We start from the raw sequence: 68,761 nt of genomic DNA on the forward strand, positions 1-68,761 counted from the left end.
AGAAGAACAGCTGGAGCCTGTTCCCAGTGTGCGCATGCACAGAGTTGCCAGAAGGCAAGAACAGCTAGGACAACAGGGGTCGACTTGGGAGTAAGGCTTGGAGGCGATTTGCCCCTCCCATAAGACATAAAAGTGGCACACACAGACGTGAGCCTTTGCAGGAAGCAATTTTGTTCGTGCTGGTTCGGTTTAAACTCTGAAGCTCCGTTTAGACTCTGTGCTCCTTTTGGCCTTGCAAAACTAATTGGCAATTAGGTCTTTGACAGCGTTTCAAGGGAGATAAAGGTGGGTGCTTATCCAGCCTTATCCCGAAAGACTTTGGCAGACTTCTGTCAGACTCTTTACAAACTATTTGGGACTCATTACGGGCTGTGAATGAACACAGTTCACAGCCATTGAAATAAAAAGGGTATTTTGGGACCAAGTGTGTGATTTTTACTGTCTCAGAAAGGGTCTGAACAGTTGGGTCATGGGAACTGGACCAGCATGTCCTGAGAGGTCATGGGTGTTGTGGGAGCTGGCCAGAGGATCCCAAGTCCCCTCCCTTTCGGGTAGATTTTGCAAGGAGAGAGGCCAGTTCGAGATCTCCAGGGACAGGGACTCTCTCGACTTCTAAAATGGCTTGTCCTTTTGCCAAAAAGATGCTTCTTTTAATAGGAGCAGCTGGTGTCATCTTTTCTGCAGTTCTCACTGTCAATTTGGTTAAAAAATAATAACAAGCATAGCCTCTTCTTTTGAGGCCCACGCTGAGGATCCTGTGTAGACCCAAATTTATCAGAGATTAGCCAACTAGGGCAATTTATTTTAGAATAGAATAACAGAGTTGGAAGGGACCTTGGAGGTCCTCTAGTCCAACCCCGCTTAGGCAGGAAACCCTACACTGTTTCAGACAAATAGTTATCCAACATCTTCTTGAAAACCTCCAGTGTTGGAGCATTTACAACTTCTGGAGGCAAGTTGTTCCACTGGTTAATTGTTCTCACTGTCAGGAAATTTTTCCTTAGTTCTAAATTGCTTCTCTCCTGGATTAGTTTCCATCCATTGCTTCTTGTTCTGCCCTCTGGTGCTTTAGAGAATAGTTTGACTCCCTCTTCTTTGTGGCAACCCCTGAGATATTGGAAGACGGCTATCATGTCTCCCCTGGTCCTTCTTTTCATTCAACTAGACATACCCAGTTCCTGCAACCGTTCTTCATATGTTTTAGCCTCCAGTCCCCTAATCTTCTTTCTTGCTCTTCTCTGCACTCTTTCTAGAGTCTCCACATCTTTTCTGCATTGTGGTTCTTCTTTACTACCTATAAAGGAGGATATTTGCAGCTCAGGGTTGAAATGAGGGGTACTGGGTGCTCTCTGAGCTTGGTTGTTTTCTTGCAGATGTTTCATGACCCAACTAGGTAACAAATCTCTCCTCAGTTCTAGGTTGCTTCTCTCCTTGATTAGTTTCCACCCATTTCTTCTTGTCCTACCCTCAGGTGCCTTGGAGAATAGCTTGACTCCCTCTTCTTTGGGGCAGCCCCTCAAATACTGGAAGACTGCTATCATGTTTCCCCTAGTCCTTCTTCTTAGACTGGATATATTCATTTCCTGAAACTGTTCTTCGTATGTTTCAGCCCGCAGCCCCCTAATCATCTTTGTTGCTCTTCTCTGCAGGAATAAACTTGGCTTTGGAAGGATGTTCTTTCAAATATAGGATTAGCTCCTTTGCACATAACCATTTGGGACGCAGTTTTATTGAAATAATAATAATAAAATCAGGATTAAGAAGAGATTTGATAACCATCTGTTTGGAATTGTATAAGGTTTCCTGCATGAGCAGAGGGTTGGACTAGAAGACCTCCAAGGTCCCGTCTGACTCTGTTATTGTGTTATCCTGTTAGGATCCAACTGGCTTGGAACATCAACAAGAATGAAGAGCTGAGAGCCAGAGAGGCAAGGAAGAGGGAAAAGACCTGTGAGCAGATGCTGCCTCCTGCTGTCCAAGCTAAGAATGGCACTAAAAACTTTAGTATTATTTTAAAGAGTGAATTTGGGCTTAGATAGACACAGTAATGATAGATAGACATACATACATACATACATACATACAGACAGACAGACAGACAGACAGACAGACAGACAGTAATGAGAGAGAGAGGGGGAGAGAGAATCATTGATAAATGGATGATAGAGGGATGATAGAGGGATGATAGAGTTGGAGAGAGAGAGATGAAGAGAGGAAGAAAAAATGGACAGACAGACAGAGATACCAATAGATATACATAGATAAATGATAGACTGATAATTTATTGATGACAGATTACAGCATTGATAGAGCGATTGATAGATGATTGGTTAGATACAGATAGACAGTTGATTATTATTTATTGATTAAACAGATGATATGTAGGACAGATAGATAGATGATTAAGAAATATAGATAGATAGATAGATAGATAGATAGATAGATAGATAGATAGATAGATAGATAGACAGACAGATAGACAGACAGATAGACAGACAGATAGACAGACAGATAGACAGACATAGATAGATAAGTAGGTAAACAGATAAGTAGGTAGACAGGTATATAGGTACAGAGAGAGAGAGATGTGATAGGTGATAGAAGACAGATAGGTAGAGAGAGAGACAAAGATAGATAGATAGATAGATAGATAGATAGACAGACAGACAGACAGACAGAAGATAGACAGACAGAGATGAGAGAGAGAGAGAGAGAGAGAGATGTGATAGGTGATAGAAGACAGATAGATAGATAGACACAAAGATAGATAGATAGATAGATAGATAGATAGATAGATAGATAGATATAGATAGATAGACAGACAGACAGACAGACAGACAGACAGACAGACATATAGACAGAGATGAGAGAGAGAGATGTGATAGGTAGATAGATACATGGTGAGAGATGGATGGATGGATGGATGGTTATAGTTAGGAATAGATACATAAACGATAGATAGTTAATAAAGAGACAGACATAAATACAGAGAGACAGACAGACAGAGTGATTGATTGATTGATTGATTGATTGATAGATGTGTGGGGTGGACACAGCCATCTTCTCAAACCACAGCTCAGCAGGACTCTGAAGAGGTGCCTGTTCAGCCAATGCTTTCTTTAACCAACTTGTGCCCGCATGTGTGCATATCCCCACCCACCCACCCGCCCCGCCATTAAGCAGAGCAGACGAGTGCAGTAAAGCAGCTCTCGGCTTTATCTTCCCAAAATAAAACCGTCGTGCAGGATCTGGCCGGCGGGCGCTGAGGGAGGGTCCTCAGATGTCGGAGACGGAGAGCAGCATGACGGTGGGAGAGGAGGGCGCCAGCCTGCTCCCGTGGATCTGGCCCTTCCAGTGGGGCTCCTGCACCGCCTCCGGGCTCTCTCCGGATTCCAGGATGTCGGGGACTGACAGGGAAGAGATAAATTGGGGTTACCGTTCATCGCATGAGGGACTGGGTGAAAATGGGGAGGGGTCTCCTGTCCCCCACCCTCCACACTTGTGCCCTTGGGCCAAGGCTGGGCGGTGGCCCTTTAAGACAGTGTTTCTCAACCTTGGTGACTTTAAGTCCTGTGGACTTCAACTCCCAGAATCCCCCAGCCAGCACAGCTGTGCTGGCTGGGGGATTCTGGGAGTTGAAGTCCACAGGACTTAAAGTCATCAAGGTTGAGAAACACTGCTTTAACAGCATTAAGTGGCCCAAAATCCTGGGAGGGGGTCTTCCTATTTGAGAATTTAGAGGTTAAAATAAATGGGGTGCAGCCCATTAGCAGGCGAGAGGGAAGTTTTTTTTCAGGGGGGGGGCTGTCTTTGAGTACAGGTAGTTCTCGACTTACGACCAGAACTGAACCCTAAATTTCACTTAAATTTTAAGTGATTTTTGCCCTGTTTTACCCACATTATTAAGTGTATCACTGCAGTCATTAAGCAAACCACACGGTCGTTAAGCGAATCTGGCATCCCCCCCATTGACTTGCCTGGTCAGAAGATCACAAAAGGGGAACGGTGGATTGCGCCGCCGTTGTGAAGTAAATCACATCATTTGCTAACTTCGCCACATGGTCGTTAAGTGAATCGGGCTTCCCCATTTGACTTTGCTCATCAGAAGGTTGCGAAAGGGAACCCCGGGGCGCAGCGACCGTCTTAAACATGCATCAGTTGCCAAGCGTTTGAAGTTTGATCATGTGATCGTAACCATGTTGCAACGGTCATAAGTGTGAAAAACGGTTATAACTTTGAACGGTCGCTAAATGAACAGTTTTAAGTCAAGGACTGCCTGTATAGGATCTCCTGCCTTGGCAGGGGCTGGACTAGAAGACCTCTAAGGTCCTTTCCAGCCTAGTTTGCAGGAACTTTCTGGAACTCACTTGTGATGGCCACACTTCGGTTGTTGCCATTCAGCTGCCAGAGGTTTTCTTTTTGGCTAACCTGCCAGGGCAAAAAAATAAAAATAAAAATAAAACACTCAGAAATGTCTCCCAGATCTCTTTGGATTCCCTGTAAAACTTCCAGTTTAGGAGAAGTCTATCTGTATCCTCTCCTAACTCCTGTTACTAAACCCTGTTATTCTCCTAAATCCTCCTTTCCTAAACCCTGTTACTCTCTTAAATCCTCCTCTCCTAAATCCTGCTATTTAAATCCTCCTCTCCTAAATCCCGCTACTTTCTTAAATCCTCCTCTCCAAAACCTTGTTACTCTCTTAAATCCTCCTCTCCTAAACCCTGTTACTCTCTTAAATCCTCCTCTCCTAAATCCTGCTATTTAAATCCTCCTCTCCTAAATCCCGCTACTCTCTTAAATCCTCCTCTCCTAAACCCTGTTACTCTCTTAAATCCTCCTCTCCTAAACCCTGTTACTCTCTTAAATCCTCCTCTCCTAAACCTTGTTACTCTCTTAAATCCTCCTCTCCTAAACCCTGTTACTCTCTTAAATCCTCCTCTCCTAAACCTTGTTACTCTCTTAAATCCTCCTCTCCTAAACCCTGTTACTCTCTTAAATTCTCCTCTCCTAAACCTTGTTACTCTCTTAAGTCCTCCTCTCCTAAACCCTGTTACTCTCTTAAATCCTCCTCTCCTAAACCTTGTTACTCTCTTAAATCCTCCTCTCCTAAATCCTGCTATTTAAATCCTCCTCTCCTAAACCCTGTTACTCTCTTAAATCCTCCTCTCCTAAACCCTGTTACTCTCTTAAATCCTCCTCTCCTAAAACCTGTTACTCTCTTAAATCCTCCTCTCCTAAATCCTGTTACTCTCTTAAATCCTCCTCTCCTAAACCTTGTTACTCTCTTAAATCCTCCTCTCCTAAACCCTGTTACTCTCTTAAATCCTCCTCTCCTAAATCCTGTTACTCTCTTAAATCTTCCCCTCCTAAATCCTGTTACTAAATCTTGTTACTCTCCTAAATCCTTCTCCCCTAAATCCACACACACATGCATACCCACATGACCGCAGAGAGACACACAATCCACTCACCTCCTTGGCGGTTTTCCCTGGCCAGATGTCCACGCAGGGGCGCAGGAGTCTGCCCACGGCTGCGAGCAACTGTCCCCAGGCCTTCAGCCCCTTTGGCTCGCGGGGAGAGTCTGGCAGATGGGCAGGCGGTCCGGAGTCAGGGGTGGGGGTGCCGGTGACCAAGAGGGTGGAGAAGGGCTTGGCTCCCTTTGAGCCGGTCCTTGCGGCCACCGGCCAGGCTGAGCTCCGTTGTGGCCTGCGGGAAGCAACATGTGGCTGGGGCAGTGAAAGGGATGGGGAAGGGCGATGCACGAAAGGGATCAGAGGAGAGCAAAAACTGAGCAGAGCTTGGAAATGGCGGAGGGAGATAGGGAAAGGCTGGGCTAGAGACCAGGAGAAGGACTGGGGGCTACCCGTATAAACCAAGTCCAGAGTCAGTGATCAGATCCTTGTGAACCTCTCAGACTTATAACAGTTCACTTAGTGACCGTTCAAAGTTACAACAGAACTGAAAAAAGTGACATGACTATTTTTTACACTTATGAGCATTGTCATAAATCCTCCCCTCCTAAATCCTGTTACTAAGTCTCTTACTCTCCTCAATCCTCCTCTCCTAAATCTTGTTACTCTCCTAAATCTTGTTACTCTCCTAAATCTTGTTACTCTCATAAATCCTGTTACTCTCAGAAATCCTCCTCTCCTAAATCCTGTTACTAAATCCTGTTACTCTCCTCAATCCTCCTTTCCTAAATCCTGTCACTCTCCTAAATCCTGTTACTCTCAAAAATCCTTCTCTCCTAAATCTTGTTACTCTCTTAAATCCTCCTCTCCTAAATCCTGTTACTCTCCTTAATCCTCTTCTCCTAAATCCTGTTACTAAATCTTGTTTCTCTCTTAAATCCTCCTCTCCTAAATCCTGTCATTCGCTTAAATCCTGTTACTCTCAGAAATCCTCCTCTCCTAAATCCTGTTACTCCCTTAAATCCTCCTCTCCTAAATCCTGTTACTCTCCTCAATCCTCCTCTCCTCAATCCTCTTACTAAATCTTATTTCTCTCCTAAATCGTCCTCTCTTAAATCCTGTTACTCTGTGAAATCCCCTGGTCCTAAATTCCCCTCCTGTTACTTACTTGGCATCGGGCAACTTGCACAGCGCAAAGAAATAGCTCCTCCAGGCCGAAGGATGGCTAGCAAAGGGATCCTGCGGAAAAAAACAAAGGATGGGGCAAGCATTCACTGGTTTTATTTCAGAAGATTCATTAACCCCTGGGAGCCAATTCCGGCTGGAAAAAAACACACGGGAATCCCAAATGCATGGATGCCAAAGCCCCAGGCAGCGCAAGTCACCGCTGAGCATTGGTTGGGACTAGAAGATCAAGCATGAGAGAACAGAGGGAGTCACAACTTGTGAGATGGGTAGCTAGACAGAGACAGACAACGGATGGATGGATGGATGGATGGATGGATGGATGGATGGATGGATGGATAGATAGATAGATAGATAGATAGATAGATGGATGGATGGATGAGAGGAGAAATATACATAGATTATGCAATATAATAGATAGATAGATAGATAGATAGATAGATAGATAGATAGATAGAGATGAGAGATGAGAAATATACATAGATTATGCAACATAATAGATAGATAGTTAGATAGACTAGATAGATAGATAGATAGATAGATAGATAGATAGATAGATAGATAGATAGATAGAGATAGATAGATAGATAGATAGATATAGATACATAATGATAGAGATGATAGATAGATAGATAGATAGATAGATAGATAGATAGATAGATAGATAGATAGATAGATAGATATAGATACATAATGATAGAGATGATAGATAGATAGATAGATAGATAGATAGATAGATAGATAGATAGATAGATAGATAGAGATGAGAGATGAGAAATATACATAGATTATGCAACATAATAGATAGATAGTTAGATAGACTAGATAGATAGATAGATAGATAGATAGATAGATAGATAGATAGATATAGATACATAATGATAGAGATGATAGATAGATAGATAGATAGATAGATAGATAGATAGATAGATAGATATAGATACATAATGATAGAGATGATAGATAGATAGATAGATAGATAGATAGATAGATAGATAGATAGATAGATAGATAGATAGATAGATATAGATACATAATGATAGGGATGATAGATAGATAGATAGATAGATAGATAGATAGAGATGAGAGATGAGAAATATACATAGATTATGCAACATAATAGATAGATAGTTAGATAGACTAGATAGATAGATAGATAGATAGATAGATAGATAGATAGATAGATAGATAGATAGATAGATAGATAGATATAGATACATAATGATAGAGATGATAGATAGATAGATAGATAGATAGATAGATAGATAGATAGATAGATAGATAGATAGATAGATAGATAGATAGATATAGATACATAATGATAGAGATGATAGATAGATAGATAGATAGATAGATAGATAGATAGATAGATAGATATAGATACATAATGATAGAGATGATAGATAGATAGATAGATAGATAGATAGATAGATAGATAGATAGATAGATAGATAGATAGATACAGATAAAGAGATAGAGGAGATAGATAGAACGAAAGAAAGATATAGATAGATAGATAGATAGATGATAGATAGATAGATAGATATAGATACATAATGATAGAGATGATAGATAGATAGATAGATAGATAGATAGATAGATAGATAGATATAGATACATAATGATAGAGATGATAGATAGATAGATAGATAGATAGATAGATAGATAGATAGATAGATAGATAGATAGATAGATATAGATACATAATGATAGAGATGATAGATAGATAGATAGATAGATAGATAGATAGATAGATAGATAGATACAGATAAAGAGATAGAGGAGATAGATAGAACGAAAGAAAGATATAGATAGATAGATAGATAGATGATAGATAGATAGATAGATAGATAGATAGATAGATAGATAGATAGATAGATAGATAGATAGATAGATAGATAGGAGAAATATACATAGATTATGCAACATAATAGATAGATAGATAGATAGATAGATAGATAGATAGATAGATAGATAGATAGATAGATGGATGGATGGATGGATGGATGGATGGATGGATGGATGGATGGATGGATGGATGGATGGATAGATAGATAGATAGATAGATAGATAGATAGATAGATATAGATGAGAGAGAAATAGACATAGATTATGCAGTATAATATATATAAAATGATATAGATAGATGGATGGATGGATGGATGGATGGATGGATAGATAGATGATAGATAGATAGATATGAGAAATAGACATAGATTATGCAGTGTAATATATATAAAATCACATGGATAGACAGACAGACACAGAGATATAGATAGATGCCAATAGATTAGAGAAAGAGAGAGAGAGAGAGATAGGCAGGCAGGTGGGGAGACAGACAGAAAGACAGACAGAAATGGATTAGATGGATGAAAGATAGTTAGACAGACAGACAGACAGATATCGACAGATAGACATAGAGAAATGGAATTAGATAGATGAAAGAGACAGACAGACAGATGCACCGAGGCAGCCAGCCAGCCAGAGTGAAAAGAGGAATCAGCCTAGAATTCCCTATGTAGCCACAAAGAAAGTCCAGCCCCCCCCCCCCCCTTGAGGACCCTGATCCCACTCTTAGCCAGGGCAGGGGGCTCTGTGAGAAGATTCCTGTCTGGAGGCTTTTAGCAGCTCATCCATTTAGTTGACCCTCTGTCCGTGTCTGGACTTCCACACCCAACAGAAGTGCCCCCCCCTCAGAGCTCCGGACCTCTCCCCCTCTCCCTGTCCTACGTCTCTCCTCCCCCTACTCCCATTCTCTCTCCCTCCTTCCCTCCCTCCCTCCCTCTGCCTGTCAGTCTCTCTCTCTCTCCCATTCTCCCCAAGAGGCTCACCTTGAATGTGCCTGGATCCTGAGCAGCTACAACTGTGATGATTTGGTGGGACAGCAGGATTAGCAGTGGCACGAGGGAGGAAGCAGCAGGAATGGTCAGGAGCACCCTGGCCCAGACGATCCCGTTAAGGCTGGTGTGGGAGGAGAGAGGATGACCAGGGGCAGAGTTGGGGTGGGGTGAGGTGGATGGGCGGCCTTGAGTAGCGGGTGCAGCCCCTGAGCTCAGTTTTCAGGAAACGCGGACCTGGGTGGGAGCTCCAGAGGTCAGCTGGGAGGACCTTCCGCATCTACCTGCAGAGAAGAGGCCTCCTCCTGTTAACAGGGTCACAGAAGGGACCTCAGAGGTCTTCTAGTCCAACCCATTGATCAGGCAGGAGACCCTACACCAATGGAGCCTGTCCAATCTCTTCTTAAAAACCTCCACTGTTGGATCACCCACAACCTCTGTTCCATTGATTAATTGATCAAGGTTTATAGAAGAACAGGGTCGGAGGGGGACCTTGGAGGTCTTCTAGTCCAGCCCAAACCTATACCTGTTACAGACAAGTGGTGGTCCAGTCTCTTCTTAAAAACCTTCAGTGACGGAGCAGCCAAAACTCCTGGAGAAAAAAAACTTTTCTACTGATCAATTAATATGGGTTTATCCAACAGAGTTTGGGGGTCTTTAAGTTGCTGACTCCTGAGATACACATACCCAGTTCCTGCAACCGTTCCTCATATGCTTGAGCCTCCAGTCCCCTAATCCTCTTTGTTGCTCTTCTCTGCACTCTTTCTAGAGTGAATAGCAGAGTTGGAAGGGACCTTGGAGGTCTTCTAGTCCAGCCCCCTGCCTAGGCAGGAAACCCTACACCGTTCCAGACAAATGGCTATCCTATCCAACATCTTCTTAAAGACTTCCAGTGTTGGGGCATTCACAACTTCTGGAGGCAACTTCTGTTCCACTGATTAATTACTCTAACTGTCAGGAAATTCCTCCTCTAAGTTGCTTCTCTCCTTGATTAGTTTCCACCCATTGCTTCTTGTCCTGCCTTTAAGTGTTTTGGAGAATAGCTTGACTCCCTCTTCTTTGTGGCAACCCCTGAGATATTGGAAGACTGCTATCATGTCTCCCCTGGTCCTTCTTTTCATTAAACTAGACATTCCCAGTTCCTGCAACCGTTCTTCATATGTTTTAGTCTCCAGTCCCCTAATCCTCTTTGTTGCTCTTCTCTGCACTCTTTCCAGAGTCTCCACGTCTTTTCTACATCGTGGCGACCAAAACTGAATGCCATATTCCAAGTGTGGCCTTCCCAAGGCCTTATAAAGTGGTATTAACCCTTCAGGTGATCTGGATTCTCTCCCTCTGTTGATGCAGCCTAGAACTGTGTTGGCTTTTTTGGCAGCTGCTGCCCACGGCTGGCTCCTATTTAAACGGTTCTCCACTAGGACTCCAAGATCCCTCTCACGGTTACTACTGTTGAGCAAGGTACCACCTATACTGTCCCTGTGCATTTCGTTTTTCTTGCTTAGATGCAAGAAAACACGCCTATCTCCTACCCCACTCTGGAAAGGGGCACCAACATTTTGCACTTGGGTGAGATTAGGCTGCAGCTTTGCAGGGCTGGGAATGTCCAAACCTCTTCACGCAACCTGCCTACGGTCTGGTGCGCAACAACAACCACAATACCCAGCATCCTCAGCCAACGTGCTGGTTGCAGAGGACAATTCACTACCAGAGATTGTTTTTAAAAGATGCAATCGAAGCCTTGCTGTTTTTTTTCTTTTTACCCACATCGTCTAATTTTTTTTTTAAAGAGCTGGCCACCATCTTGACTTTTTTGACCTCATTTCCCCGGCCACCGTGTGGGGGGACAAGAGAGGCTTAAGGGCCAAGGATACGTGCAGATTTTCTCCACGCCGAAGGGCTGCTGGGAGTTGAGGGCCAGGTAAGTGAAGCAGGCGAGGAGCACCGCCAGGTCGTAGCTGACGAGGAAGAGGAGGAAGAGGAGGAAGAAACGGAAGTTGTGGCAGCCGATGCAGTTATTCACCCACAGGCAGTGATGGTCGAATTCCTGCGCCGGCACCCAGAAAGAGATGGGAGGGGGGGGATGAGAAAATTGACATGGGGGGGTCTTATAGAGAAAGGGAGAAGGGCCATAGGACAGTCTCTCTCTCTCTCTCTCTTTCTCTGTCTCTCTCTTTCTCTCTCTCTCTTTCTCTGTCTCTCTGTCTCTCTCTCTCTCTCTCTGTCTCTCTCTCTGTCTCTCTCTTTCTCTCTCTCTCTCTCTGTCTCTCTCTCTGTCTCTCTCTTTCTCTCTCTGTCTCTCTGTGTCTCTCTCTCTCTCTTTCTCTCTCTGTCTCTCTCTCTCGGTTGTACGTTGTGGCGGTTGTAAAGCAGGTCACCCACATGACCAACTGGATTTTCCAACCTTTTTTTTTGCAGTGGTGGCTAAGCAAATATTACGGCCGTAAAGCGAACACTGCAGTCATTAACCGAACCAATTGTTTTATTATGGGCTGGTTTTGCCAAACAACAGACGTGCAGGTAGTCCTCGACTTACGACCACAACTGAGCCCCGAATTTCCGTTACCAAGCAAGGCAGCGGTTGGGTTTTGCCCCATCTTATGACTGTTTTTGCCTCAGTTATTAAGTGAATCACGACAATCATTGATTGTTAAGCGAATCCGTATCCCCTGTCGACTTTGCTTGTCGGAAGGTCGCAAAAGGGGATCACGTAACCCCGGGACAGTGCGACGGTCATAAATGCGAGACAAGCGTTGTGAATTTTGATCACCTGACCGTGGGAATGCTGCAGCGGTCGTGAGTGTGAAAACGGTCATAAGTCGTCTTTCCCCCGTGCTGTTGTCACTTCCAGCGGTCACTAAACGGATGGTCATAAGCCAAGGACTCCCTGCAATCACAGCCCCTGTGGGAAGGAAACCTCACAGGTGTCGGCTTTACTGCTTGGCCGGGGAGAGAAATTGTGCGTTTGTGTCTTCCGGGTGTATTTTTACCTCCACACAAATGTTGCACCAGTGACAATGGAAGGTGTGCGGCAGGCAGTACAACTGACAATGGTTGCACCAGTGTTGCTGGGGGCTGCCCAGCGTGTTGGCCTGGTTCTCCAGCTCTTCTTCGATGCCTGGGAGGGAAGGAAAGGAGACCACAAGGTGTGAAAACTGGGCTGCCCCAAAGAAGATGGAATCAAGCTATTCTCAAAGCACCTGAGGGTAGGACAAGAAGCAATGGGTGGAAACTAACCGAGGAGAGAAGCCACCTGGAATTAAGGAGAAACTTCCTAATGGGGAGGTCAATTCACCCGTGGAACTGCTGGCCACCAGAAGTTGTGAATGCTCCAACACTGGAGGTTTTTAAGAAGAGACTGGAGGGCCATTTGTCTGGGACACAAGAGTTAGGTACAAGGTCTCCTGCCTTGGGAAAGGGGTTAGACTAGAAGACCTCCAAGGTCCCTTCTAATTCTGTGAGTCTGTTAATCAAGGAGAGAAGGAAGCTTGAACTAAGGAGAAACTTCCTAACAGTGAGGACAATTAACCAGTGGACTAATGACCAGGAGACGGTGAGTTCTAGTCCCACCTTAGATATGAAAGTCAACTGGGTGACTTTGGGCCAATCACTAGGAGACGGTGAGTTCTAGTCCCACCTTAGGCATGAAAACCAGCTGGGTGACTTTGGGCCAATCACTAGACTAGAAGATGGTGAGTTCTAGTCCCAAATTAGGCATGAAAGTCAGGTGGGTGACTTTGGGCCAATCACCAGGAGACGGTGAGTTCTAGTCCCACCTTAGGCATAAAAGCCAGCTGGGTGACTTTGGACCAATCACCAGGAGACGGAGAGTTCTAGTCCCAAATTAGGCATGAAAGTCAACTGGGTGACTATGGACAAATCACTAGGAGACGGTGAGTTCTAGTCCTACCTTAGGCATGAAAGCCCGCTGGGTGACTTTGGGCCAATCACTAGGAGACGGTGAGTTCTAGTCCCACCTTAGGCATGAAAGCCAGCTGGGTGACTTTGGGCCAATCACTAGGAGACGGTGAGTTCTAGTCCTACCTTAGGCATGAAAGCCAGCTGGGTGACTATGGACAAATCACTAGGAGACGGTGAGTTCTAGTCCTACCTTAGGCTGTCCTACCTTAGGCATGAAAGCCAGCTGGGTGACTTTGGGCCAATCACTAGGAGACGGTGAGTTCTAGTCCTACCTTAGGCATGAAAGCCGACTGGGAGTCCTTGGGCCAATCACCAGGAGACGGTGAGTTCTAGTTCCATCTTAAGTATGGAAGCTGGGTGGGTGACTACCTGTAGGAAGTCCCTGCAGATAGTAGATCTCAACTAGCAGCTTCAGATTGGGACCACCAGGAAAGACATGAGGGGGTCCTTGACTTACAACCATAATAGAACCTGGCCATCATGGTTGTAAGTTGTGGCTGTCGTAAAGCAGGTCACCCACATGACCAACTTGATTTTCTAACTAAGGAGAAACTTCCTAACAGTGAGGACAATTCACCCGTGGAACAGCTTGCCACCAGAAGCCATGGATGTTCATCGCTGAACTGAAACGGTGTAGGGGTCTTCTGCTTGAGCAGGGGGCTGGACTAGAAGACCTCCAAGGTCCCTTCCGGCTGTATTCTATGCTAAGGATGCCAAAGTGGGAAGTAGGAAACCCTATTGTTAGGGGATAATTTAAGAGCTTTCCGCACCAAAAGCTGCGGGCTGGACTAGATGACCTCTAAGGCCCCCTGCAACGTTCTGCAATTCTGGGGTTATTTTGATCTCTTTCAGCAAGAGGAGTGAGATAATCGGACATTCTGTTTGCCCTAGAAATAATTTTGGCTTTTTTAAAAATGATTTTTTTTAAATATAAGAAAATATTGCTATACAGGTAGTCCTCGACTTACAACTGGCTTGCTTAGCGACCGTTCGAAGTTGCAACGGCACTGAAAAAAGTGAGCGACGACCGTTTCTCACACTTACGGCCGTTGCAGCATCCCTCTGGCCACGAGATCAAAATCCAGATGCCTGGCAACTGACTCGTAGTTACGACGGTTGGCAGCGTCCCTGGGTCAGGTGATTCCCCTTTTGCGACCTCCCGGCCAGCCAATGTCAACGGAGAAGCCAGATTCACTTAACAACCGTGCTGCTTTCTTAGCAGCAGCAGTGACTCACTTAACAACGGTGGCAAGAAAGGACACAAAATGGGGCACAAACACTTTCTTGCTTAGCAGAGGGAATTTGGGCCTGAGCAGGGGGTTGGACTAGAAGACCTCCAAGGCCCCTTCAAACTCTGTTATTCTATGGTCGTAAGTCGAGGACTACCCGCGTTGAACGAAGACGGGGAGCACCGTGGGAAAGGAGGGAGGGTTAGGGCCTCCCGCTTACCTTTATGGAGGATTCCCGTGTCCGTGAAACTGGTGAGGCAGAAGTAAAGGAGGGTCGGGATGAGGAGGTTGGCGCAGATGATGGGAAAAGCCCAGGAGACGTTCAGGCCCAGCCAGGTGCCGCTGCGGACAGCAAAGGACATTGCGGGTCTGTCACACACCCTCGACTCCCACAACCGCAGCCACTTCCCTCCAGAACGGGGTCCCTCACCTGCTCACCTGAAGGCCCCCTGGAGAGTCCCAGAAGGTGGACTTCGACTCCCAGAATTCCCCAGGCAGCCCTGCTCAGAGGACGCCAAGGAACCCCCAGTCTCCTCCTCCTCCTCCTCTCTCCACAAACACCCTTCTAGCATTGATGGGGTTACCTAGTTGGGTCATGAAATGTCTGCAGGAAAACAAGTAAGCTCAGAGAGCACCAAAGAGCAGCAGCAGCTTCTTCTTCTTCTTCTTTTTCTTCTTCTCCTTCTCCTCTTCTCCTTCTCCTCCTCCTCCCCTCCCGCTCCTCCCCCTCCCCTTCCCCCTCCTCCTCCTCTTCTTCTCCTCCTCCTCCCCCCTCCTTCCTCTTCCTGTCTCTCTTCCTCTTCTTTCCTCCTCTTCTTCTTCGACTTCTCCTCCTTCTCCTCCTCCCCTTCTTCTCCTTCTCTTCTTCTTCTCCTTCTCCTCCTCCTCCTCTTCTTCTCCTTCTTTTCTTCTCCTTCTTCTCCTTCTCTTCTTCTTCTTCTTCTCCTTCTCCTTCTCCTCCTCCTCCCTCTTCCTATCTCTCTTCCTCTTCTTTCCTCCTCCTCCTCCTCCTCCTCCTCTTCTCTTCTTCTCCTTCTCCTTCTCCTCGTCCTCTTCTTCTCCTCCTCTTCTCCTCCTCCTCTTCTTTTTCTTCTCCTCCTCCTCTTCCTCTTCTTCTCCTCCTCTCCTTCTCCTTCTCTTCATCTCCTCCTCCTTCTTCTCCTTCTCCTCCTCCTCCTTCTCTTCTTCTTCTCCTCCTCCTCCTCCTCCTCCTCCTCCTCCTCCTCCTCCTCCTCCTCCTCCATTTTAGCACTGATGGTGTTACCTATTTGGGTCATGAAACGTCTGCAGGAAAACAACCAACCTCAGAGAGTCCACGGTCCTTTTCTTTCTCTTTCTTTCTTTCTTTCTTTCTTTCTTTCTTTCTTTCTTTCTGTCTTTCTTTCTTTCCTTTCTTCCTTCCTTCCTTCCTTCCTTCCTTCCTTCCTTCCTTCCTTCCTTTCTTTCTTTCTTTCTTTCTTTCCTTCCTTCCTTCCTTCCTTCCTTCCTTCCTTCTTTCTTTTCCCTTTTTCTCCCCCTCCCCTCCTCCTCTCCCTCAAACACCCTGCCCCCTAGCACTGATGATGTTCCCTAGTTGGGCCATGAAACGCCTGCGAGGAAACGACCGATCTCAGAGACCACCCGGGAGCCCTCCTTTCACACACAACCAACCCCCCCCACCACCTCTGAGCAACCCTTGTTCCCCTCTGTCCAGCCATCTTCGGCTGGGAGCCCGCCAGGAGGAAGGCAGCCCCGCCGGGCTTCTCCCTACTCACGGGAAGGTGAAGAACACGCAGCTCAGCGCCACGAGGGTGCTGAAGTGGAAAGAGGCGAAGGATCCCGAGAAGAGCGGGTGGCACCCATCCCTGCCGGATGCCATGGCTGGAGCTCTTGGCCCAAGCCAAGTGGGGGAGCCAGGGGGAGGCCGTCGTCAGGACGAGGCGGTGACAATGGCCGTAGGAGGGGAGTGGGTGGGCTCCCTTCTGCTGTGGAATGTTCCCGGGTGGCAGTTGGAGAAGATGGTGGGACCACGGGGGGGGGGGGTGTCCTCTTCTCTGGGGCCTGTTTTGTTTCTGTTTTCCACATTTTTATTATTATTTTTAATTCTCTTCCATACCATTTTAAGTACACATCCATGGAAATGTTATTCTTCTTTGCATTTGTCATTCTTATACATTTGTTATTCCATTTAATAGATTATAATATACAATTTGGGTTGCTTGATTTACCATCCCTTCCTCCTGTTGTAACACCACCTGATTTTCCCTTTCTTTTCTCCCTCCCTCCCTTCTCTACTTCCTTCCTTCCTCCTCTCCTTCCTCTTCCTTTTTCCCTTACGTCTCTCCTACTCTTCCTCTTCCCCTTCCTACCCTCTCTCCTTCTCTTTCTCTTTCCTTCCTCCTCTCCTTCCCCTTCCTTTGTCCCTTACTTCTCCCCTACTCCTACTCTTCCCCTTCCTACCCTCTCTCCTTCTCATTATCTCGCTTCCACCCTCCTTAACTTCTTCCTTCTTTCCTCCTCTCCTTCCCCATCCTTCTTCCCTTCCCTTCCTCCTACTCCTACTTCCTCCTCCCCTTCCTACCCTCTCTCCTTCTTTCTATTCCTTCCATCTTCCTTAATGTCTTCCTTCCTTCCTCCTCTCCTTCCCCATCCTTCTTCCCTTCCCTTCCTACCCTCTCTCCTTCTCTTTCACTCCCTTCTATCTTCCTTACCTCTTCCTTCCTTCCTCCTCTCCTTCCGCATTCTTCTTCCTCTTCCTCTTTCCCTTCCTATCCTCTCTCCTTCTCTTCTCTCCCTTTCCACCCTCCTTACCTCTTCCTTCCTTCCTCCTCTCCTTCTGCATCCTTCTTCCTCTTCCCCTTCCTATCCTCTCTCCTTCTCTTCCTCTCCCTTTCCACCCTCCTTACCTCTTCCTTCCTTCCTCCTCTCCTTCCCTTTCTGTTCTGACCCCCCTCTTCGCTCGTTCACAAACGACAGCCAGACAGAACTTCAAAGGAAATATCTTTATCAGTCCCGGCTCAAGCTGGCTGCGAGCCCAAAATAAACATAGATAAAGTCTCTGGCAAAAAGTTACACAGCAAATGCAAAAACAAAACTCTTACAGCAAACCAGGTTTACAGAAAGCAAATCACTTATCCAAGTGCCTCTTTGAATCATGAACACTAGCTCGAACAGGAACGGAACTGAACTCACGAACGTTGACTTCTGCAACTAAGGCATGGCACAATCAGTCTTTTATCTGCAGGATAACAGCTGCTCATTATCCTGTATCCCGAAACAACTCACAGGTTTCTGCTGAGTCACAACACCTTTCCTACCCTCTCTCCTTCTCTTCCTCTCTCTTCCACCCTCCATACCTCTTCCTCCCCTCCTTCCCCAGCCTGGCTGGGGAATTCTGGGAGTTGAAGTCCACAAGTCTTAAAGTTCCCAAGTTTGGACACCCCTGTGTTAATAATGATGGAAGCATTTCGTATGCACGTTGGAAATGTAGGCAAAACCAAGGAACATATTATCACCACATGTGGTGATTGTGCCCCAAGGCTAAACAATATTGGAATAGAATGAGAAAATGGCTGGAAGAAATGACTAAACAGCAAATCGATATGAAACCGGAGCTCTGTCTATTGGGAACGCCTGCAAGGAAATATGACGAAAATTAAATGAATTAAGGAATGTACCGAATAGCATCATATGTATAGACAGAGAAATGAAATAAGGGGGAAGACGGACATTCACAATGGATGTACACTTAGGTGAAAATGTTGTACAGAAGGAAATTGCAAAAATAAATAAATAAATTTGTCTTTTAAAAAAACTTTAATAAAAAATATTTTTTTAAAAAGAATTTGATCCCTCAATTTGACAGACTTAGCTCCCTTTGCAAAGGGGGCCCCTTGCCTCACCCCAAAATATGAATCGCTACATAATTCAGGCCAAGCCCCCCCCCCCCCCAAAAAAAAAACACCATTTATTAAGGGGATTCTTCAGGCATTTATTATGAGAAACTTCTTGGCAGTGAAGACAATTCCCCCGTGGGACTGCTTGCTACCAGAAGTTGTGGGTGCTCCATCACTGGAGATTTTAAAGAAGAGATTGGACAACCATTTGTCTGGAATGGGGGTTTCCTGCCTAAGGAGGGGGTTGGACTAGAAGACCTCCAAGGTCCCTTCGGACTCTGTTATTCTATTAAGATGTATTCTTTTGATAAAATACAGATGTTGCTCGACTTTGCTGACTGTTGAAAGATACAAACTGAACTGTTTTCTCGGTTCATTTGGGGTTTCTGGTTTTTTTTTTTTTTTGGCCAGTTCCTGGTTCATTAACCCAGCAGCCACTGTACTGCGGGCGGTTGGCACCTGTGCCAATGACCTCCGGTGCTTGGCATCAGGAAGAGCAGAGCGGAGCAGAACGAGATTGGGAGGTGACTCTGGATGAATGAATCAATCCCAGATAAAATTGTTCCCAGCGGCCCCAAGCAGTTGGACTCTGATCCCAATTGGCTGGAGAAAGCTGAGCTTCCCGGAACACCAGATCTCTTTCAGCGGCTGCTTCTCGTGGGATCAAGAAGATCTCATAAGCCCGTGAGAAGCCCCCGATGCAAGCCAGCATGGAAGAAGACCTCTCTTTGGAGAACCTGGTGCCAAATCCGGGGTAGGCAGCTTTTTTATTTTATTTTTTAATAATATGTATTTATAACAATTTTTTCCCCTACAGTTGACAATATACTTGAAATTACTTTCTTACCATCCCATAACTCCACCTTATCTTACAACATTCCAACTTCTTCTTCCTTCCTTCCCTCCTTCCTTCCCTCCTTTCTTCTCTCCTACTCTCCTTCCTTCCCTCCTTCCTTCCCTCCCTCCTTCCCCCTTCCCTCCTTCTCTCCTTCCCTCCTTCCTTCCCTCCTTTCTTCTCTCCTTCTCTCCTTCCTTTGCCCCTTCCTTTCTTCCTTCCTTCCCCCCTTCCTTCTCTCCTACATTCCCTCCTTCCTTCCTTCCTTCCCTCCCTCCTTCCCCCTTCCCTCCTTTCCTCCCCCCTTTCTTCTCTCCTCTCCTTCCCTCCTCCTTCCCTGCTTCCTTCCCTCCTTCTTTCCCTCCTTTCTTCTCTCCTCTCCTTCCTTTCCCCCTTCCTTTCCTCCTACCTTCCCCCCTTCCTTCTCTCCTACATTCCCTCCTTCCTTCCCTCCTTCCTTCTCTCCTTTCTTCTCTCCTTCCTTCCTTCCTTCCTTCCCTCCTTTCTTCTCTCCTTCTCTCCTTCTCTCCTTCCTTCCCTCCTTCCTTCCCTCCTTTCTTCTCTCCTTCTTGGAAGGGGCCTTGGAGGTCTTCTAGTCCAACCCCCTGCCTAGGGAGGAAACCCTATACCACTTCAGACAAATGGCTATCCAACATCTTCTTAAAGACTTCCAGTGTTGGGGCATTAAACAACTTCTGGAGGAAAGTTGCTCCACTGATTAATTTTTCTCCCTGTTAGGAAATGTCTCCTTAGTTCTAGGTTGATTAGTTCCCATCCGTTGTTTCTTATCTTGGCTTCTGGTGCATTTACTGATTCACGGAGATGGAAGGGACCATGTAGGTCATCTAGTCCAACCCCACGCCCAAGCAGGAGGCCCTGCACCATTTCTGACAAAATGGCAGTCCAGCCTCCTCTTGAAAGCCTTCAGTGGTGGACAACTACTGTGGTTAGTCTGTCCCCTGGACAGAGAATAGAATAAAATATGGAATAGAATAACAGAGTTGGAAGGGACCCTGGAGGTCTTCTAGTCCAGCCCCCTGCTCAGGCAGGAAACACAATTGCATTTCAGAAAAATGGTTGTCCAATCTCTTAATAAAAACCTACGTTTATAACTTCTGGAGGCAATTTCTGTTCCACTGGCTAATTGTTCTCACTGTCAGGAAATTCCTCCTCAGTTCTAAGTTGCTTCTCTCCTTGATTAGTTTCCACCCATTGCTTCTTGTTCTGCCCTCAGGTGCCCTGGAGAATAGCTTGACTCCCTCTTCTTTGTGGCAACCCCTCAAATAGAATAGAATAGAAGAACAGAGTTGGAAGGGACCTTGGAGGTCTTCTAGTCCAACCCCCTGCCTAGGCAGGAAACCCTATACCGTTTCAGACAAATGGCTATCCAACATCCTCTTAAAGACTTCCAGTGTTGGAGCATTCACAACTTCTGGAGGCAATTTCTGTTCCACTGGCTAATTGTTCTAACTGTCAGGAAATTCCTCCTCAGTTCTAAGTTGCTTCTCTCCTTGATTAGTTTCCACCCATTGCTTCTTGTTCTGCCCTCAGGTGCCCTGGAGAATAGTTTGATTCCCTCTTCTTTGGGGCAACCCCTGAGATATTAGAACACTGCTATCCTGTCTCCCCTGGTCCTTCTTTTCATTGAACTAGACATACCCAGTTCCAACAACCTTTATATATTTTAACCTCCGGGCTAGAAAAGGGGAAGCTCTGAGTTCTAGTCCTGCCTTGGGGAGGGTGGGGGGGGGTGGGGTTGTCAACGTATTCTCCAAAGCACCGAAGGCCGGAGAAAGAAAGCGCACGATGCTTTCCGATGTGTGCTTTGAACCAGCGGAAGGTCATTCAACTCTCAAAGGTTACCGAATGTCCTTCCAAACCAAAACCGCCACTCACCAATTGGCGCACAGCAGGGCCTCGCTGGTTCCCCCCCCCCGGAGACAAGGCAAACCCACGCAAAGTTTTTTTAAAAAAAAAAGTCAAGATGGAGGCTGTTGAGCGAGCGATCAAAGAGGCATCTTTCTATTTGCCTCGGAACCCCACGTAAGGAGGGGCTTTATTGAATCAGAATGGAGCTGGAAGGGACCTTGGGAGGTCTTCTAGTCCAGCCCCCTGCTCAAACAGGAGACCCTATACCCATGATGGCGAACCTATGGCACGCATGACACAGGTGGCACGCAGAGCCATTTGTTAGGGCACACAAGGCATTGCCCTGTCAGCTCCAATGCGCATGCATGCTCTGGCCAGCTGACTTCGGCATTCTTTCTCGGATGTTTTTCCCCCCCTCCGGAGGTTTCCCTGAACTTCCATTTTTGGGTCGGGATGTTTTTTCGTGCTCCGGAGCCTCCAGGGAGGCTTCCTGAAGTCTCAGGAGGGCAAAAAATGGCTCTACGGGCATTCCAGAAGTCACGGTTCCTGAAGTTCCTGAACCGGTAGCAGAAATTTTGAGTAGTTCGGAGAACCGGTAGTGGAAATTTTAAGAAGTTCAGAGAACCGGTAGTGGAAATTTTGAGTAGTTCAGAGAACTGGAAGCGGAAATTTTGAGTAATTCAGAGAACCGGTAGTGGAAATTTTGAGTAATTCAGAAAACCGGTAGTGGAAATTTTGAGTAGTTCAGAGAACCGGTAACAGAAATTTTGAGTAATTCAGAGAACCGGTAACAGAAATTGTGAGTAGTTCGGAGAACTGGAAGTGGAAATTTTGAGTAGTTCAGAGAACCTGTAGCGGAAATTTTGAGTAGTTCTGAGAACCTGTAGTGGAAATTTTGAGTAGTTTGGAGAACTGGTAGCGCACCCCTGGATCGAGTAGGTAACATCATCGGTGCTAGAAAGAACGGAGAGGGGTTTGCACTCTTTTTACACACGATATCTTTGCAATGTGTGAATCCGGAAAACGAGCCAATTCGCCAGCGGTGGCTTGCCACAAATAAATACAAATGCAAATAAATGCTTGGATGAGTAAAAAAATTTATCGGATGGATAAAAATAATTCTAAAGTAGCAAACCAAAGAAAGAGTCCATTATTTTGGTCTTTTGGTCTGGACGGGATGTACAAACCCCAGAGAGGAACGAGAAGGAATCTTGTGGGTTTCATTTGAACTGTGTTTTTGCAATTTTTTTGGCAGTTTATCCTTGGATTTGATTCATCTGCTGATTGACAACTTCAGCGTCCCCGTTGCGTGTTTCTCCCACCCGCCTTCCGCGCTGCAGCTCCTGCGACGTAAGTGTGCAAGACACAACAAAGGCGGAGGCCACACAATAGGAGGAGTCCTCAACTTATATATATATATATTTAAAATATATATTTATTTTATACACGTAAGCACATCAACAGAAACCAACACATAACTTAAAAACAACATAGGAACAATAAGTTCCGTCGTATATCATACCGCGGTTCCGAATCGGTTTCTTTGCAGTTAGTGTTTTCCCTTCTATACATTTCTATCTTGCGTTCATAATCTCCTTGTTCGTTATCCATTTTTATGTACATTTCTTTATTTATTTAAACTTAGCTACTTATGACGAAATATTATTTACCTATATTGTGCTTTATATTTTTACTGTCATTTATTCTCTTACATACAGTTATAGACATACATTCACATAGTTATTCTTTTTCTTTGCCATTCTTATATTATTATTATTCCATTTAAGAGGTTATAAAGTATAGTTTGGAATGCTTTGTTTACCATCCTTCGCACCTGCTATGACACCACCTTATTTTCTCTTTCTTTTCTTTTCTCCCTCCCTTCCTTCTCTACTTCCTTCCTTCCTCCCCTCCATCCCTTTCTTCCCTCCCTTACCTCTCCCCTACTCCTACCCTCTTTCTTCTCTTTCCTAGGAGTCCTCAACTTAACTGTTGACAGATTAATAGAGTTAGAAGGGACCTTGTAGGTCATCTAGTCCAACCCCCTGCCCGAGCGGGAGACCTTACATCTGCCTCTACCGAGGATCAAACTCACAACCTCCTGGTTGTTAGGACAAGAGCTCCACCGCTAGGCCACAGCAGCAGGTGCCTGTTAGGACTTACAACACTACAGATGGTCCTCGACATACGAACCGCAATTGAGCCCAAAATTTCCACTGCTAAGGGAGACATTGGTTAACTCTCCTTTTTGCAGCCTTTCTTGGCACACAGTTGTTAAGCGAATCGCTGCGGATGTTAAGTCGGCAACCCGGTTGTTAAGTGAATCGGATTGACTTGGCTGGTCAGAAGGTCGCAAAAGGGGACCGTGTGACATTACAACCGTCATAAATACGAGTCAGTTTCCAATTGTCCGAGTTTTGATCGTGTGGGAGGTTGCGATCAATGGTCGTAAATCTGACAAAACATTCATAAGTCACTTTTTTCAGTGTGGTTGTCACTTCGGACGGTCCCTAAATGAACGGTTGTAAGTTGAGGATTCCCTGTCCTGAAAAATGTGAAGTGCGACTGTGGTCACGTTGTCAAAACCTCCTGGCGATTGACTCCAAGTCACTCGGCTGAATTTTGATTGCGTGAGCATGGGGAGTCCCTGAGCAAACTGGCAGTAGTCTCTGCTGGAACCCAACCCTGGGTCATAAGTGTGAAAAACGGTCGTAAGTCACTTTTTTCACCATTGTTGTCACTTTGAACGGTCACTAAAAGAATCGTTGTAAATCAAGGACTACCGATAACTTCTTAGGTCTATCTATATATGTAGAAACGGCTCTCTGTCTGCGTGTCCCAGCATAACTCTGGAACGCCTGGAGCAATTTCAACCGAACTTGGTACACGGATGACTTACTCTCTGGAAACAAATACTGGGGGGCGGGGGGGGGGGAAAGACACCACTAAGGCCCCTCGGGGTGCATGTTCTGTTAAGATACAGCCTGTTGTGCCTTAAAACGGCTTCTACTGTACTACTGAAAAATGGCTTCTACTGTGCAGCGCTTGGCTCTCTGTGGGGGAAGCTGAGCTAAAGGTTCAATGTGTTGGCGGTTGCAGAGCAGAACTTGGTGGACCTGGCCATCATCGGCATGGCGACCTTCCTGACCCTGGTGTCCGTGGTCATCTTCGTGGAGGACGCTGTCTATCTCTCCAAGAAGATCCGTTGCTTCTCCAAGATGAAAACCCTCATCTGGAGCAGCTCAGCCCCTACGGTGAGAACTCACCCAGCATGGCTCTCTGGCAACCAATAAAGGAGGAGGGGGAGGAGGAGGAAGACACGGGGGGGGGAGGAGAAGGAGGAGGAGAAGGAGGAGCAGGAGGAAGAAGAGGAGGGGGAGGGGGAGCAGGAGAAGGAGAAGGAAGAGAAGGTGGGAGGAGGAGGAGGAGGAAGAGAAGGAGGAGGAGGAGCAGAAGGAGGAAGAGTAGAAGGAGGAGAAGAAGGAGGAGGAGAAGGAGGAGGAAGAGGAGGAGAAGGAGGAGGAGAAGGAGGAGGAGAAGGAAGAGTAGAAGGAGGAGCAGAAGGAGGAGCAGAAGGAGGAGGAAGAGGAGAAGGAGGAGAAGAAGGAGGAGGAGAAGGAGGAGGAAGAGGAGAAGGAGGAGGAGAAGGAAGAGAAGGAGGAGGAGAAGAAGGAGGAGAAGGAGGAGGAGAAGGAGGAGGAGAAGAAGGAGGAGAAGGAGGAGGAAGAGGAGAAGGAGGAGAAGGAGGAGAAGGAGGAGGAGAAGAAGGAGGAGAAGAAGGAGGAGAAGGAGGAGGAGAAGAAGGAGGAGGAGAAGGAGGAGCAGGAGGAGGAAGAGTAGAAGGAGGAGAAGAAGGAGGAGGAGAAGGAGGAGGAAGAGTAGAAGGAGGAGGAGAAGGAAGAGAAGGAAGAGGAGAAGGAGGAGAAGAAGGAGGAGCAGAAGGAGGAGGAAGAGTAGAAGGAAGAGAAGAAGGCGGAGAAGGAGGAGGAGGAAGAGAAGGAGGAGGAGGAGCAGAAGGAGGAGAAGGAGGAGGAGAAGGAAGAGAAGGAAGAGTAGAAGGAGGAGAAGAAGGAGGAGAAGAAGGAGGAGGAGAAGGAGGAGCAGGAGGAGGAAGAGTAGAAGGAGGAGAAGAAGGAGGAGGAGAAGGAGGAGGAAGAGTAGAAGGAGGAGGAGAAGGAAGAGAAGGAAGAGGAGAAGGAGGAGAAGAAGGAGGAGCAGAAGGAGGAGGAAGAGTAGAAGGAAGAGAAGAAGGCGGAGAAGGAGGAGGAGGAAGAGAAGGAGGAGGAGGAGCAGAAGGAGGAGAAGGAGGATAAGAAGGAGGAGGAGGAGGGACAAGGAAGAGAAGGAGGAGGAGGAGAAGGAGGAAGAGAAGGAGAAGGAGGGGGAGAAGGAAGAGAAGGAGAAGCAGGAGGAGGAGGAGAAGCAGGAGGAGGGGAAGGAGGAGGAGAAGAGAGAGGAGGAGAAGGAGAAGGAGAAGGGGTGGCGGAGGAGGAGGAGGGCTGTGGGGTCCTTGGTGCTCTCTAAGCTTGATGGTTTCCTTGCAGGCGTTTCATTACCAAACTGGGTAACATCATCAGTGCCAGAAGACAGTGGGGTTTGTGAGGAGAAGGAGGAAGAGGAAGAGAAGGAATGTGAGGTCCTTGGTGCTCTCTGAGCTTGGTGGGTTTTTATTACAGACGTTTCTATACCCAACTAGGTAACAGCATCAGAGCTAGAAAGTTGAACGCTAACCCTTCTCCCTTTTAGCCCTGATGATGTTACCTTGTTGGGTAATGAAATGTATGCAAGAAAACCACCAAGCTCAGAGAGCAACTAGGAAGCGGTATATAAATCTAAGAGCTGTTGCTGTCCCTCCTTCCCTCTTTCCTTTCCTTTCCATTCCTTTCCTTGGTTAAAGTGCATTGTTGCAGGCTGACTCTGCCCACAGCCAGGAGTTCGATCCTGACCGGCTCCAGGTTGACTCAGCCTTCCGTCCTTCCGAGGTGGGTCAAATGAGGACCCAGATTGTTGGGGGACAAGAGGCTGACTCTGCAAACCTCTTAGAGAGGGCTGGAAAACACTGTGAAACGGTACAGAAGTCTTAAGTGCTATTGCCCTCCCTCCCTCCCGTGGAGGCAGTGGTTAAAAGGCAGTCTGACTCTGCCCAGAGTCAAGAGTTCAATCCTGACCAGCTCAAGGTTGACTCAGCCTTCCATCCTTCCGACATCCGTAAAATAAGGACCCAGATTGTTGGGAGCAAATAGGCTGACTCTGTTAAAACCGCAAAAACACTGTGAAGTGGTATATAGGTCAAAGTGCTACTGCTAATCCTTCCTTTGAAGCATTGCAGGCTGACTCTGCCCACAGCCAGGAGTTCGATCCTGACTGGCTCAAGGTTGACTCAGCCTTCCGTCCTTCTGAGGTCAGTAAAACGAGGACCCAGATAGTTGGGGAGCAAGAGATGCTGACTCTGCAAACCGCTTAGAGAGGGCTGGGAAGCACGGTGAAGCATATACAAGTGTGGCTGCAATTGCTATTATTCTGTTGGAAGCCATTTTGGCTGCCAAAATTGCTACTGCAAGCCAAAATTCTCATTGTGGCTACCAAGGAGGCTGGATCCTAGTCCATACCTGGTTGGCACCCAGTTGGAGAGGCTGATTTTTTACACAACGTTTTGGCTTGCAACAGTTCCAAAAACGAAGGCTGGTTTTGGATGCCCTCTGCCTGGGGGGGTCTCCGGCCACAGCCCCCAGGTCCCATGCTCATATGCCTTCTTTCCTTTCCCTGCTAGGCCGTCTCGGTCTTCTCCCTGCTTGGACTGTGGGTGCCCCGGGCCATGACGTACGTGGAGATGGCCATCGGCGCGTGAGTCTCTCTCTCTCTCTCTCCAGGGTGATCTTTTTTGGAGGAATTCTGGTGGAATTGACACTCAGGAGGGGCGCCGGGGCTGAGGATGGACCGGTGGGCCCTTTCGGATGAACGTGGATGGAGAGATGGCTGGAGACCTTTGAGATGAAGGATGGGGCAGTAGAATGTAGAATCCTGGGGCTGGAAGGGGCCTTGGAGGACTTCTAGTCCACCCCCTGCTGGAGATCATAGAATCCTAGGGCTGGAAGGCATCTTGGAGGTCTTCTACTCCAACCCTCTGCCAAAGATCATAGAATCATAGTGCTGGAAGGGACCTCAGAGATCTTCTAGTCCACCCCCTGCTGAAGATCATAGAATCCTAGGGCTGGAAGGGACCTTGGAGGTGTTCTAGTTCACCCCCTGCTCATCACAGAATCATAGGGCTGGAAGGGATCTTGGAGATCCTCTAGTCCACCCCCTGCTTATCATAGAATCATAGGGCTGGAAGATTTCTTGGAGGTCTTCCAGTCCACCTCCTGCTGAAGATCATAGAATCCTAGGACTGGAAGGGACCTTGGAGGTTTTCTACTCCAACCCTCTGCCAAAGATCATAGAATCCCAGGGCTGGAAGGGACCTTGGAGGTCTTCTAGTCCACCCCCTGCTGAAGATCAAAGAATCCTAGGGCTGGAAGGGACCTCAGAGGTCTTCTAGTCCACCCCCTGCCAAAGATCATAGAATCATAGGGCTGGAGGGGATCTTGGAGGTGTTCTAGTTCACCCCCTGCTTATCATAGAATCATAGAGCTGGAAGGGATCTTGGAGGCCTTCTAGTCCACCCCCTGCTGAAGATCAAAGAATCATAGGGCTGGAAGGGACCTCAGAGGTCTTTTAGTCCACCCACTGCCAAAGATCATAGAATCCTAGGGCTGGAAGGGACCTTGGAGGTCTTCTATTCCAACCTCCTGCTCAAACCAGGAACCTTATACCAGTGATGGCGAACCCTTTTTGGCTCGCATGCCAAAAGTGGGGGGAGCGCAGGGCGGTCGCACCCTGGCGTGCCACACCCATAATGCAATGCGCGACCACCAGGGCACATGCGCGCATGACCATCACTCCCCCCCCCCAATTTTTGCATGCTTTTTTTTGCCCTCTCTAGGCTCCAGAGCCTCCAGAGGACAAAAAAACGGCAGTATGGGCAAACCGGAAGTTTGGGATACGGACTTCCGGTTTGCTCGTAGGGCCAGTTTTACCTCTCCGGAGCCTCCAGGGAAGCCTCCGGAAGGTCCCTGAAGGTTCTGGAGGCCTAAAAACGGCCCTACGAGCAAACCGGAAGTCCGTTCCTGAATTTCCGGTTTGCCCGTGGTTTTTCGCGCTCCGGAGGCTTCAGGGAAGCTCCTGAAACCTCTAGAGCAGTGTTTCTCAACCTTGGCAACTTGAAGATGTCCGGACTTCAACTCCCAGAATTCCCCAGCCAGCATTCGCTGGCTGGGGAATTCTGGGAGTTGAAGTCTGGACATCTTCAAGTTGCCAAGGTTGAGAAACACTGCTCTAGAGGGCCTTCGGGGGGGGGGGGGACGGGGAAGGCTGTTTTCGCCCTCCCCAGGCTCCTATAAAGCCTCCAAAAAAAGCCTGAAGTCAGCTGGCCAGCTGACAGGGCAACGCCTGGACAAATAGCTCCCCTCGTCATTTCGGCCTTATACCATCTCAGACAAATGGTGGTCCAATCTCCTCTTGGAAACCTCCAGTGATGGAGCCATTCCGGAAAGCAAGTTCTTCCATTGATTCATCGTTCTGCCAGAAGATTGCTGGACCTCACGCTTGGGGTGAGCAGCCACTGCCCATCACACCTGGACCTTTTTCATCTACAATATAAAAAAAATGTTAATTTTTTTTTAATAGAAAAGAGCGCCGAGAAGAGCAACAAAGACGATTTGGGAGCTTGGAGGCTCAAACATAGAAGAAGAAACCTGTCCTTCAACACACAAAGCAGAGTCACAGGCTTGTTGTGACATTCCTTATGAAGTTTTAGTACCACTTTGGTGGGGCCCTTGGAATATTTGCATCCAGTTTTGGTCGCCACGATGTAGAAAAAGATGTGGAGACTCTGGAAAGAGTGCAGAGAAGAGCAAGGAAGAGGATTAGGGGACTGGAGGCTAAAACACATGAAGAACGGTTGCAGGAACTGGGTATGTCTAGTTTAATGAAAAGAAGGACTAGGAAGACATGATAGTAGTCTTCCAATATCTCAGGGGTTGCCACAAAGAAGAGGGAGTCAAGCTATTCTCCAAGGCACCTGAGGGCGGAACAAGAAGCAATGGGTGGAAACTAATCAAGGAGAGAAGCAACTTAGAACTGAGGAGGAATTTCCTGACAGTGAGAACAATTAGACAGTGGAACAGAAATTGCCTCCAGAAGTTATAAATGTAGGTTTTTATTAATAGATTGGACAACCATTTTTCTGAAATTCAATTGTGTTTTCTGCCTGAGCAGGGGGCTGGACTAGAAGACCTCCAGGGTACTTTCCAACTCTGTTATTCTATTCCATATTTTATTCTATTCCTTATAAAGTTTTAGTACCACTTTGGTGGGGCCCTTGGAATATTTGCATCCAGTTTTGGTCGCCACGATGTAGAAAAAGATGTGGAGACTCTGGAAAGAGAGCAGAGAAGAGCAAGGAAGAGGATTAGGGGACTGGAGGCTCAAACATATGAAGAACGGTTGCAGGAACTGGGCAGGTCTAGTTTATTGAGAAGAAGGACATGATGGTAGCCTTCCAACATTTGAAAAGCTGCCATGAGGAAAGAGAGGTTGATCTATTCTCCAAAGCATGAGAAGGCAGAAGAAACAACGGATGGAAACTAACCAAGGAGAGAAGCAACATGGAATGAAGGAGGAACTTCCTAACAATCCGGACAATCAACCAGTGGAACAGCTCGCCACCAGAAGTTGTGGGTGCTCCTCCATCGCGGGAGGTTTCTAAGAAGAGATTGGACTGAAAGGAATAGGGCTTGAGCAGGGGGTTGGGCTAGAAGACCTCCAAGGCCCCCTTCCAACTAATCTTCTTCTGCTCCACTCTCTCGACCTAACGACGGCTCTTTCTCACTTCTCCCCGCGTAGATACTTCGCAGTCTGCTTTTACCTGACGATGCTGGTTATGGTGGAAGGCTTTGGAGGGACGAAGGCCGTGGTCAAGGCCTTGAAGGACACCCCCATGCTCATCCGGACGGGCCCATGCTGCTGTTGCTGCCCCTGTTGCCCTCCCATCACCATGACCAAGTGAGTGGCAAGCGGGGCCCCAAGTAAATACATCCATAGCAAAACAGAACTCCGAGGCAGGTCAATTCCTCCAAGAGCAGTTTCATTATTTTTAAAATAATTTTCATGCAATATTTTCCCAACATTAAAATCAGAGTTACACTTTTGCAGCTTCCCTTTATCGTTGTTTTTCTCCAATTTCAAAATTTCCATTTTAAGGCCTGTTGTTTTAATACATATACCCGCTTATTTCATAATTACTCATTCTTATACTATATACTGCATTTACAACACTCTGTTTGAAGTTACAACGGCACTGAAAAAGTGACACGACCGTTTTCCACACTTACGACCGTTTCAGCAACCCTGTGGTCACGTGATCAAAACTCAGATTGCTTGGTAACTGGCTCCTATTTATGACGGTTGGGAGTGTCCCGGGATCACATGATTCCCTTTTACGACCTTCTGACAAAGTCCGTGGGGAAGCTGGATTCACTTAACAACCGTGTGCCTAACTTAACTGCAGTGATTCAGTTAACAAAGTGGGCAAGAAAGGTCATAAAGTGGAGGGTACTATGTGGGTATGAAATCATTTAACTGGCTTGTTACAGAAGTAGTTACTTGTTTAGTAACAGAGGCAGATATACAGGTGGTCCTTGACTTACGACCACAGCTCAGCTGTGGTCATAAGTTGAGGACAACCTGTATATCTGGGGAAATGGGAGGGCTGTGATCGTAAGTCGAGGGCTCAGCTATGGTCGTAAGTCGAGGACCACCTGTATATCTGGGGAAATGGGAGGCTGTGGTCGTAAGTCGAGGACCACCTGTATATCTGGGGAAATGGGAGGCTGTGGTCGTAAGTCGAGGACCACCTGTATATCTGGGGAAATGGGAGGCACTCCTGTGGAAATGCGCAAGGGGCAAAAGGAGACAGGGAGCCTGTGATTTCCTTGACTCGTTCAGGTAGTCCTTGACTTACAACAGTTCACTTAGTGACTGCTTGAAGTTACAACAGCACTGAAAAAGTGACATGGTTGTTTTTCACACTAATGACCTTTGCAGCATCCGCCTGACCATGTGATCAAATTTTTGTCAGGCCTGCAGCCATCTTTCCTTTTGGATCTCAGGCCAGCTACACTTCCTATTATTCTACTATTTTCTATGGTGGGGAAATGGGAGGAGGGATTGTACTGAGTTAGATGATATGTAGCCATAACAACATTCTTTCCAGAAAGGCAAGGTCATCCGTTGTCTTTGCACCTCTGCACCTGACCAGAACTTGATGGGTGGAAGCTGCCAGCGTGGCAGTGGGAGATTGGACCATATGATGGGCTTGTGGGTGTGGGGGCAGCTTTCAACTAGGTGGGGGAAACCGGGAAACTTTCAGATTCGGGTTTCCCCAGATGTGCCAACATGTCTCCCTTCATCAATTGGAACTTTGAGGAATCCTTTGCCTCGGACTCTGATTTAATTTTGGATGCTATTTGGAACCCTGATAATTTCATTGGCAACGGGCTCATACTTATGACCGTTGCAGCATCCCGGGGTGACGTGATCCCCTTTTGCGACCTTGGGGAAGCCAGATTCACTTAACGACTAACTTATCCACTGCAGTAATTCACTCAACAACTGAGCCAAGAACGGCTGTAAAAGGGAGCAAAATTCGCGGAAGAAATGTCTCCCCGAACAGCAGCAATCTTGGGCTCGATTGTGGTCGTAAAGCCGAGGACTACCCGTCGTCCGGTTGCTAGAGGTTTAATCCAAGGATAATGGACTCCCCCCCCTTCTCTATTCCCTGCAGGAGGAAACTCCGAGTGATGCTGCTGGGCGCCTTCCAATATGCCTTCCTGAAAGTCTCCTGCACTTTCCTGGGACTCGTCTTAAGCACCGAAGGCTTGTACGACACGGCAGATGTAAGTGGTACCTGGCCCCTGGCAGGTGGGAGGGGCACGGCGAAGCATCCTTCCGCCTCTTTAGCGAAGAACAGAAGAAGGGGAGAAAAGAAGAAGAGAGAAAAGACACGCGATCGTGTTAGCCCTTTCCTTCCAAGGATGATGGGGAGGATTTTAAGAGGTCCGTCTGGTTGAAGGCGTTTCATGGCTCAGCTAGGATACATGATCAGTGCTAGAAGGGAGTGGGGTTTGCAGAGAGGAGGAGGAGGAGGAGAAGGAGGAGGAGGAGGAGGAGGAAGTGGTGGTGGTGGAGGAGAACTGTGGGGTCCTTGGTGGTCTCTGAGCTTCATAGTTTTCTTGCAGACGTTTCATGACCCAGCTAGATGACATCATCAATGCTAGAAGGGAGAGGGGTGTGTGGAGAGGAGAGGAGGAGGAAGAGGAGGAGGAGGAGGAGGAGAACTGTGGGGTCCTTGGTGGTCTCTGAGCTTCATAGTTTTCTTGCAGACGTTTCATAACCCAGCTAGATGACATCATCAATGCTAGAAGGGAGAGGGGTGTGTGGAGAGGAGAGGAGGAGGAAGAGGAGGAGGACGGCTGTAAGGTCCTTGGTGCTCTCTGAGCTTGGTAGCTTTCTGGCAAACATTTCACGACCCAACGAAGTAAATTCTTCAATGAATGTTAAGTATATTGATATGGAAGCATAAATACCATCAACATAGAATGGAGTTTGCTCAGAAGCTGAAATACACCAATGAGAGGAAGAGTGGGAAGCAGAGGGAGAAGAAAGACAGGAAGAGAGGGATAGGAGAGAGGGTAAGGGGGGAAGATGAGCAGGATAAGGAGGAGTGGAATGAAGAGAGAGGAGAAGGAGAAAGGAAGGGGAAGTAGAGTAGGAAAGGATGATGGAGGGAAGAAAGGAGGTAGGAGAGAGGTAGAAGAAAGAGGTGTATGGAGAGCAGAAGAGCTAATAATGGTTTTTTAACTTTCTGGGCGTTGGTGACAAGAGGAACTGATGTAATTACTACTTAATACAATAGGATATTGGCTACCTAATAGTATACATGTGATTATATGTTATGAAAATGGAAAATAAAAAAAGTATATTAAAAAAAATGAATAAGCAGGGAATAACACCAGACAAACAGTCAGGCAGAAAGCAATACCTTAATCAAAGAACTGCCAAGGGGGAAACTAAACCATTACCAACACCGCCAGGGTAACCTACGGAATATAAGCAGAGATTCAAATCCCTCTCCCTTCTAACATTGATGAAGTCACCTAGCTGGGTCATGAAACGTCCGCAAGAAATCAACCAAGCTCAGAGAGCACCAAGGACCCCACAGTCCTCCTCCTCCTCCTCTCTGTAAACCTCATTCCCTTCTAGCACTGATGATGTTACTTAATTGGGTCATGAGATGTCTACAACAAGCTCAGAGAGCATCAAGGACCCGCAGATAACAGTTCATCCCCCGAAATTCCCAGGGATGTTGGGATTGAAAGTCCGATGAACTTGGGAAACCTTGGGCAAAACCTTAAGACCTCAGGAATGCCCGGATTCTCCTTCCACTGGCCCAGCCCAGGAGCCTCGGGGGTTCAGCCTCGTTGGCATCTCTTTCTCTTGCCTCTAGATTTCAGCCACGAGCGTGGCCCTTTGGATCAACACCGCCCTTGGCGTGTCTACTCTCCTTGCCCTGTGGTCGCTGGCCATCCTCTTTCGGCAAGCTAAAACTCACCTCGCCGAGCAGAACATGACGGGGAAATTTGTTTGCTTCCAGGTAATTCTGGGTTCAGTTCCAAGTGGGGAGAGAGACACTGGAAACACGGAGGAGGGTGCTTGGAAAGATGGTTTAATGGCGGGCAGGCTTGAGATCCTGGGCAAAAAGGGAAGAGATGCTGAGCGTTTCCTGGGTTTTATGCCCTCTCTGGGCTTTCGAATTTGAGCTTGTGTTCTGATTGGTTGCCGGACTCCCCCGGGGCCACGCAGGGGCCGACTCTGCAGGCTGCCCTGAGTCCCACGCTTGGTTGAGCCTTGCTGGGTGATGTAATCTTCCCAGATGCCACGTGGTGAGATGGGTAGAGGGCTTTGGGCAAGACCTCCGCCTGAAGGAGGCAGATCTTTGTTATGTAGAATAGGCTGGCTCAGGCCTTAATGGTCCATTGGCAAAGGTGGGGATGAATTTCTGCTTTCCTTTTAGGGGAAATATTCGGCCCTTTTAATATTTCCTAAAATATTTCATTTTTCCGGGAGAGGAGAGGATGCTAACCTCCTACAGAGGGTATAGGGTCTCCTGCTTGAGCAGGGGGTTGGTCTAGAAGACCTCCAAGGTCCCTTCCAGCTTCATTCTGATTAATTCTACTTTAAGCCCCATTCAGCGTACAGCTAGTCCTCGACTTATGACCGGAACTGAGCCCCCTAAATTTCTGTTGCGAAAAGGCAACATTTTTTGTTAAGCGAGTTTTCTCCTCATTTTACGGCTTTTCTTGCCACAGTTGTTGAGCGAATCGCTGCAGTTGTTAAGTTAGTAACACGGTTGTTAAGTGAGCTGGCTTCCCCATGGACTTTGTTTGTTGGAAGGTCACAAAAGGGGGCCACGTGATCCCTGGGTCACACAGTGACGGTCATAAATATGAGCCAGTTGCCAAGCCTCTGAATGTAAATCACATAGCCGTGAGGAACGGTCGTAAGTGTGAAAAACGGCCGTGCCACTTTTTTCAATGCCGTTGGGACTCCGCACGGTCACTAAGCGAACTCTTGTAACTGTTGTTACAATGTTGTACCACGGACTTGGGCTGGTCGGGAGGTCGCAAAAGAGGATCACGTGACTTTGGGACACCGCGACGGTCATAAACACGAATCGGTGACCAAGCGTTTGAATCTAGTTCGTGTCACCCTGGGAAGGCTGCAGCCGTTGCGTGAAAAGCGATCACAGAATCCGGGGGGGATTGTTCCTAGCATGACTGCCGGTTCGGTGCGCGCAAAAGGTTGGCGCAAAACATTTTAAAAAAGAAAAAAATATAATAAATTTGTGCAACGACAATCGTTCTGCGCATGCACAGAAACGGAAATCAGGATGGCGCCCCCAGAGGAGGCGTGGCAGGCCTGAGTCACTGCCGGTTCTAGCAATCCAATCCGCTAAATTACAATCGGTTCGGCCGAACTGGTCCAAACTGGTAGAAACCTGATTCTGAGATCTCTCAATTGCCTCAATATCTCTCTGGCTTGATCTGCTTTCAGGTCCTCCTCATTCTGACGGCCTTACAGCCATCCATCTTCAGCGTCTTGGCCAGCGGGGGTCAAATCGCCTGCACCCCCCCATTCTCCTCCAGAGCCCGAGGACAGCGTAAGTTTCGGGGGGGTTAAATCAAGATTTCCACAACCTGATCTCCTCTCCATAAGTTGCATTCCTACTCCTGTAATTCCCACAATCCTCTCTCTCTTGTACAAAATAGCTTCTCTCAACCGAGATCTGGGTTCTAGATTGGCTAGAATAGAGGCGCAGAATGATGGCTCCTTTATGACTTGTGGACTTCAGCTCCCAGAATTCCTGAGCCTGCATGGCTGGTTGGGGAATTCTGGGAGTTGAAGTCCATCATGGATGGTTGAGGAATTCTGGGAGTTGAAGTCCATTATGGCTGGTTGAGGAATTCTGGGAGCTGAAGTCCATCATGGCTGGTTGGGGAATTCTGGGAGTTGAAGTCCATTATGGCTGATTGAGGAATTCTGGGAGCTGAAGTCCATCATGGCTGGTTGGGGAATTCTGGGAGTTGAAGTCCACAAGTTGTAAAAAGGACCACTCCTCACCCTTGTGCTATAATGAAACTTCCAGGATGCCCAAAATTTTCCAAGTAAGGTGATGGAAAAAACTGGAGTATATTGGAAGAAATGTAGCAATTTGTTAGAACTAAATTTGGAAAGCCTGCAATTAAATTGTGGTTATCACCTGCAAGGTTGTAGTCCTCCACTTACGACCACAAGTTGAGCCCAAAATTTCTGTTGCTAAATGAGACAGTTAAGTGACTTTCGCCCCATTTTGCCACCTTTTTTGCCACTGTTGCGAAATGAATCCCTGCTGTTATTAAGTTAGCAACACGGTCGTTAAACGAATCCCGCTTCCCCATTGCCTCGGCTCATCAGGCCGCAAAGGGGATCACACGACTCCAGGAGACGCTGCCCCCATCCTAAATATGAGTCGGTTGCCAACCGTGGCAAGAAAAATCTTAAGATGGGGAGCAACTCACTTAGCGACTGTCTTGCTTAGCAACGGAAATTTCTGGCCGTAGGTTGAGGACTACTACCTATCGTGGCCAGCAAACTCCAGCAGCTACCCAAGTCAAATGCACCTTCCGTGTATGCAGCAACTACAGTTCCCAGCCAGCACGGCCACCGGGAACTGTAGTCCTAGAAATCTCTGGAAGGAAGCATCACGCAGAGGGCTGCTTTCAAAGGACTAAGAGGCGGCTGCCTTCAATGCTAATCCTGATTTTTTTTCAATCTTTGGCTCAAGAAATGCACGCCCAGCTGCTGATCCTGGAAATATTCGTCCTTGCGGTGCTGGCCAGGATGTATTACCGGAAGCCGGACGACAAGCCAGGATGTTGCCTCTCCGAATCTCCAGATTACAAAGCCGGGATCAAGCAATAAAGGAGGCTCCGAGATCCAAGCCTCCCCCCTTCCAAACACGCAAAACGCTTGTCAACCATAGCCAAATCCCACCGTACAGGTAGTCCTCAACTTAAGACCACAAATTCAGCCTAAAATGTATGTCGCTGGGAGATTTGGGAAGCGAGCTTCGTCCCGTTTCGCGGCTTACCTTGCCACAGGTCATTAAGTGAATCTGGCTTCCCCCTTGAAGGTCGCAAAAGGGGATCACACGACCCGTGGACCCTGCAACCGTCGTAAATGTGAGTCAGTTAACAAGCATCCGAATGCAAATCACGTGACCATGGGGGGGGTGCTGCAGGGGTCGTGTGAAAAACGGTCGTACGTCACTTTTCCCAATGCTGCTGTGAGTTCGAATGGCCACTAAGCAAACTGTTGTAAGTCAAGGACTACCTGTGTACGTTTCCACGAAGTTTTGCTGCTTGCTGCTGGCATGAGAGAGAGAAATCAACCTTTGAGAAGTGACTTTTGGACTATTGGCAGAGGAACGCCTATTGTTAAAAGTGCGCAAAGCTCGCCGAATAAATCTACCTGTTTTTCTCCTCATTGGAAGGAGAGAAAGGAAGCGTGGTACTTAAGCTGCCGGCCTGGTTGTCTGGTTTTTGTGTTCAGGAACTTGCTGTCTGGGTGGGACAAATCCTTCTGAACTAAGATGAGAAACTGGGGAGGCTCATTTATACTGGGAGAGGGATCTTGGAGTCCTAGTGGAGAACCATTTAAATAGGAGCCAACCGTGGGCAGCAGCTGCCAAAAAAGCCAACACAGTTCTAGGCTGCATCAACAGAGGGAGAGAATCAAGATCACGTGAAGTGTTAATACCACTTTATAAGGCCTTGGTAAGGCCACACTTGGAATATCTGCATCCAGTTCTGGTCGCCACAATGCAGAAAAGATGTGGAGACTCTGGAAAGAGTGCAGAGAAGAGCAACAAAGAGGATTAGGGGACTGGAGGCTCAAACATATGAAGAACGGTTGGAGGAACTGGGGATGTCTAGTTGAATGAAAAGAAGGACCAGGGGAGACAGGATAGCAGTCTTCCAATATCTCAGGGGTTGCCCCAAAGAAGAGGGAGTCAAGCTATTCTCCAAGGCACCTGAGGGCAGAACAAGAAGCAATGGATGGAAACTAATCAAGGAGAGAAGCAACTTAGAACTGAGGAAGAATTTCCTGACAGTAAGAACAATGAATCAGTGGAACAGAAGTTGCTTCCAGAAGTTGTGAATGCCCCAACACTGGGAGTCTTTAAGAAGATGTTGGATAGCCATTTGTCTGAAACGGTATAGGGTTTCCTGCCTAGGCAGGGGGTTGGACTAGAAGACCTTCAAGGTCCCTTCCAACTCTGCTATTGTATTGTATGATTTATGCAAATATTTCTAAAAATTCTGGTTTGGGGAAGTCGGGAGAGAAAAGGTGTGTGTGCGTGTGTGTCCAAGTTCCGTCGCTCATATTGACTGCGGACATTCCTGTTCCAACGTCCTTCTGAGGACCGAGTCAGCCTGTCTCCAGAAGGTTCCTCTTGACCAGAGGTGTCCATCTCAAGGCCCGCGGGCTGAATCCGACCCACGTGGGGCCCGCCCTGAAAACAGCAAAGGACGAACCTGTCGTACCTCCGCCAGCAAAAACAGAGCTCGGGGAGGCCATGTGCAGCCTGCCTGTGCCATGTTTTCGGCCGCGACAGCAGCAAACGAAAAGGGAGCTTGGAGAGGCCATTTTCAGTGGCAGAGGGCTGCAGGAGGCTGTCATGGCCGGAAATGGAGCCTCAATGAGTGACATTGAACTGGCCACGCCCACCCCTGGCTCCCCAAGGTCAAAGGCCACTCTGATGCGCCCCTCAAGGAAATTGTGGGGAAGGAAAGGAAGGGATGAAGAGGAAAGAAAAGGAAAGCGGGAAGGGAAGGAAGGAAGGGGAAGGAAAGGAAGGGATGAAGAGGAAAGAAAAGGAAAGCAGGAAGGGAAGGAAGGAAGGAAGGGGAAGGAAAGGAAGGGATGAAGAGGAAAGAAAAGGAAAGCGGGAAGGGAAGGAAGGAAGGAAGGGGAAGGAAAGGAAGGGATGAAGAGGAAAGAGGAAGGGAAGAAAGGAAGGGGAGGGAAAGGAAGGGATGGAAGGAAGGGGAAGGAAAGGAAGGGATGAAGAGGAAAGAAAAGGAAAGCGGGAAGGGAAGGAAGGGGAAGGAAAGAAAGGGATGAAGAGGAAAGAGGAAGGGAAGAAAGGAAGGGGAGGGAAAGGAAGGGATGAAGAGGAAAGAAAAGGAAAGCGGGAAGGGAAGGAAGGAAGGAAGGGGAAGGAAAGGAAGGGATGAAGAGGAAAGAAAAGGAAAGCGGGAAGGGAAGGAAGGGGAAGGAAAGGAAGGGATGAAGAGGAAAGAAAAGGAAAGCGGGAAGGGAAGGGAAGGAAGGGGAAGGAAAGGAAAAGATGAAGAGGAAAGAAAAGGAAAGGGGAAGGGAAGAAAGGAAGGGGAAGGAGAGGAAGGGATGAAGAGGAAAGAGGAAGGGAAGAAAGGAAGGGGAGGGAAAGGAAGGGATGAAGAGGAAAGAAAAAGAAAGCGGGAAGGGAAGAAAGGAAGAGGAAGGAAAGGAAGGAATGAAGAGGAAAGTGGGAGGGAAGGAAGGAAGGGCAAGAGGAGGAGGAGGAGAATGACTGTGGGGCCCTTGGTGCTCACTGATTTTGGTTGTTTTCTTGCAAACATTTCATTACCAAACTACGTAACATCATCAGTGCTAGGAACGGAGGTTTGCTCTCATTTCTGTTCTATCTAGTGACTGGCCCTGTCCAGTGTTGGTGGAAATGGAGCTGCTTTGCTTGAGCCGCTGGCATGAGATCCCGCTGCTTGCACTCGGGGCGCGAGTGGGTGCATCCTGCGTCGGAAAGGGACTCACAAAGCCGCCAGCCCTCAAACAATCCTCCGAAGCCGCAGGAAGGAAGCCGGGAGAGAACGGAGGCGCGTCCCAACCCCCCAAAAATGCCATCCAGATCCAGAAAAACCTACAGAAGCCTTCCGTCAAACCCGAACATTTATTATAGGGTTAAGAACAACAGCCAACGAGAAGTGGGTTCCTAACGAACGGGCGCTGTGCCAGGACAAACGAGCAGCTGCCGCCACCCAGCTGTTGCCCGGCATTCTCCAGAGGAGTGAGGCGGTGGGGAGATGGCCAGGCGCCCCCTCCAAATCCTGCAATCGGGGGCCCAGGGGATGACGGTGCACCCACCTCGGCTCCGGCACCGCTTGACGGGGCTTCCTTCCTTCAGCCGCGGGGCAGAATCCAGGCCGGTTCTCGACAGCGCGGGGCGCGCGAGAAGAGAGAGCGCCTTTCGGGGTAAAAAGGTGGGCGCGAAGACCAGCCGCCTGCAGAGACCGGTGGCTCCCCACCCCCCCGCAACGGGACAGGACACACCAAGGCGAAACGCTACTGAAACGGGCGGTGGCCCTTTGCAAAATAGCTTGGAGGTGGGGAGTGTGACGGGACCAAGAGCCAGCGGGTTCTGTTAGGCGAAAACGGGGACGTTTTCCGTGTCCGTTAACAGCTTTTTAAGTGCAACGGATGCGCCATCCTCAAAGACCGACAACAACAATCTGGAAACTCTCAGCCGAGTCAGGACAGAAGTTTGCCGCTCCCCCTCCCCGTTTGTCTCTGTGCACCTGCAGCTCTGACCCCCCCTTGCGGGACGTTGCAAAAGGAAGCGAAAAAAGGCAGCTTTCACTTTTTTTGGGGGGGGGCACGCACACAGGAAGAGCGGGGAGCGTGAAACCCAGGTGTGAGTTTCTTGGGGAAACCCCGAAGCAACATTTCACTTCGCATCGCCTCTCCGCTTTCTCTCTTGAGGACTAGAGACACGGGGAGGCTGCGAGACGGTGCCCTCTCTCCCTCCCCCTAGGCGTGGGGCGTGGCATTTTTGCAGCTTCTTCCTTTTCCTCCCACCCCCCCACCCCACCCGCACCCCGGTTCGCCCACTTGAAGGGCCTTCCGCCGGAGATGGCGACGTTAAGGATGAGAAGCCGGACGAGAAACGAGAGGTTCCCAATCCTCACCGTCTCCGAATTGGATGCTTTCGGCTCCCGGCAAAAATAAAACGCTTGTTTTTAAAAGAAAAGTCACGGTTTCCCCTCCGTTCGGGGCGAGAAATAACCGGGGGAAGGAGAGGAGAAAAATAAAACTAGAAATAAAAATAAGGAAAATGCTACGGCTTGTGCCAGCTCGCAGAGGTTGTGGAGAGAAGACATCTCTGGTGGTGCGACCATCTCAGCTCTGGAATTTCGGGAGCCAGGCCAAAGTTCTCGGGGTCTCCCTAAGTGGCTCGTGGCTTCCGTAATCCTCACGCCCCACTGCTGCCGCCGTCTCCTGAGGCAGGCTCAGTCCTCTTCATCCTCGCTGATGTCGTAGCTGGCTGTCGACTTGTTCCGGGGGATGCCGGCGGGAGACAGGGGGGGCGTCCGGGCGGTGAAAGGCCAGCGGAAGGAGGGCGAGGGCGAGCGGTCGTGGGTGGGGCTACTGCTGGGACTTTGCTTGGGGCTGATGGCCTGCAGCATGCGCCCCTTCCCTTCTTTCAGCATATGCTTCTGGAAAAGGAGGAAGAGGAAGAAAGAGAGCAATTAAAAAGTCAATTTCCAAACGGATACAGGTAGTCCTCAAGTTATGACCGTTGTGTTAAGTTAATCTTTTCCAGACAAAGAAAGAAAGGGGGACGAGTACAGGCCTAAGGGACACGGTGACTCAGGCGCTGAGCTTGTCGATCAGAAAGGTCGGCAGTTTGGCGGTTCGAATCCCCAGTGCCGCGGAACGGAGTGAGCTCCCGTGACTTGTCCCGGCTTCTGCCAACCTAGCAGTTCGAAAGCACGTTAAAAAATGCAAGTGGAAAAATAGGAGCCACCTTTGGTGGGAAGGGAACAGCATTCCGTGTGCCTTCGGTGTTGAGTCATGCCGGCCACATGACCACGGAAACGTCTTCGGACAGCGCTGGCTCTTCGGCTTTGAAACGGAGATGAGCACAGCCCCCTAGAGTCGGGAACGGCTAGCACAGATGTGCGAGGGGAACCTTTAACTTTACTTTAGTACACATCTATTTCACGCTGTTGAGCTCTCGTCAGGTAACCATACCCTTCTGGGATTCAAACTCGGGCTACTCACATATTAGGAGCAGATGGATTAACCTCTAAGCCACAGGTTCTCCTCGCTTTGTCATCTAGACCAGGTGACACACAGACACACAGACACACACACACACACACACATAAAGACACACGAGACACATAAAAGCACATACACACATACAGACACACAAGACACAGAAATTACTAAGGTGCCTTCCGGGCCGAACACACACAGACATGCACACACAGACATACAGACACACGAGACACATAAAAGCACATACACACATACAGACACACGAGACACAGAAATTACTAAGGTGCCTTCCGGGCCGAACACACACAGACATGCGCGCACACACACACACACACACGCACACACGGCACCTTTGGGGCCGAAAACACACACACACACACACATACAGACACACGAGACACAGAAAAACACAGACACACATACAGACACACAAGACACAGAAATTACTAAGGTGCCTTCCGGGCCGAACACACACAGACATGCACACACACACACACGCACGCACGCACGCACATGCACACACACAGACACGAACACACAAAAGGCACCTTTGGGGCCGAAAACACACACACACATACAGACACACGAGACACAGAAATTACTAAGGTGCCTTCCGGGCCGAGCACACGTACACAAACACACACACACAAGCAAGGCGCCTTTGGGGGCTGAAAACACACACACACACACAAAGACACACACAAAGACACAGAAATTACCAAGGCGCCTTCGGGGCCGAACATCTCCAAGAAGTTGCCGATGAATTCCCGCGATTTCTCCTCCCACTTCTGGATGAGGTCGATGCTTTTTTCTTCCACTTTCTGGACAAATTCCTTCGATTTCTCCTCCACGTCCTTCACCCGCTTCTTCACCTTGTCCACCCTCTCCTGCAAGTGGTACTTCTTCTCCTGCAGCAGTTGTTGGGGAGGGGGGGAAACGGGTGGGGGGTCAACAAGGTTACCGAGGTGGGTGGGGGAGAGAGGGAGGGTCAGCTGAGCCGCCTGTTTCTTTTGGGGTGGGCAGGAGGAAGGGGCTCCGTTCTCCCTGGCCTGGGGGCGGGGCGGGGGTGGGGGTTGAGCTCAGTCATATGGACTAGAAGGGATGAAGGAACGGTCTTTATTTGAATGATGGCTACTTTTTACTTGGGGTTTGGGGGAAAATATGGGGTGGAGAAGGAGCAGGAGGTGGCAGGGAAGAGAGCCCCATACCAGCCCTAGAATCCTAGGGCTGGAAGGGACTTCAGAGGTCTTCTAGTCCAGCCCTCTGTTCAGGCAGGAGACCCTACACCATTTCAGGCAAGTCTCTTCTTGAAAGCCTCCAGTGATGGAGCACTCACAACTTCTGGTGGCAAGCAGTTCCACTGGTTCATTCTTCTCACTGTCAGGAAATTCCTCCTTAAATCTAGCTTCAACTCCCTCTGAGGAGTTTCCACTTATTGCCTCTCCTTCCTTCCTTCCTTCCTTCCTTCCTTCCTTCCTTCCTTCCTTCCTTCCTTCCTTCCTTCCTTCCTTTCCCTTTCTCCTTTCCTTCCTCTCTCCTTTCCTTCCCATCTCCTTCCTTCCTTCCTTCCTTCCTTTCCCTTCCTCTCTCCTTTCCTTCCTCTCTCCTTTCCTTCCCATCTCCTTCCTTCCTTTTTTCCTTCCTTCCCTCTCTCCTTCCCATCTGCTTCCTTCCTCCCCCTTCCCTTCTTCTCCTTCCCATCTGCTTCCTTCCTCCCCTTTCCCTTCTTCTCCTTCCCATCTGCTTCCTTCCTTTTTTCCTTCCTTCCCTCTATCCTTCCCATCTGCTTCCTTCCTCCCCCTTCCCTTCTTCTCCTTCCCATCTGCTTCCTTCCTTTTTTCCTTCCTTCCCTCTCTCCTTCCCATCTGCTTCCTTCCTCCCCCTTCCCTTCTTCTCCTTCCCATCTGCTTCCTTCCTTTTTTCCTTCCTTCCCTCTCTCCTTCCCATCTGCTTCCTTCCTCCCCCTTCCCTTCTTCTCCTTCCCATCTCCTTCCTTCCTTTTTTCCTTCCTTCCCTCTCTCCTTCCCATCTGCTTCCATCCTCCCACTTCCTCTCTCCTTCCCATCTGCTTCCTTCCTCCCCTTCCTCTCTCCTTCCCATCTCCTTCCTTCCTTTTTCCTTCCTTCCCTCTCTCCTTCCCATCTGCTTCCTTCCTCCCCCTTCCTCTCTCCTTCCCTTCTTCTCCTTCCCATCTCCTTCCTTCCTTTTTTTCCTTCTCTCCTTCCTTCCTTCCCTCCCTCCTTTGCAGGTAATCCTGAGAGGACACAGATGAACCTCCAGGTGGCCACAAGGACCTTCTCAAAGGAGGCAAATTCACCAGCTGTCTGCAAGGAACATCAACCCTTCCCTTCCCCACCATCCGGGCACCAGAGTTGAAGAAGCTCCTTGGATTAGAAGCGAGACGTCTTCGAAAGAAAGAAAAAAACTAGAAAGTCCAGTTGCCTCTTGCAAAAAAGGCAACGCAACGCCACAAAACCCCATTTCTCTCTCAAAGACTTCCAGGATCCCTTCGGAATCCCTTCCGTTTCCTTCTTCCCTCTTTCCCCCCAAACCGAGGGGGGGGGGGTTCGTGAACCTCCCTCCGGCCATCGGTGTGAGGGATGAGATGACCATCCGAACGCCCGCCCAACTCACGTTGATGAAGCTGACGTTGAGCTCCTTGGCCGTGTAACCCCGCTGCAGATTCCGCCGGGCGTAGACGTCGTAGTCCCGGACGATGCGGGTGATGATATCCGAGGTGGAAATGCCTTCGGTCCTCTGCGTGGGGGCAAACATTCCTAGGGCGGCCAAAGGAGGGGAGGAGGCGGTCAGAAACCCCCCGCGAGGCCCACGGCCGAAGCTTTGCAGGGAATGTCACGGTGGGGAAACGCCGAAAGGAATCCCCAACCAGGTTCCCACCGACACAGGCAGGGAAAGCCACGCAAATATCAACAGAGAACAACCCCACCCCACCCCAGCACTGATGATGTTACCTAGCTGGGTCATGAGACATCTGCAAAAACCAAGCTCAGAGAGCACCAAGGACCCCACAGTCCTCCTCATCTTCCTCCTCCTCCCCCTTCCTCCTCTCCCCCTCGTTCTCCTCTGTGCAAACCCATTTCTCTGCCAACACTGATGGTGTTACTTAGCTGGGTCATGAAATGCCTGCAAGAAAACCACCAAGCTCAGAGAGCACCAAGGACCCCCCAATCCTCCTCCCCTTCCTCCTCTTCCCTCTCCCCCTCATTGGGAGAACAACCCCACCCCCAGCATTGATGATGTTACCTAGCTGGGTCATGAGACATCTGCCTACCCAGCTCAGAGAGCACCAAGGACCCCACAGTCCCCCTCCTCCTCCTCCTCTCACCCCACTTCCTTGTATCACTGATGATGTTCCCTAGTTGGGTCATGAAACCCCCAAGCTCAGAGAGCACCAAGGACCCCACAGTCCTCTTCCTCCTCCTATTCTTCTTCCTCTTCCTCCTCCTGAACCCATCTCCCTTCTAGCACTGACTCCGTTATCTATTTGGCTCATGAAACGTCTGCAAGGAAACCGCCAAGCTCAGAGAGCACCAAGGACCCCACAGTTCTCCTCCCCCTCCTCCTCTTCTTCTTCCTCCTCTCCCTTCTTCCTCCTGCCTCTGTTCCATCCTCCATCCCCCTCCTCCTCCTCCCTCCTCCTCCTCCCTTCTACCATGATAATGTTACCTAGTTGGGTCATGAAACGTCTGCAAGAAAACAACTGAGCTCAGAGAGCACCAAGGACCCCACAACTGTCGTCTTTTTCTCCTTCTTCCTCCTCCTCTGCCTCCTCTCCACAAACCCCCCACCCTCCTAGCCCTGATGACACTACCTACTCAGAGAGCACCAGGGACCCCACAGTCCTCCTCCTCCCCCTTCCTCCTCTTCCCTCTCCCCCTTGTTCTCCTCTATGCAAACCCATTTCTCTTCCAACACTGATGATGTTACTTAGCTGGGTCGTGAAACGCCTGCAAGAAAACCACCAAGCTCGGGGAGCACCAAGGACTCCCCAGTCCTCCTCCTCTCCCTTCCTTCTCCTGTCTTTCTCCTCCTCTCCTCTCTCACCCTCGTTCTCCTCTGTGCAAACCCATTTCTCTGCCAACACTGATGACGTTACTTAGCTGGGTCGTGAAACGCCTGCAAGGAAACCGCCAAGCTCAGGGAGCACCAAGGACTCCCTCAGGGCGGAGCTGCTGAGTAGGGAGGAGTCCGGAGGAGTTTCTACAGGGGAGCAACCCACCTGCTTCTTTGATGTGCTTGTAGACGTCATCACTGCCGGCCGAGGAGTAGGGGATGTCATCGTGGGCGACAAAGTCGATCTGCAGAAAGGAAAGGTTTTTTCAGGGAGGGCAGAGAGAGTGTGGCTTAGGCCGAAGGGCCACACTTAACAGCAGTGCTATCCTAGAAGAACTGCAGAAGGAAGGGAAGAGGAAGGAAGGAAAATTGAGAAGGAAGGGAAATTGAGAAGGAAGGAAGGAAGAAAAAGAAATTGAGAAGGAAAGAAGGGGGAGGGAGGGAAGAAGGAAAGAAGGAAGGAGGGAAGGAAGGAAAATTAAGAAGGAAGGAAGGAAGGAAGAAAAGAAATTGAGAAGGAACAAAGGGAAATTGAGAAGGAAGGAAGGAAGAAAAAGAAATTCGGAAGGAAAGAAGGGGGAGGGAGGGAGGAAGGAAAATTAAGAAGGAAGGAAGAAAGAAAAGGAAATTGAGAAGGAAGGAACAAAGGAAAATTGAGAAGGAAGGAAGGAAGACAAAAAATTGAGAAGGAAAGAAGGGGGAGCGGGGAAGGAAGGGAGATTGAGAAGGAAGGAAGGAAGGAAGGAAGGAAAAGAAAATGGGAAGGAAAGAAGGGGGAGGGAAGAGGGAAGGAAGGAAAATTGAGAAAGAAGGAAGGAAAATTGAGAAGGAAGGGAAATTGAGAAGGAAGGAAGGAAGAAAAAGAAATTGAGAAGGAAAGAAGGGGGAGGGAGGGAAGAAGGAAAGAAGGAAGGAGGGAAGGAAGGAAGGAAAATTAAGAAGGAAGGAAGAAAAGAAATTCAGAAGGAACAAAGGGAAATTAAGATGAAAGGAAGGAAGAAAAAGAAATTCAGAAGGAAAGAAGGGGAAGGGAGGAAGGAAGGAAGGAAAATTGAGAAGGAAGGGAAGTTGAGAAGGAAGGAAGGAAGGAAAATTGAGAAGGAAGGAAGAAAAGGAAAATTGAGAAGGAAGGGAAATTGAGAAGGAAGGAAGGAAAAGAAATTGAGAAGGAAAGAAGGGGAAGGGAGGAAAACAAATTGAGAAAGAAAGGAGGAAGGAGGGGAGGGAAGAAACTACTAAAGTTCTTAACTCTTGATCATTGCCTCAACCCCCCACCCGCACCTGGGCCAGGTGGAAAGTATTTTTTTTATTTTTATTGTCACTTATAGGCCGCCCTTTTCCCTGAGGGGACTCAGGGCAGCTTACAACTCATGGGAAGGGGGTGCAAGACAAAACGTAAAATAATATGTGAGTACAAATAATAATAGCAATAAAACACAACATTCATTCAACATTCGGGTGGGGTGTATGAAGATCTTATCCCCAGGCCTGACGGGATAGCCAGATCTTAAGGGCTGTGCGGAAGCTCTGGACTGTGGTGAGGGTGCGAATCTCTACGGGGAGATCGTTCCAAAGGGTCGGAGCTGCTACTGAGAAGGCTCTCCTCCGCGTAGTCGCCAGTTGGCACTGACTGGCGGATGGAATTCGGAGGAGGCCCACTCTGTGCGATCTGATGGGACGAAGGGAGGTAATCGGCAGAAGGCGGTCTCTCAAGTACTCAGATCCACTACCATGGAGGGCTTTATGGATGGTAAGTAGCACCTTGAAGCGCACCCGGAGATCAACAGGCAGCCAGTGCAGCTCGCGGAGGATGGGTGTTATGTGGGCGTACCGCGGTGCGCCCACTATCACTCGCGCGGCTGCGTTTTGGACTAGCTGAAGTCGCCGGATGCTCTTCAAGGGCAGCCCCATGTAGAGCACATTGCAGTATTCCAGCCTAGAGGTCACAAGGGCCCGAGTGACTGTTGTGAGGGCCTCCCGGTTCAGGTAGGGTCGCAACTGGCGTACCAGGCAAACCTGGGCAAATGCCCCCCTGGTCACAGCCGACAGATGGTGGTCAAAAGTCAGCTGTGGGTCCAGGAGGACTCCCAAGTTGCGAACCCTATCTGAGGGGTGTAGAATTTGACCCCCCAGCCTGAGCGATGGAACACTGGCCAAATTATTGGGAGGGAAACACAACAGCCATTCGGTCTTGTCTGGGTTGAGTACCAGTTTGTTAGCTCTCATCCAGTCCTTAACGGCCTCAAGACCCTGGTTCATCACGGCTCCCAGGTCGATTCCCGCCGAGGCCCCGGCCGACCCCTTATAACGCACGGCGTTCTCCCCCGCTCCCCTTACCCTGTGCTCCACCAAGAACTCCGGGCTGAGGGTCCAGGGTGCGTTCCTCACCACCTCGTCCACGTAACGGCAGTGCTGCACGGCGTCGTAGCGCTCGGCGTCGTTCATGACGGTGAAGCCCTTGAGGTTGTGCGTCAGCTCGTCGCTGCAGACTGCAAGATTCGTCCCTTTCTTGAAGCCGCTCTCTCCCCCCCTCCAGTCCTTCCAAGGTTCTCCCACCCACCCACCTGCCCGCCTTAGGCCTCCTCGCCCAGGGTCTCCTTCCAAAGGGCCACCGGGAAGACCTTCTCAGCCAGAGAGGAGATGCTCCTCATCTGGGCTCCTTCCCAAGGGCCCAAACTCAAGGTTTCCTCCCTTACCTCCCACAATGAGGTAGGTGTTGGGGAAGAGGTTCTTGGCTTGCATGAGAGCCCGGGCGTGTCCGGAGTGGAAGAGGTCAAAAATCCCATCGGCATAAACTCTGACGGGCCTGTCCACTAGAACGAGAGAAAGAAGGGAGACATGACAGAGGGAAGGTCATGGCAGTCTTCCAATATCTCAGGGGCTGCCCCAAAGGGAGTCAAACTATTCTCCAAGGCACCTGAGGGCAGGACAAGAAGCAATGGGTGGAAACTAACCAAGGAGAGAAGCAACTTAGAACTGAGGAGAAACTTCCTGACAGTGAGAACAATTAATCAATGGAACAGAAGTTGCCTCCAGAAGTTGTGAATGCCCCAACACTGGAAGTCTTTAAGAAGATGTTGGATAGCCATTTGCCTGAAATGGTGTAGGGTTTCCTGCCTAGGCAGGGGGTTGGACTAGAAGACCTCCAAGGTCCCTTCCAACTGTTATTCTATTCGAAATAAATAAATATTTATTTAGTTGCAGGAACTGGGTTTGTCTAGTTGAATGAAAAGAAGGACCAGGGGAGACATGATAGCAGCCTTCCAATATCTCAGGGGTTGCCACAAAGAAGAGGGAGTCAAGCTATTCTCCAAGGCACCTGAGGGCAGAACAAGAAGCAATGGGTGGAAACTAACCAAGGAGAGAAGCAACTTAGAACTGAGGAGAAACTTCCTGACAGTGAGAACAATTAATCAGTGGAACAGAAGTTGCCTCCAGAAGTTGTGAATGCCCCAACGCTGGAAGTCTTTAAGAAGATGTTGGATAGCCATTTGCCTGAAACGGTATAGGGTTTCCTGCCTAGGCAGGGGGTTGGACTAGAAGACCTCCAAGGTCCCTTCCAACTGTTATTCTATTCGAAATAAATAAATATTTATTTAGTTGCAGGAACTGGGTATGTCTAGTTTAATGAAAAGAAGGACCAGGGGAGACATGATAGCATCTTCCAATATCTCAGGGGTTGCCACAAAGAAGAGGGAGTCAAACTATTCTCCAAGGCACCTGAGGGCAGAACAAGAAGCAATGGGTGGAAACTAAGCAAGGAGAGAAGCAACTTAGAACTGAGGAGGAATTTCCTGACAGTGAGAACAATTAATCAGTGGAACAGAAGTTGCCTCCAGAGGTTGTGAATGCCCCAACACTGGAAGTCTTTAAGAAGATGTTGGATAGGATAGCCATTTGTCTGGAATTGTATAAGGTTTCCTGCCTAAGCAGGGGGTTGGACTAGAAGACCTCCAAGGTCCCTTCCAACTCTGCTATTGTATTGTATTGTATGTCTAGTTGAATGAAAAGAAGGACCAGGGGAGACATGATAGCAGTCTTCCAATATCTCAGGGGTTGCCACAAATAAGAGGGAGTCAAGCTATTCTCCAAGGAACCTGAGGGCAGAACAGGAAGCAATGGGTGGAAACTAATCAAGGAGAGAAGCAACTTAGAACTGAGGAGGAATTTCCTGACAGTGAGAACAATTAACCAGTGGAACAGAAGTTGCCTCCAGAAGTTATGAATGCCCCAACATTGGAAGTCTTTAAGAAGAGGTTGGAAAGCCATTTGTCTGGAATGGCCTAGGGTCTCCTGCTTGAGCATGAGGTTGGACTAGAAGACCTCCAAGGTCCCTTCCAACTCTGTGATTTTGTTAACAGCTGCAGGAACAGAGCATTGTCTAGATTAATGAAGAGAAGGACCAAGGGAGACATGATAGCCGTCTTCCAATATCTCAGGGGTTGCCCCAAAGAAGAGGGAGTCAAGCTATTCTCCAAGGCACCTGAGGGCAGAACAAGAAGCAATGGGTGGAAACTAATCATGGAGAGAAGCAACCTGGAATTAAGGAGGAGTTTCCTGACAGTGAGGATAGTCCTCCACTTACAGATAGTCCTCCACTTACAACAGCTTATTTAAAGACCATTTGAAGTTAGGCATTGAAAAAAAAGGGACATGAGAGTTTTTCACACTTTGCCATTGTAGCACCCCCGTGGTCACGTGATCGAAACTCTTGGCCCCCATTTCATACTTATGACCGTTGCTGTGTGATCCTTTTTGCCGACCTTCTGACGAGGAAAGCCATGTACACCACTCACGGCTGAATTTTGATCCCCCTCTGATCCTGGAGATGCTGCAACAGTCGTAACAGGGGTAGGATTCCAAGAACCTGGCTTGGTGGGCGTGGTGTGGTTTGGTGGGCGTGGCAGGGGAAGGATACTGCAAAGTCCCCTCCCAATCAGCTGGGACTCGGGAGGCGGAGAATGGACGGGGGCGGGGCCAGCCAGAGGCGGTATTTGCCGGTTCTCCGAAGCTCTCAAAATTTCCGCTACCCTTTTGCTAGAACCAGTCAGAACTGGCTAAATACCACCTCTGGGTCGTAAGTGTGAGCAACAGTCCTAAGTCACCTGTCTGAGTGCTGCTGTAACTTTGGACCGTCGCTAAACGAACTGTTGTTGAGACGAGGGCGCCTTCAGCCTTTCTGTCCCGTGATCCCTACTTCCTAAGCGTAGAAGTGGCAGGAAGGATCCGGGAGAGTTTTGCAACAGCCAACGCGCTCTTCGAAATTCCCACCCCCTGCAGCTGTGCAAAGCTCAGGGAGAAATATTTGTGCCAGGAGTGGAACTGAGAGCCAGCCTGGAAGTGTGAGGTGACAGATGCCAGGGCAGGATGCTGCTTGGATGCCGTCACTGCCAGCTTTGGGGCCATGAAACACCCCCCCCCCCCAGTAGATTCTGAATGGCAACAGACGTACAGAGCACACGAGGTGTAACAGGGACACAAAAGGGGAAGACAATCGTCGGAGCTCAGGGTTGAGCTGTGGGGTCCTGGGTGCTCTCCAAGCTGGGTGGTTTCTTTGCAGGCGTTTCATGACCCAACTGGGTAACATCATCAGTGCTAGAAGGGAGTGGGGATTGTGAAGAGGAGGAGGAGGAAGATGAGAAGGAAAAGGAAAAGAAGAAGAAGAAGAAGAGGAGGAGGAGGAGGAGGAGGAAGATGAGGAGAAGGAAAAGAAGAAGAAGAAGAAGAAGAGGAGGAGGAGGAGGAAGATGAGAAGAAGGAAAAGAAGAGGAGGAGGAATGGAAGTGGAGGAGGAGGATGAGAAGTAGAAGGGAAGAAAAAGAAGAAGAAGAGAATGAGAAGAAGGAAAAGAAAAAGAAGAGGAGGAGTGGAAGGGGAGGAGGAGGAAGATGAGAAAGAGAAGGAAAAGAAGAAGAAGAATAGGAGGAGGAAGATGAGAAGAAGGAAAAGAAAAAGAAGAAGAGGAGTGGAAGGGGAGGAGGAGGAGTAAGATGAGAAAGAGAAGGAAAAGAAGAAGAAGAGGAGGAGGAGGAGGAGTGGAACGGCAGGAGGAGGATGAGAAGTAGAAGGAAAGAAGAAGAAGAAGAGGAGGAGGAGGAAGAGAAGTAGAAGGAAAGAAGAAGAGGAGGAGGAGGAGTGGAAGGGGGGAAGAGGAGGAGGAAGATGAGAAGGAGAAGGAAAAGAAGAGGAGGAGGAGGAGGAGAAGGAGGAGGAAGACTGTAGGGTCCGTGGTGCTCTTTGAACTTGGTGGTTTTCTTAAGGACGTTTTATTACCCAGGCAGGTAATATCATCAGTGCTAGAAGGGAGAGGAGTGTATGGAGAAGGAGAGGAGGAGGACTGTAAAGTCCCTGGAACCCTCTAAGAGCTTCATTGTTTTTTTTACAGATATTTCATGACCCAACTAGGCAACATCATTAGTGCTAAAAGGGAGTGGGTGTGTGGAGTGGAGTAAGATTGCAACTGGGGAATCCTTGGGGCTCTCTGAGGTTTGTGGGGGGTTTTGCAGACATTTCACGACCCAACTAGGTAGCAATATCAGTGCTGAAAGTGAGTGGGGTTTACAAAGGAGGAGGAGGGGGAGAACTGTGGGGTCCTTGGTGCTCTCTGACCTTGGTGGTTTTCTTGCAGACGTTTCATGACCCAAGTAGGTAACATCATCAGTGCTAGAAAAACCTTGGGAGGTTGGGCAGCAAACGTCCTTTTAACCTGGTCGCGATCCTGACATTTCCAGGCTGGGCTGGAGTTAACTTTCCTCCCTCTCTTAAATCTCAGCTGTCAGAAAAGCTCTTCTAACAGCTGCCAAAACTGAAGCAGTTCAATCTCTAGAACCGCCTTCTCAGTTTCCAAAAGTTTTTATAAGTCAGAACTTGAGACGGGATGGCCTGGGAAAAAACAACCACTGGGAAAATTGGGGGGGTGGAGAAGTTTTTCCCCAAAGCCATTGGGAAAAAAAGCGGAAAAAAACCTGTTTATTTCCCAATTTTTCCATTTTTTAAAAAAATCCCAGGTATTCTGCTGGCCTCGACTTCTGACCATAAGGGACCCTGCCCATTAGCGTCATTAAATCAGGACGGTTGCAAAATGTCAATGTAACCATCCTGATTATAGCATCTTCATGGAGATGGTTATTGCCACGGTCGTTAACTGAAGCAATGTTCCCCTGCGGGACTGGTTTTGCCGAAAACTGGAAGTACACATCGTCCTTGACATAATCTTTCATTTAGCGACCACTCAAAGTGACAACGGCACTGAAAAATGTGACTTGTGACAGTGTTTCACGCTGGTGACCATTGGGGTATCCTCGGGGTCAAAAATTCAGACGCTTGGCAACGGATTCATATTTACGACGGCCGCAGTGTCCCCGGGGGGTCACATGATCCCCTTTTGCGACCTTCCGACCAGCAAAGGGGGAAGCCGGATCCACTTAACGACCGCGTGACTAACTGAACTGCTGTGATTTCGCTTAACAACGGCGGCAAGGAAAGTCGTAAAATCGGGCCAAAGGAAACGCAACCGTCATAAATGTGAATCCTTTGCCAAGCATTCGAACGCATGAGCATGGGGATGCTGCAATGGCCAGTGCGAGAAACGGTCGTAAGTCACTTCTTGCAACTTTGAATGGTCGCGTTGTAAGTCGAGGACTACAACAAGTCCCGTAAAGAAACTGCTGGCTCTTGGTTTTCGTCGTAGGGATAAGCACTTACAGGGCGTCCCCCTCGTGGCCTCCTCAAATGTGACCCGGGTGTAGGCCTTGCTGTAATCCACCTCCAGCTCATCGGAAAACGGCGCTGGCTCTCGTAGGCCCTGGATTTAAAGAATCAAAGCCAAGAAAAAAAATATGTCTTTATTCGTCATTCAGAAAGGTTAGGAAAAGGGGATTCGGTGCAGGGATTATGGAAGGATTGTAGCATATTTTAGTGTGGAATTCATCCTGTGTTTTCCAAGCTCTGCAACTTTTAAGACGCGTGGACTTCAACTCCCAGAATTCCCCAGTCAGCCACGCCTCTTTCAGTGGTGAGATGCTCTTACCGTCGCTACCAGTACCCTGATCGCTCTCTGTCTGTACCGGTATGCTCTCAGCTGCCCCCAGGCCACTCCCGGTACGCCCGTACCGGTTAGGACCAGCAGGAATCTACAGCTGGCCTGTTTCTTTTTCTCTTATCTTTCTCTGGAGAGATCGCAGAGGAAGGGATGACAAGAGAGTAAGCTATGCTGGCTGGGGGAATTCTGGGAGTTGAAGTCCACACGTCTTAAACTTGGCAAACTTTAGAAACTTTGCATTATTATATCATCTCCACTTTAAAACAATTCTATATATCTATATCTATATCTATCTATCTATCTATCTATCTATCTATCTATCTATCTACACACACACACACACACACACACACACACACACACACATGTATTTAGTGTCACAACCCCTGGTATGCCCAAATATGGGAGGAAGCAGACTGCTTCCATTCTCTGTCTATCGGCTCATCACAAGAGACCATCGCGACAGAAACCCAATATTTTACTGTTGCCTTTGTTACATTTGTGCTGCATTTGTGCTGATAAATAAATAAAGGGAGACTAGTATAGAACTAAAGGAGGAGAACCTTGTGACTTAGTGGTTAACACAACTGCTTGAAATGTAATACAGCACAGGTTCTAATCCCAGTAAGGGTATGGCTAGTTCTGGGAGTTGAAGTACGCATATCTTCAAGTTGCCAAGGTTGAGAAACACTGGGCTAGCTGATGAGAGCTAAATAGCTTGAAATAGATCTACACTAGTCTCCCTTTATTTATTTATCAGCACAACGCAACATATATATATATATATATATATATATAGATAGATAGATAGATAGATAGATAGATAGATAGATAGATAGATAGATATATATAGATATAGATAGATAGATAGATAGATAGATAGATAGATAGATAGATAGATAGATAGATATAGATATATAGATATATAGATATAGAAATATAGATAGATAGATAGATAGATAGATAGATAGATAGATAGATAGATAGATAGATAGATAGATAGATAGATAGATATGTAAAAATTTTGCTGAAGCTGAACTGGCAGTGATCTTTGCTGCGATGCTGAAATTCTCATGCATGGCACAAGATGTGGCCGCGACCTTTCGGGATGAGTTCAAGATGTTAAAAATACTTCTGACTGCAAGGTTTAAAAACTGTGGTTGCAGAGCAGGTGTTCCTCCCCTCAGATAGGGTAAGGGGCTGGTGGGAGAAAGAGGCAGCTGGGAGGGATATGTGTTAATATGTGATTAAAGCCGACCAAAGTCGTTTTGAAATGAAATAGGTAGGAAATATAAATTTAAAAAATAATAATAAAATAAATAAATATAATAAATAATTAAAACAATCAAATCAAAATAAAAATTACAATAAAATAAGAATTAAAAAGCAGTGGGAAGTCAAAATAAAAAAATTGGAGTGAAATGAAATTTAAAAATAATAAAGTGAAATAAAAATAAATAAAAGAACAGAAAATAAAAATAAATAAAAGAACAGGAAATAAAAATAAATAAAAGAATAGGAAACAAAAATAAAATAAAAATAAATAAATGTTAATAAAAATAAAATTGAAATACATAAAAATAAAACAAAATAAGTCAATAAATATAATAAAAATTAAAATGTAATACAAATAAAATAAAAATTAAGCATAGTAAAAAATAAATAAAATAAAAAGAATAAATTAAAATCAAAATTAAACAAACAAAAATTAAGCAAAATAAAAAATAAGTAAACTAAAAACAATAAATTAAAATGGAAATTAAATAAAAAGTAAAATAAAATAAAAATTAAGTAAAATAAAAAATAAGTAAAATAAAAAATAAGTAAAATAAAAACAATAAATTAAAATGAAAATTAAATAAAAAGTAAAATAAAATAAAATAAAGCAAAATAAAAAATAAGTAAAATAAAAACCATAGATTAAAGTGAAAATTAAATAAAAAAGTAAAATAAAGTAAAATTAAGCAAAACAAAAAATTAAATAAAAAATAAGTAAAGTAAAATTAAGCAAAATGAAAAATAAGTAAAATAAAAACAATAGATTACAATGAAAATTACATAAAAAATTAAATTAAATAATAAAGGAAGGTGCCTGCAAGATCTGAATTTGGGGTAGAAACAGACGAGAACAACTGCAATTAACAAATGTGATTCTTCCCAGCAGAGCCAGAGGGACTGAGTCACCCTAGAACAGCGTTTGTCAATCTCAGACACTTCAAAGTGGGTGGACTTCGACTCCCAGAATTCCCCAGCCCAGCCTAGAATTCTGGGTGCTGAAACCCACCCACTTTCTGAGCATTCTGGGAGTTGAAGTCCACCCCGCTGCTCCTTGCCTGCCCCCCCCCCCCTCGCTCAGGCCTTTCCCAACTTACAAAACAGTTGCGGGGCAGTTTTAAGGGGATGCCGTCCGACTCCGCGGCCCCATTGGGACCCCCTCCTTCTTTCCTCCTCTTCCTGGAGTTCAGCCTGGCCGAGATCTGGGGATCCATCCTGTAAATCGCCTCTGGAAGATCGGCTGGAAACACCTGGAGGATCCAAGGAGGAGAATGAAGACCTCCCTCTAGTTCAGAGAGCGGCGGAAGGAGAAAGGGGGCAGTGCCCAGCTGGCCGGCTGCCTGGCTCAACGCCAGCGGAGCACGCTGGCAACGGGCCTCCTGGCACGTCGGCCGGGAGACGTGGGGGGCAAGAAGGGAGGGAGGGAATTTGTGTGGTTATCTGACACACTGATTGTCTCTGCTCGAGTGGCAGGAAAATCAGCTGCCCAGGCGATACTGGACAATAAATATTGAATTTTTTTCTCTTCTTCTCCTAACCCAGCAATCATGCCAACGCTGCAAGTAGGACTCCTCTGCTTATTTTAGCACTGTAAAAGCTTGGGCAAAAGTTTACAGGTAGTCCTCGAATTACAACCATTCGTTTAGTAACCGTCTGAAGATACAACGGACGTGAAGAAGGCGACTTATAATCATTCCCCCCCCCCCCACTAATGACCGTTGCAGCATCCATACAGTCACAGGATCGAGTTTGGATTCATGACCTGTACTTATGACGGGTGTGGTGCCCTGAGTGTGTGTGTGTGTGTCAAGTAATCCCCTTTTGCGACCTTCTGACAAGCACAGTCAAGGAAGAATCTGGATTCACTTAACAACCATGTTGCTTATTAAACTGCTGCAATTCGCTTAAAAACCAGGGCAGGAAAGGTCGTAAAACGGGGTAAAACTCATTTAACAAATGCTTCGCCTAGCGACAGAAATTCTGGTTTTCAATTCTGGTCGTAGTAGGTTGAGGACTGCCTGTCTAAACACAACAGTAACCTTGGTGGGAAAACTTATATGTCATTTGATTTGTCAGCTGGGAGGGAAGGAAACGCTTGTTCTACATAATGTCTGTCCGTAAATTGTTCCCAGACCAGGGCAGGGAAATCCCAAACATGGATATCCTGTAGATAGGAGGGGAACGGGGAAACTCCCCACGGCCAACTCACTGAGGAACAATTGAAAAACTCTACGTCATTATTCGAGACAAATCAAACTGATCTTAATTTTTGCCCTTCGCAATTCGTTCTGTCCCTCCCTTTTTCATACTTTCGGTAAGGATTGGTGCATGCCACCATTTCTTTGATTTTAGGGTACCTCCTGTCGCCCCCAAAGGTGCTTTTTTCAGAAGGCAACTGGACTTTCTTGTTTTTTTCCCCCTTTGAAGAAAAGTTTCGCTTCTCCTCCAAGGAGCTTCTTCAGCTCCTTGGAGGCGTGGCACGACAAAACCGCGCTCCACTAAAGCGCGCCCGATTAAACCGCGTCGCTGACGTCATCAGCAGGGCGACAACAGCGACCGCGGAGAAAAAAGGGCGCTTTAAATAGCGCTTTGAAAGCAAGCCGATTCAAGTTAAGGTAAGGGTTAGGTTTAGGGTTAGGTTAAGGGTTAGGTTTAGGTTAAGGGTTAGGTTTAGAGTTAGGTTAAGGGTTAGGGTTAGGTTTAGGGTTAGGTTAAGGGTTAGGGTTAGGTTAAGGATTAGGTTTAGGGTTAGGTTAGGGTTAGGTTAAGGGTTAGGTTTAGGGTTAGGGTTAGGTTTAGGGTTAGGGTTAGGTTAAGGGTTAGGTTTAGGGTTAGATTAAGGGTTAGGTTTAGAGTTAGGTTAAGGGTTAGGGTTAGGTTTAGGTTAAGGGTTAGGGTTAGGTTAAGGATTAGGTTTAGGGTTAGGTTAAGGGTTAGGTTTAGGGTTAGGTTAAGGGTTAGGTTTAGAGTTAGGTTAAGGGTTAGGGTTAGGGTTAGGTTTAGGGTTAGGTTAAGGGTTAGGGTTAGGTTAAGGATTAGGTTTAGGGTTAGGTTAAGGGTTAGGTTTAGGGTTAGGTTTAGAGTTAGGTTAAGGGTTAGGGTTAGGTTAAGGGTTAGGTTTAGAGTTAGTTAAGGGTTAGGGTTAGGGTTAGGTTAAGGGTTAGGTTTAGGGTTAGGTTTAGAGTTAGGTTAAGGGTTAGGGTTAGGGTTAGGTTAAGGGTTAGGTTAAGGGTTAGGGTTAGGTTTAGGGTTAGGTTAAGGGTTAGGATTAGGTTTAGCGTTAGGTTAAGGGTTAGGTTTAGGGTTAGGTTTAGGATTAGGTTTAGGGGGTTAGGTTTAGGTGTTATTTTTAGCTTTAGCGTTTACAGCGTGGTTTTTTCGTCGCGCTGTGATGACGTCAGCTACGCGGTTTCGTCGAGCGCACTTTAGTCGAACGCGGTTTTGTGGTGGAACCCCTTGGAGGATGGTGTGGAAATGGAAAGATTGATGCTCCTTGCAGAGAAAGCTGGTCATTTGCATTCCTTTTAGAAGGTGGCTGAGGCCACTTGGAGGTTTTATCTGTGTCCTGAGAGTCACCTTAGAGCAAAGGGGTATGGAACCTCATCAACATCATGTCTCTCCTGTCCATGAGACAGTCCTTTCACGGTTCCAAGAAGGCTCCACACTCATTTGCACCGCGCAGGTGACTCTTGAGGACACAGAGAAACTTCCAAGTTGGCTGTTGTGGCCCACCAGTGGCCAGTGGAGCTGGCAGCAGAGTCAGAGAGTGAGGAGGTTGGGGAGGAACCTGGGCCAGTCCTGGAGTCTGGGGAAGGCCCTGATGAGGGCTCTGTGTCGGAGAGAGGGGGCCAGAGTCGTATGCCAGTTATCAGCTGCCTTCAGAGTCAGACATCATTGAGGCAGAAGAACAGCTGGAGCCTGTTCCCAGTGTGCTCATGCGCAGAGTTGCCAGACGACGGGAAGAGCTAAAGAACAGGGGTTGAGTTGGGAGTAAGGCCACAGGTGGACGGTGAATGGCCCCTCCCAGAGGAAATCAAAGAGGAGTGAAAGGGGAGTGGAGTTTGCAGGAGACAATTAATTCGCTTAATTGGTTCGTGACTCTCTGAGGCTCCTTACCAAGTTCTGTAGATCTCAGCCTGGCAGCTCTCCAAGCCAGATAAGGTCTGTGACTGTAAATCCTCCCTGGAAAGACTTTGCTGGATGTGAAGGAGCAGAATTCACAGTCAATTAAGAAAAGGGGTTTATATCGGGACCAGGAGTTTGCTTAATTGGTTCCTGACTCTCTGAGGCTCCTTGCCAGGTTCTGCAGAGATCGGCCTGGCAGCTGTCCAGCCAGATAAGGTCTGTGACTGTAAATCCTCCCTTGAAAGGCTTTGCTGGATGTGAAGGAGCAGAATTCACAGTCAATTAATAAAAGGGTTTTTGACAGGATCAGGAGTTGCTTGAGGCTCTTGGGAAGCCTCGTCAGAACAGCGGCCCTCAACGACCCTCTCAAAGGATTCAAATGACCAGCTGTCTGCAAGGAGTATCAACCCTTCCCTTCCCCACCTTTTTTTCCTTCCTTCCGTCTCTCCTTCCCATCTGCTTCTTTCCTCCCCCCTTCATCTCTCCTTCCCATCTCCTTCCTTCCTCTCTATTTTTCCTTCCTTCCCTCTCCTCCTTCCCATCTGCTTCCTTCCTCCCCCTTCCCTTCTTCTCCTTCCCATCTCCTTCCTTCCTTTTTTCCTTCCTTCCCTCTCTCCTTCCCATCTGCTTCCTTCCTCCCCCTTCCTCTCTCCTTCCCTTCTTCTCCTTCCCATCTCCTTCCTTCCTTTTTTCCTTCTCTCCTTCCTTCCTTCCCTCCCTCCCTTTCAGGTAATCCTGAGGACACAGATGAACCTCCAGGTGGCCACAAGGACCTTCTCAAAGGAGGGCAAATGACCAGCTCTGTCTGCAAGGAGTATCAACCCTTCCCTTCCCCACCATCCAATCCGAGCTGAAGAAGCTTCTTGGAGGAGAAGTGAAACCTCTTCAAAAGAAAAAAAACAAAACAAGAAAGCCCACTTGCCTCTTGGGGGGGGGGGGGAAAGCACTTTGGGACAACCATGACCTGGATGACGGAGAAACTCCACAGACATATAACTCTGAACTACGATGAGTTGGCCATGGCGAATTGTCACAGATCTGAGGACTTTCCGTTCCAGCCCAGAAAATGAAGCTTCAGAGCTTTCCGATGAATCACACGCTCTGTTTGTGGACTATGAACAGGTGCCAACTTTGTAAAAGCTTTAAAAAAAACAAAAACGATACACGCCCTTTGTAACACGCATGCTTAAGTCCTTGGATTGTATGACCTGTTGACGGTGGAATTTAAGGAAAGCACCGTGAGAAGGTTCAGATGTGAAAACTCCTTCGTGATGGCACAACTCTACCGAGAGGAGGACACAACCTTGGCGGTTTCGAGACCTGTGGAGTTCAACCCCCAGAATTCCTCCCTGCTGGCTGGGGAATTCTGGGAGTTGAAGTCCACAGGTCTTGAAGGCGCCGAGGTTGGACATGCCAGCTCTAAGACAAGGTCCAAGAAGAAGAGGAGATGGACGGATTCTCTAGGGCGCCAGAGGGCAGGATGAGAAGCAATGGGTGGGAACTATAGCAGTTAGACTTATATACCGCTTCATAGGGCTTTCAGCCCTCTCTAAGCGGTTTACAGAGTCAGCATATTGCCCCCAACAATAATCCGGGTCCTCATTTCACCCACCTCGGAAGGATGGAAGGCTGAGTCAACCCTGAGCCGGTGAGATTTGAACCGCCGAACTGCAGCTAGCAGTCAGCTGAAGTGGCCTGCAGTGCTGCACTCTAACCACTGTGCCACCTCGGCTCTAACTAAACAAGGAGACATCCAACTTATAACTAAGGAGAGATTTTCCCATCGTGGAACTGCTTGCCACCAGAAGTTGTAGGTGCTCCATTTTCAAAAACAGTCAAACCATTGATTGGGATGGTGTACGGTTGCTGCCTTGAGCAAGGGGGGTTAGACTAGACAACCTCCCAGGTCCCTTCCAATCCTAGGATTCTACGAACGCTGTACGCTTGAAGTCCTCGACTTACAAAGTTCATTTAGTGGCCATTCAAAGTCAGAACGGCACTGAAAAAAGTGGCATGAGGCTTACGACCACGGCAGCTTTCCCCATCGTCACGCGGTTTACATTCGGATGCTGGACCAACTGACTCACATTTACGACAGTTGCGGTGTCCCATGTATGTGTGTGTTCATGTGTGTGTGTGAGACATGATCCCCCTTTGCGACCTTTTGACACAAGGAAACTCAAGGGAGGAAGCCAGCTTCACTTAACAACCGGGTTACTAACTTAACAACCGCAATGATTCACTTAACAACAAGGAAGTCATAACAGCGGGGAGAAACTCACTTCACAAGCGCTTCATTTAGCAACCTAGATTTTGGGATCAATTGTGGTCAAAAGTCAACGACTGCCTGTAGAGAGTACAGGCAGGTCCTCGACCTTACGACTACAACTGTGCCCCAAATTTTTGTTGCTAAGTGAGGACAGTTGTTTAAAGTGAGGTTTTACCTCATTTCTTGACACGGTTGTTAGTGAACACTGCAGTTGTTCACCGCCGTTAAGTGCACCTGGCTTTCCCACTGCCTTTGCTTGTCAGAAGGTCGCAAGGATGATGCGAAGCTGGGACACTGCAACCGCCATAACTACAAGCCAGTCATTAAGTCGCCACTGTAACTTTGAACGGTCAGTAAACGGACGGATGTAAGTCCGAGGACCCCCTGCACAGTCGTCTGCTGATGTTTCCTCTCCAAGAAATCGTGGCACAAATTAATTTTTCAATTTCCCCCCACACTTTTTGGCACATGCTATGACGGTGCCCTGCTTTTTCAAGGACGCAACGCTCCTGAATTCTGGAATCAGGGCTGGGGGGGGGACACCCCTTCCCTGACTAACCCCACCTCCAAGTCACCCCCTCTTTTTGGGGGGGGGGGTTAGGATTGTGTCCAATCGGAGCTCACATGTGTTAACCTATTTATTTCACAAGCGCTGCGATCTCACACAATTCTCATTACGCCCCAGATCCTATGTTATTCGTTCTCACCTGCCCACAAACACACACACACACACCCTGAAATGGGCACTGCCACAAGCGGCCCACTTCGGCTATCTACTCTGCCAACAACAGTCAGGTTTCACAACACCCATGGCTGCACTAACACAATGACTCCCAGGCTTGGTATCCGAAGCACGCAACGATGAAAGAGCATTTCGGAATAATTGTGCCAGAAGCTGGGAAAATAAACCTCGATAAGGACCGGGATGAAAGAGAACGAACTCACAAACTCTTACATTGAATTGACATTATTCATCATTAGCAAAATATGATGAACAAATGGGAGCCCCTTGGGGGGTGTGTAACAGCTGCACCTTCCAGTATTGGGGAGGTCACGATGCCTGTGTGGTTTTTCCACACTGGGATCCAGTGTTGTGGCCCGCCACGGGCAGATTGGGACAGTGAGGAGTTGGGGAGGAAGATGGGCCAGTCCTGTGGAGTCTGGGGGAGGCTCTGAGGAGGGTCTCGGGTCGGTGTCGGAGCAGAGTAGGGGGCCAGGACCGTCTGACAGTTATCAGCTGCCTTCGGAGTCAGGACATCAGTGAGGCAGAAGAACAGCTGGAGCCTGTTCCGTGTGCGCATGCACAGAGTTGCCAGACGATGGGAACGAGCTAAAGAAACAGGGGGTTGACTTGGGAGTAAGGCCACAGGAAGGATGGTGAATGGCCCTCCCAGAGGGAATAATAAGAGGAGCGAAAGGGAGTGGAGTTTGCAGGAGACCATTAATTTTGCTTAATTGGTTCGTGATTCTCCGAGGCTCCTTGCCAAGTTCTGCAGAGATCGCCTGGCAGCTCTCCAAGCCAGATAAGGTCTGGGACTGTAAATCCTCCCTTGAAAGACTCTGCTGGATGGGAAGGAGCAGAATTCACCGTCAATTCGTAAAAGGGGTTTTTTTGGTTGGGAAAAGGAGTTTGCTTCAGGCTCTCGGGAAGCCTCGGTCAAAACATTCAGATTACCATACAAAGAGTCCTGGAGTTATGACCACAGTTGAGCCCAAAATTTCCGCTTTTCACACTTAGGACCATTCCAGCATCCCCCATGATCACATGATTTAAAATTAGAGGCTTGACGGACGGAGTCAATTCACCATGGCAGCGCCCCCAAAGTCAGGTGATTTTGCGACAAGCAAGTCGATGGGGAAGCCAGAGGAAATAAGGACTCGCGGGGGGGGGACACGACAGGAGTATTCCAGGATTGGAGAGGTGCTACAAGGATTTGTTTTCCAAGCATCCTGAAGCCAGGAGTGGAAGCGACGGATGGAAACTCATCAAGGAGAGAAGCAACTTGGAATTGAGGAGAAACTTCCTGTCAGTGAGGACAATTAACCAGTGGAACTGCTCGCCACCAGAAGTTGTGGGTGCTTCATCACTGGAGGTTTTTCAAGAAGAGATTGGAGAGCCACTTGTCTGAAGTGGTCTAGGCGGGTCTCCTGCTTGAATAGGGGGCTGGACTAGAAGACCTCTAAGGTCCCTCCCATCTCTATTCTCAGGGGTGAAACTCAGCAGGTTCTGGGAACTGGCAGCGGAAATTTTGGAGTAGTTTGGAGAACTGGCAAATGCAATAGCAATAGCAGTAGCAGTTAGACTTATATACCGCTTCATAGGGCTTTCAGCCCTCTCTAAGCGGTTTTACAGAGTCAGCATCTCTTGTCCCCAACAACAATCCGGGTCCTCATTTTACCCACCTCCGAAGGATGGAAGGCTGAGTCAACCCTGAGCCGGTGAGATTTGAACAGCCGAACTGCAGAACTGCAGTCAGCTGAAGTAGCCTGCAGTGCTGCATTTAACCACTGCACCACCTCTGGCTGGCCACAGAGTGGTGGTGGGAACGGAGATTTTGCAATATCCTTCCCCTTGCCACGCCCACCAAGCCACGCCCACAGAACCGGCAGTAACCATTTCGAATTTCACCACTGTTCTATTCTGATCGGATTCACTTAGCAACGTCTTCGAAGGAAAAAAAAAAACAAGGAAGCCCAGTTGCCTTCCTGAAAAAACACCTTTCGGACAACCATGACCTGGATGACTTTGAATCTTCCGAGGGTATTGACTTAAACCACCGTTGCGGTGATTCCCTTAACAACTCTGGCAAGAAAGGTCATAAAATGGGGCAAACAAACACCTCATAGCAGCAGAAACGTTAGGCTCCATTGCAGCCGTAAGCCGAGGACTCCCTGTAAGCCTGCAAAACAGCACAAGGATTGTATTGTATTTTGTATTGTATTGTATTTATTATTTGTATGCCGCCCTTCTCCGGGAGGACTCAGGGCAGCGAACAATTCAAGGGGGGAAAAAAGGGGGGAACATAAAGACAAAATACAAATAATAAAAGTAGACAACAGCCGCACAACCATACATGTCGAGAGGGGAGGGGAACTCATCACCCCAGGCCTGCCGCAAAGCCAGGTTTTGACGGCTTTTCGGAAGGCCTGGAGAGAGGTGAGGGTCCGAATCCCTGCGGGGAGTTCGTTCCAGAGGGCCGGAGCTGCCACAGAGAAGGCCCTCCCCTGGGTAATAGCCAGGTGGCAAGGAACTGAGGAAGCCACTGAAAACACAATGTATGACTCTGGGCACAACAGACAATTAATTAAGAAAGAAAAACGAAACAATCCACATCATATAAAACCAACAAACCACAGCCACATCCCTGGTTTATGCAACCTGGGCCGGCTGGACCCCGGGCCCGACTGCATCATTCCTGCCCTTTGCACAACGCCCTTGGGCAAGGTTTGGCACACACCCTTGTTGCCAATGACTGTGTAGCACAGCAAGGACACCTCAGCAGCCCATCTGCAACATCTGCTTACGTAATGAATTTGGGCTCTATTTGCTCCTTGTCGAGACACACAGGCTCACACACAGGCAGTCCTCGACTTACAACAAGTGCGTCTAGTGGCCGTTCAAAGTTACAACGGCACTAGAAAACGGCTGTTTTTCACACTTACGACCGTTTGCAGCATTCCCCCCCCCCCCTCCGCCGTCATGTAAATCAAAATTTCCGATGCTTGGCAATCTGAGCTTCCCCATTGACTTGGCTGGTCGGAAGGTCGCAAAACGTGATCACATGACTAGCGACGGTCATAAATATGAACCAATCGCCTGGATTTTGATCACAGGATCATGGAGGGTACTACAATGGCTGTAAGTGTGAAAAACGACAATAAGTCACTTTATTCAGTGACATGGTAATATTAACAGTCCACTAAAGGAGCTGTTGTAAAGCTGAGGACTCCCTATATGCCATATGCTTAAACCAACATAGTCCTTGACTTACAACACCTATTGATCATTCAAAGTTACAACACTGACAAAAGTGAGCAACGACCCATTGTCACACTTACGACCGCTTCAGCAAACCTCATGGCCACGTGATCAAAATCCGGACGCTTGACCACTGGTTTCCTATTTACGACGGTCGCAGTATCCCCGGGGTCTCATGCGATCCCTTTTGCGACCTCCTGACAAGCAAAGTCAACGGGGAAGTCATGTTGCTCGCTTAAAACGGCTGCAGTGATCCGCTTAAACGGCTGCAGTGATCCGCTTAAACGGCTGCAGTGATTCGCTTAACAACCGGGGCAAGGAAGGCCCTGAAACGGGGCCGAAACTCATTTAACAACTGTCTCGCTTAGCAACATCCCTTTTGGGCCCCAATGCGTGGCTGTAAGTCGAGGACTACCTGGCTCCATCTCGGCGCGCATAGACCTCCGGGATGACTCACAGCGTCGAGGTGGGAAAAAGAGATAAATTAAAACTAGCGGCCAATATTATAAATATCCCAAAGAGCAGCAGTCCAGAACACCCCCCACCATCCATAACCCCCCCACCCAAGGCATGAACCCATAGGCTGCACTTGTCCCCCCCATCCCACCCCTGAACCCCCTCCAACCCCATGAACCCCCTCCCACCCCATGAACCACCCCTCCCACCCCATGAACCCCCCTCCACCCAATCAACCCCCGCCCACCCCATGAACCCCCCTCCCACCCCATGAACCCCCCCTCCCACCCCATGAACCCCCTCCCATCCCATGAACCCCCCTCCCACCCATCAACCCCCTCCCACCCCATGAACCCCCCTCCCACCCCCATGAACCCCACTGCCCCACCCATGAACCCCCCCTCCACCCCATGAACCCCCCTCCCACCCCATGAACCCCCCTCCCACCCCATGAACCCCCTCCCATCCCATGAACCCCCTCCCACCCATGAACCCCCCCCTCCCACCCCATGAACCCCCCTCCCACCCCATGAACCCCCTCCCACCCCATGAACCCCCTCCCACCCCATGAACCCCCCTCACACCCCATGAACCCCCTCCCACCCCATGAACCCCCTCCCACCCCATGAACCCCCCCTCCCACCCCTGAACCCCCTCCCACCAATCAACCCCCTCCCCACCCATGAACCCCCCCTCCCACCCCATGAAACCCCCTCCCACCCCCATGAACCCCCCTCCTTCGCCCTCGCCCCCTCCCACCCCGCCTCCTGCTGTCCCCCTCCGTCCCTAAACAGCCCCCCCCACACTACCAGCTCTGCTTCCCCACCCTCCAAAAAAAGGGGCTCCTCCTGTCCCCCTTCCGGGGCGGCATCCCTCTCCCCACCTGTCCGCACTTCTTCCTTCCTCGGCTGCTCACGCCCGACTCTTTGCAACGGGGCTGGCTGAACCGGAAGTGCTTCCGGACGGACCCAACCGGAAGGGACCGTCGTTCGCGAGAGATTCCGGCGGAAACGGCATCCCCCCGCGCCGGAAGTTCCGCTGGAAATTTTATACCAGTGTTTCTCACCTTGGCAACTTGAAGATGTCCGACTTCAACTCCCCGAATTCCCCAGCCCAGCGAATGCTGGCTGGGAATTCTGGGAGTTGAAGTACGGACATCTTCAAGTTGCCAAGGTTGAGAAACACTGTGTTATACACGTTTAATAATATATACGTGTATAACGCTAATATATTGGGGCAGTGCTTCCAATTCCAACACCCAATCATCCCCAGCCAGCCGCGGGGCTGTGGAAACCACAACTGGTCTCCCGCTCATGGAGGTGTCCTTCCCCAATCTGGTTTCCTCCATTGTCTGTTGCAATGGCATCTGGAGGCACTAGGTTGGGTGTAATAAACTCAGTTTGCAACTAACTGTGGTTTAAGGAAATCGTGGTTCTGGGCGATGTCGGAACGCTGCCCTTCTGCATTTTATTTGCTATAATAAGATTATAGTCCGTCTCCCTGGCAACCATGGTTGAGCAAGGGGTTCGACTAGAAGACCTCTAAGGTCCCTTCCAACTCTTAATTCTGGTTGTAGATGAATAGTACAATCATTTAGAATAAGCTTTTTCTTAGAATGACATGACAGGTTTTGTTGGTTTTATGAAGTTGCTCTTTTAATTCTATAATGGAAAAAGCTCATTTTAAAATTAAAACATTTTCCACTTCTTTTTGAGTTTTTGTAAATAAGATAAATAAGCACCTCTGCAGTTCAGGACCAAAATTTTAAACGAATCATTCCAAGCAGCCTGTGATTAACTAGTCCTTTGGAAACAATTGGGGCTTAAAAAAAAAAGTTTCCAAATAAAATACTTTATTTATTTAAATATTTTTATGCTGAGTTTTACCGTTACCACAATAAATTTCAAGCAATATACATACATTTATCAAATTACCTTTAAAAAACAGCATAAGAATGTATAGTAACCATTTGGCATCCAGATTTAAAATAATTGATTTCTTGAATATTTTCACAGCTACTGTTGACAAAGAGTCCTGCTAACCTGTTCTCCAACATTATTTTGGTACAAGTAGAATGTTAGCAGTCACTGCAATCAAAAACGATGTAATTAATAATTGGAGATAATGCTTGATTTTTAAAAAACGTTACCCTATGCCTTTTTATGCATCTATATGCAAGAAGCACATGTATTTGTAGTTGTATTTGTATTTTATTATTTGTATGCCGCCCTTCTCCGGGAGGACTCAGGGCAGCGAACAATTCAAAGGGGAAAAAAAGGGGGAACATAAAAGACAAAATACAAATAATAAAGTCAACAACAATCACACAACCATACATGTCAAGAGGGGAGGGAACTCATCACCCCCAGGCCTGCCGGCAAAGCCAGGTTTTGACGGCTTTTCGGAAGGCCTGGAGAGAGGTGAGGGTCCGAATCCCTGCGGGGAGTTCGTTCCAGAGGGCCGGAGCTGCCACAGAGAAGGCCCTCCCCCGGGAAATAGCCAGGTGACATTGGCTGGTAGATGGCACCCGGAGGAGGCCAACCCTGTGAGATCTAATGGGTCTGTGGGAGGTAATTGGCAGCAGGCGGTCTCTTAAGTGTCCTGAAAAGTATTGGCAATCAAA

The 68,761-nt window shown here is 48.1% G+C and overlaps 3 protein-coding genes across 4 annotated transcripts; 1 reads left to right on the top strand and 2 right to left on the bottom strand.

Annotated features, from left to right (window-relative positions):
- Window positions 1-3,276: 3,276 nt before the first annotated feature.
- On the bottom strand, window positions 3,277-16,438 carry ZDHHC19 (zinc finger DHHC-type palmitoyltransferase 19). The gene is made up of 9 exons (XM_032224932.1): window positions 16,335-16,438; window positions 14,801-14,922; window positions 12,421-12,548; window positions 11,305-11,477; window positions 9,428-9,533; window positions 6,580-6,650; window positions 5,472-5,706; window positions 4,368-4,428; window positions 3,277-3,407 (listed from the first exon to the last, which is right to left on the bottom strand). Exons 1-9 carry the CDS (start codon window positions 16,436-16,438, stop codon window positions 3,277-3,279), a joined length of 1,131 nt encoding a protein of 376 aa, XP_032080823.1.
- A 2,636-nt stretch (window positions 16,439-19,074) lies between these two features.
- Window positions 19,075-37,373, top strand: SLC51A (solute carrier family 51 subunit alpha). Of its 2 annotated transcripts, XM_032225333.1 has the most exons (9): window positions 19,075-19,209; window positions 22,415-22,509; window positions 24,259-24,413; window positions 26,930-27,003; window positions 30,103-30,261; window positions 32,042-32,153; window positions 33,764-33,910; window positions 35,371-35,476; window positions 36,641-37,373. In XM_032225333.1, the coding sequence occupies exons 1-9, from the start codon at window positions 19,154-19,156 to the stop codon at window positions 36,775-36,777; spliced, it is 1,041 nt and encodes a 346-aa protein (XP_032081224.1). In that variant the 5' UTR covers window positions 19,075-19,153; the 3' UTR covers window positions 36,778-37,373. The 2 variants fall into 2 exon arrangements, with proteins under 2 accessions (XP_032081224.1, XP_032081225.1); XM_032225334.1 differs by lacking the exons at window positions 19,075-19,209; window positions 22,415-22,509 and adding an exon at window positions 23,230-23,304.
- A 2,421-nt stretch (window positions 37,374-39,794) lies between these two features.
- PCYT1A (phosphate cytidylyltransferase 1, choline, alpha) lies at window positions 39,795-57,011 on the bottom strand. Its single transcript, XM_032225734.1, has 8 exons — window positions 56,407-57,011; window positions 53,698-53,797; window positions 48,690-48,806; window positions 48,331-48,482; window positions 46,160-46,238; window positions 44,554-44,696; window positions 42,639-42,827; window positions 39,795-41,351 (listed from the first exon to the last, which is right to left on the bottom strand). Exons 1-8 carry the CDS (start codon window positions 56,521-56,523, stop codon window positions 41,145-41,147), a joined length of 1,104 nt encoding a protein of 367 aa, XP_032081625.1. The 5' UTR covers window positions 56,524-57,011; the 3' UTR covers window positions 39,795-41,144.
- Between the last annotated feature and the right edge of the window lie 11,750 nt (window positions 57,012-68,761).

The sequence above is a fragment of the Thamnophis elegans genome, chromosome 10, assembly GCF_009769535.1.
Source record: "Thamnophis elegans isolate rThaEle1 chromosome 10, rThaEle1.pri, whole genome shotgun sequence".
NCBI lineage: Eukaryota > Metazoa > Chordata > Lepidosauria > Squamata > Colubridae > Thamnophis > Thamnophis elegans.

Bases quoted from the DNA above. Each gene is read 5' to 3' on its own strand.
- ZDHHC19 (XM_032224932.1), bottom strand. From the start codon at position 16,438: ATGGCATCCGGCAGGGATGGGTGCCACCCGCTCTTCTCGGGATCCTTC. The intron at 14,923-16,334 runs GTGAGTAGGGAG...TGCTGTCCGCAG, and splicing joins TGCGTGTTCTTCACCTTCCC to CGGCACCTGGCTGGGCCTGA. The intron at 4,429-5,471 runs GTGAGTGGATTG...TTGCCCTGGCAG, and splicing joins CAGGGAAAACCGCCAAGGAG to GTTAGCCAAAAAGAAAACCT.
- SLC51A (XM_032225333.1), top strand. From the start codon at position 19,154: ATGCAAGCCAGCATGGAAGAAGACCTCTCTTTGGAGAACCTGGTGCCA. The intron at 30,262-32,041 runs GTGAGTGGCAAG...TATTCCCTGCAG, and splicing joins CCTCCCATCACCATGACCAA to GAGGAAACTCCGAGTGATGC. The intron at 32,154-33,763 runs GTAAGTGGTACC...TCTTGCCTCTAG, and splicing joins GCTTGTACGACACGGCAGAT to ATTTCAGCCACGAGCGTGGC.
- PCYT1A (XM_032225734.1), bottom strand. From the start codon at position 56,523: ATGGATCCCCAGATCTCGGCCAGGCTGAACTCCAGGAAGAGGAGGAAA. The intron at 46,239-48,330 runs GTAAGGGGAGCG...TCCTTTCTGCAG, and splicing joins AGTTCTTGGTGGAGCACAGG to ATCGACTTTGTCGCCCACGA. The intron at 41,352-42,638 runs GTAATTTCTGTG...CTCCTTTTCCAG, and splicing joins TCGGCCCCGAAGGCGCCTTG to AAGCATATGCTGAAAGAAGG.